The sequence below is a fragment of the Dromiciops gliroides genome, chromosome 4, assembly GCF_019393635.1.
Source record: "Dromiciops gliroides isolate mDroGli1 chromosome 4, mDroGli1.pri, whole genome shotgun sequence".
Classification (NCBI taxonomy): domain Eukaryota; kingdom Metazoa; phylum Chordata; class Mammalia; order Microbiotheria; family Microbiotheriidae; genus Dromiciops; species Dromiciops gliroides.
The window spans coordinates 262,210,128-262,282,216 of NC_057864.1; the positions used below are offsets into that span (position 1 = coordinate 262,210,128).

The 72,089-nt window shown below is 37.8% G+C and overlaps 2 protein-coding genes across 2 annotated transcripts in view; one reads left to right on the top strand and one right to left on the bottom strand.

Moving 5' to 3' along the window:
• Nucleotides 1-22,940: 22,940 nt before the first annotated feature.
• ENPP4 (ectonucleotide pyrophosphatase/phosphodiesterase 4) lies at nucleotides 22,941-39,304 on the top strand. The gene is made up of 4 exons (XM_044000907.1): nucleotides 22,941-23,179; nucleotides 30,939-31,793; nucleotides 33,615-33,782; nucleotides 35,666-39,304. Exons 2-4 carry the CDS (start codon nucleotides 30,956-30,958, stop codon nucleotides 36,031-36,033), a joined length of 1,374 nt encoding a protein of 457 aa, XP_043856842.1. The 5' UTR covers nucleotides 22,941-23,179; nucleotides 30,939-30,955; the 3' UTR covers nucleotides 36,034-39,304.
• A 14,920-nt stretch (nucleotides 39,305-54,224) lies between these two features.
• The window catches only part of ENPP5 (ectonucleotide pyrophosphatase/phosphodiesterase family member 5), a 20,883-nt gene continuing 3,018 nt past the window's right edge, over nucleotides 54,225-72,089 (bottom strand). The window contains exons 2-4 of the mRNA XM_044000905.1: nucleotides 60,877-61,719; nucleotides 58,647-58,823; nucleotides 54,225-55,711 (exon numbers count right to left, since the gene is read on the bottom strand). Coding sequence (XP_043856840.1) covers nucleotides 55,290-55,711; nucleotides 58,647-58,823; nucleotides 60,877-61,705 — 1,428 coding nt within the window. The 5' untranslated portion in view covers nucleotides 61,706-61,719 and the 3' untranslated portion in view covers nucleotides 54,225-55,289. The remainder of the gene's footprint in view (nucleotides 55,712-58,646; nucleotides 58,824-60,876; nucleotides 61,720-72,089) is intronic.

Here is a 72,089-nt window from a genome sequence, read left to right on the forward strand (position 1 = left end):
CCTCAGGGCAAAAATATATTACTATACCTATTTAAGTATGTATGTTATTGCCTCTTTGAGCCACTTCTTATGATAGTAAGGTTCACTCACTCCCCCACTCCTTCCCCCTCTTCCCCTCCCCTCCATAAGCTTTTTTCTTGTTTCCTTCATGTGAACTATCTCTCCCCAGACCATCTCTTCCCCTCCCCCTCCCCCAGTCTATTCTTTCTACACCTCAACCCTATTTTAAAGATGTCACCATGGGTTAGTTAGGTGGCACAGTGGACAAAGCACTAGCCCTGGACCCAGGAGGCCCCAAGCCCAAATCCGGCCACAGACATAAGACACCCCACCTTGTCTGCCCCACAAAAAACAAGGATAAACAAAAAGTGAATGCTTTACAGATATCATCCCTTCACATTCAGTTCAGACCTGTGTCTTCTGTGAATTCCTTACTAAGATAGTTATTATGAATTTGAAGTATTATCTTCCCATGTAGGAATGTAAACAGTTTGATCTTTTAATATCCCTCATTAAGTCTTTTTCCTGTTTACCTTTTTTGCTTCTCCAGGGTCTTGTATTTGAAAGTTAAATTTTCTATTCAGTTCAGGGCTCTTCACCACAAATGCCTTAAAGACTTCTTTTTCATTGAAATCCCATTTTTTCCTCTGAAAGATTATGTTAATTTTGCTGGGTACATGATTTTTGGCTGTAGTCCCAGTTCCTTTGCCCTCTGGAATATCATATTCCATGCCCTCCAGTCCTTTAATTTAGAAGCTGCGAGATCTTGATTTATCCTTATTGGAGCTCCACAGTATTTGAATTCCTTTTTTTCTAGCTGCTTGCAATATTTTCTCCTTGACCTGGGAGTTCTGGAATTTGGCTATAATATTCCTGGAGGCTTTCCTTTGGGGATCTCTTTCAGGAGGTGATTGGTAGATTCTTTCAACTTCTATTTTAGCTTCTGCTTCTAGAATATCAGGGCAATTTTCCCTCACAATCTCTTGGAGGATGGTGTCTAAGCTCTTGTTTTGGTCATGGTTTTCAGGTAGTCCAATGATTTTTCAAATTATCTCTCCTAGATTTATTTTCCAGGACAGCTGTTTTTCCAAGGAGATATTTCACATTGCCCTCTGGGTTTTCATTCAATTGGAGTTGCTTTACTGTGTCTTGGTCACATAAGGTCACTAGCTTCCATTTGTTCAATCCTAATTCTTAGGCAGTTCTTTTCTTTTCTTTTCTTTTCTTTTTGGTGGGGCAACAGGGGTTAAGTGACTTGCCCAGGGTCACACAGCTAGTAGGTGTCAAGTGTCTGAGGCCAGATTTGAACTCAGGTACTCCTGAATCCAGGGCCGGTGCTTTATCCACTGCGTCACCTAGCCGCCCCATCAGTTATTTTCATCAGACAGTTCTTTAATCTCCTTTTCCATTTGGCTTTTCAAACTGTTGACTTTTTTCTCATGACTCTCCTGCATTGCTCTCATTTCTCTTTCAATTCTTTCCTCTCTCTCTGTACATCTTCCTTCTATCTCCTCCTTTCTCTTCAAAGTCCCTTTTGAGAACTTCCATGGCCTGAGACCAGTTCATATTTTTCTTGGAAGCTTTGGATGTTGGAGCTTTGACCCTGTTATTATCTTCTTCTTCTGAGGTTGTATTGTGGTCTACCTTTCCCCCAAAGAAGTTTTCAATGGTCTTCTGCTTTCTCTGCCTACTCATTCTGGCTTACTATTTCTTGGCTTTTAGTTCCTTCTTAAAGTGTAAGATGCTTCCAGGACACTGTTCGAGCTACAGCATGGCCGGGGGGGGGGGGGGGGGATTTGTCTTCTTCGCAGCCTACCTGGCCTCAGTTTGGGGTGGGGGGTGGCTGCTTCTCAGCTCCGCTCCTATTCCCAGGTGTTTTGGTTTGAAGGGGGGCCAGGTTTTAATCTCACCTGGCCTGTTCTCTGCTCCGGAGATAACCTCAAGCCTACTTACTAAATAACCAACCAGCAAAGCTTTCTGTGGTGTGGTTCTTAGGTTCAACGAGCCTGCTCCCCTCCCCGACCTGGGCCTCCTTCTGCTCAGGATTTCTTCCTGGTTCCCTGCTGAGGTGGGACAGTCAAATTCTTCCCCCCAGTCCACTGGTACCCCTGCATTTACCCCCCCTCCCAACCAGCCGTTTAACCTGACTGCACACTCAGTTCCAGAAGACGCCGGTGCTGCAGCTGATTCAGAGGCTCTGGGGCAAATTCCTCGGGTGGGTGTCTAGTGTGTTGGCCAGATTGCGGGGTTAGGCTTTACTCCTGGCCCAGCATGGCCCCCTGAAATCTATTTATAGCTGGAGAAGACTCTCAGCCCGTTTTTGTGTGTTTTTCTGCTCCAGGGGTTCTTTTATTGCTCTTTTTGGGGTGATTGTATCAGGAGCTCTGTGCGTTTAATGTCTTTCCTCCACCATCTTGGCTCTGCCCCCCTCTTTCCTCTATTTAAATTCAGATAATAAATGGACAATGAAATGCTAATTGTCTTCATTTATGATGACTACTAATATATTTAAAGAGTAAAACTTGTAGGAATATCTAAAGGAAAAATCTTCAGCATTTGATCTGCAATCTAATCAAGGGTGATTTGTTAATTTGTGGACAGGAATTGTTTTCCCTTAGGCAGTGTGTAGTTTTGTTTTGAAACATTTTTTTCCCGTCAAAGTCCTCCTACTTCTGATCTTCTCTGTTGTTAAGGCTAAAATTCTAGCTAAACTGTCTAAAATATTTAATGAGTGGTCGCCAATAAAGTATAAGCTTTAGCAAGAGTTAGACTTTTAAGCATTTATTAAGGAGAATAAGAATTTGGTAAAGAGAGAGAAAGGCCTAGATTCCTATCTATTAAAGGGAGAGCACATTTCTAGCTCCGCTCTCCACCAGAGTCCAGATGAAAAAGCGCGAGAGCGAGCGCCAGTCTCTTCCTTCCTCCTCCCACTAGCCCGCCTCACTTCCTGACTCCTGGTCTTGCCCTCAAAGACCTTCGCTTCATGGGCAGAACTCTTCTACAGTTAAGTCTCCAGCAGGTGGCTCATTCCAATCGTTACAGTCCCCCCTGTTGTTCCTCAAGAAACAAAATGTTTCCTTGACGGAACAGTAAAAACAATATAATAACTATTGCTAACTAATAATATGTGAACAACAATATAGAAAAGGAAGAGAGGAAAGTTTTGTCCAGAGGGGTGATTTTTTTTTGTCCTCATGAACCGACGCTTTGACATTAGTCTTGCAAAGGGAGGGCCTCTGCAGAGAATACATATTACAGATGGTGTATATTATAACAGAAAAAGAAAAGAGAAAAAAACAAAACAAAACTATTCATTTAAAGTCTCTGAAAGTCTTTTCTCAGATGTCCTCTAGGTGTAGTCATGGAATTTAGTGTTAGAACTGGGAAAAGCTGCAGGAATCTCTTCAGGTTTCTCTGAAAAAGCATGGTTCGGAGAGGGAGAGATATTTCCTTGTGTGAGTAAGTTGCTGGCTCTTTTAACAAAAATAAAAAGAAAAATAGAAAATCCACAAAAACAAAGCATTAACATGATCTTATCTCCCATTTGTCTGGTTAAACAGACTAAAATCAAAAATAGGGTAATTAGGGAGTTTAAAAGTTCCATTCGAAAAAATTTAAAGGGAAAACACAGCCAGTACACCAGTACTTAGTAGGGGAAATTTCTTACCCAACCAGAAGATCAGAAGACTGAGGTTTAGCTTTCCTCTTCGTGGTCAGCCATCTGTTAAGGCTAAAATTCTAGCTAAACTGTCTAAAATATTTAATGAGTGGTCGCCAATAAATTATAAGCTTTAGCAAGAGTTAGACTTTTAAGCATTTATTAAGGAGAATAAGAATTTGGTAAAGAGAGAGAAAGGCCTAGATTCCTATCTATTAAAGGGAGAGCACATTTCTAGCTCCGCTCTCCACCAGAGTCCAGACGAAAAAGCGCGAGAGCGAGCGCCAGTCTCTGCCTTCCTCCTCCCACTAGCCCGCGTCACTTCCTGACTCCTGGTCTTGCCCTCAAAGACCTTCGCTTCATGGGCAGAACTCTTCTACAGTTAAGTCTCCAGCAGGTGGCGTCATTCCAATCGTTACACTGTTTAGCAGAATATTGTTTACTATGGATTAGGTAATGCCAAGAGAAAGACCTGGACATTAAAAAATTTTTTACTGAACATTTAAAAAAATATTACCACTGCTCCTCAGACAAGTTCTGGTCTGATAGAAGTACATCATAGTATAGAAGTAATTCTAGCTTAAGGAGTATAGGAGGTAGAGCAAGAGAAAACTGATTGCAAGTTCTGCCTCTGACTGTTAACAGCTGTAAAACTCTTGAAAATCATTTAGCCTCTTTGAGCCTCAGTTTCTTCACCTGGTTCAATGTGGATGATAATGCCTATGTTACCAATTTCCCAGAGTTGTTCAGAGGATCAAAAGGCATAATGAATATGATTCAATGAAAAGTGATTATTGAGTGTTGAGTAGAGCTGATTTCAAGAGTCACTGTTGTGTAGGTGCTCACAATCACACTTGAGAAACAAGGAATATTAAAATTAAGTTGCAAGGCAGATGGAAAGGCCTGGAAGTCCTAAGGTTTCAGAGCAGGTGCAGATGGCAAGGCCCAAGGGTCCTCAGAGTATATCAACAGGTTAAAAGGCAATGTTTGAGAGGCTGGAGGGTATAATGGAAAGGCATATGATAAGGCCTATAGATACTCCAACCAGAAACATTGTAGTTGATGACTTCTTGCTCATCCAAGTTGTATAAGCAGCCATTAATTAATCTCCATTGAGTGGAGATTAGTGGGAAAAGTGAGCCTAGAGTCTAAGTAGAATGAGTCCTGAGTACTTTCCCACTGGAGAAAAAAAATCAGAGGAGGTGATGTCAGTGTTGAGCCAGCAGGGAGAAAGGTGAAAGAGGAATTGGCAGGAAGGATCAAGAAGTCTTTATATCATTTGTTCCACCAGACCAGACCCTCCAGTGCCCAAGGGTAGCCTGGGATAGGGAAGGAAAGGAGGAAACTTCTGGTTCTTTCATAGTCACGTAAAATATGTCAGCTATTGTCTTTTTTTTTCTTTTTTCTTTTTTTTTTAGTGAGGCAATTGGTGTTAAGTGACTTGCCCAGGGTCACATAGCCAGTAATTGTTAAGTGTCTGAGGCCAGATTTGAACTCAGGTCCTCCTGACTCCAGGGCCGGTGCTCTATCCACTGCACCACCTAGCTGCCCCAGCTATTGTCATTTTAAATGGCAATAATAATTACTGACATTCATGTAGTATTTTAAGGTATGTAAAATAGTTCAGGTATATCATTTGATTATCTGAGGCAGGTCCTATTATTATCCCCATTTTACAAACAGACAAACTGATGCTCAGAGACATTAAATGTTTTGCCCAGGATCATACAGCTAGTAAACTTCTGAACCCAGATCTTTATGATTCTCAAGTCCAGCAGGCTATTCACTAGGCAGCCTGCTTCTCAAATACCAATAGAATGCAATCTCTTGAACATCTCACTGAACTGGAAAAGCAGGCACATTGGTCATTAAATGATCAGCTGAGCTCATTTTGAAAAGACCCATCACCTGAAAGTTGGCAACCAAATAGAGGATGGTGCTTTTTTTTTCCAGCCACACCCAATAATAAAAATTGTTTCATGGGAGATGGAAGTCATTGGGATGGTGATTAGAGCCTTGGGCATTTGAATACTGCACTCTTTCCAAAAGCAACCAGTATTGATAAGATTACTATCCCCAGAGCAAGAGGTGGGGGGAAGGACTAAAAGGAAGCTGTAAGGTTGAAGTTACGACATAAGAAAGCAGACATGTGGATGGAATGTGTAGCACAGTCTAGGGCTAGCTGTAATGGGTGAGTTTTCTAAATGAGTGAGTCTGCACTTATTAATCAGAAGTAAAACCCTGAAAAAAACAGAAGTTGGAAGCTTGTGCATGAGGGCTAGGGAGTAGGCGAGCAGGGAGATGGGGAAGATTTGAGTAATAATGGATTGTGGGGTCATATTGTACTTGAGACATTCAGAATTTGGCTACTGTAGTGTATGTGTTATATGGCCCACTTTTTTAGGAAATCTTTTTCATATAATCAGAGACTGGAGTGGCATGAGTACTCATGCATGGATATATGCTAATAATGAAAAATACTCTAAATTGAAAGCCAGTGTGGAATAGTGGGGTAGACAGCTGGCTTCATAATCATGAAGTCTTAGTTTCAAGTTACATCTCTGACACACACTGGCTATCTGATCTTGGGCAAGTTATCAGTGCCCTAGATAATTCTAAGACAGAAGTTCTTGGTTCAGGGACATCTATGGGTCGATGAGACCCTTTCATGGGGTCTATAAGATAAAGACTGTTTGCACAATAATACTAAGACATTTTAATTTTTAATGTGGTAAATAGCAATAGATATAACACACATAAACCCACTATTTGAGGGGTTCTCAAAATTTTTTAAGAGGATAAAGGAGTCACAAGACCAAAGTTTGAAAATCATTACTCTCAGAGCAGTGTACAATTGCACAATAGTCACCAATCTGTGTTGCTGAAGGTACTTTCCAGTTTCTATATTAGGGAGTTTACTGCATAGATGCAATCACATTTCTGAACCAAAATATTTTTCTAATAGCTCTCTTTCTGGCTCATCTCCTAACCCTAGTTATCTCAGGGTGGGAAGGGGACAAGACAGACGACAGAATTAGAATCTGGGAGGTTTTAGCTTTCCCACGGAGGTATTAGATTCCATTTCTGCAAATAGTTCAAAGATTCCATTCATTTGAAGATAGGTTATTTATTCAGGATAATAACAAACAGCACATTTACTTCAATGTCAGAGAAAGGACAACTTCATAGGCCATAGAAGGAGCTAGTCTTCCTCTCCCTACTTTGTGATTACAAGAAAGATTAGTTCTTGTAGAAAGGCAGACTCGGGCTTCTTATAAAGATAAGCTTCTTAACAATTAGATCAGGGATTCTTAACATTATTGTGTGTGTTATGGACCCCTCTGTTTGGTGAAACCTATGGACCCTTCCTCAGAATAATGCTTTTACATATTGAAGGAAATAAATTTCAGTTAGAAGTCAGTGAAAATTAAAATATAGGGGCAGCTAGGAGGTGCAGTGGATAAAGCACCATCCCTGGAGTCAGGAGGACCTGAGTTCAAATCTAGCCTCAGACACTTGACACTTACTAGCTGTGGCAAATCACTTAACTTCAATTGCCTCACCAAAAAACAAAAAGAAAGAAAGAAAAAAGGAAAATTAAAAAATTAAAATGTAGCATTCCTCCAAAGTTCATGGACCCCTTGAAATCTATCTCAGCTCAATAACCCATGAAATAGAATTTCCCCTGAAGTATAGTCTCAGGTAGTGAGTTTTCCAATCATTGGAGATAATTAAGGGGAGGCTATGTGACTAATAATTAGACATATCATAGAGGACACTAGATTACTCTGGGATTATATGAAAGAGCACTGAACTGTATAGACTATATATTCCTATAGAAACAAGTCACTTAACCTTTGTTTGCCTGTTTCCTCAATGGTAAAATGAGGATAATAATAACACCTGCCTCATAGAGATGTTGTGAGAACCAAATGAGTTAATATTTGTTTTTTTAAAAAGACAGGGAAAAAAAGAAAAAAGAAAAGAAAAGAAAAAGCACTTAGGACATAGTAGGTGCTATATAAAATTGCTTATTCCCTTCCCTTTCTTCTTCTGGGCTCTCTGTTAAGCATTATGGATCAAGTGCTTTCCTAATAACAAGCTTATATACCATCTGGGGAAACAAATTGTGCATATGTAATTAGATACAAAATATATACAGAATAAATTTGAAGTAATTGTGGTGGGGGGAGCAGCTATCAGAAAAAAAACTCTCTAGCAATAAATCTAGAAAGGGAGGTTAGAACTCCATTGTGAAAGGCATTTGAGGAAGAACAGGGGAGTTTGTATTTGATCTGAACCATCTGGGAGTCAATGGGGTTTCTTTAGCAAGGAAGTGACATGGTCAGAGTGTGCTTTAGGAATATCAGTATGTAAGTTGAGCAGAGAATGTATTGGAGGCAGGGAGACCGGTTAGGAGGCTGTTGCAATAATGCAGGTGGGAAGTTATGAGGGCCCAAACTCTGGTTGTTGTTACATGAGTTGAGAGAAGGAAACATATGGGAAAGATGCTTTGGAGGTAGAATTGATAAGACTTGGCAACTGGCTGGATAAGGCCGACTGAAAGAAGGTGAAGAGTAGAAAAGGTCTTAAGGTTGTGAACCTGAATGATTAGGATGTGATACTTTTGGGAGAAATGTGGATGTCAACATCTAGGCTTCTGTTTTCAAAGTGGGCTAATGAAAGGAGTTGGATTAGATAGGCTCCCTTATATCTTTAAGTTACTATAATTAAAATCTTCTATCTACAAAATATAATAGACTTAAAAATTATTAGCTAGAAGAGGCAGCTAGAGGGTATAGTGTACAGAGAGCTGGGCCTAGAGTCAGGAGGAACAGAATGCAAATCTAGCCTCACACTTACTAGCTGTGTGACCCTGAGGAAATCATTTAATCACTTTCTGCCAAAACTACCAGGATTGTTGTGAGGATTAAATGAGATATTTGTAAATAATTAACATAGAGCCAGCCACATAGTAAGTGCTTAATAATTGCTTTTCTTCCTTCCTTCCTTCCTTCCTTCCTTCCTTCCTTCCTTCCTTCCTTCCTTCCTTCCTTCCTTCCTTCCTTCCTTCCTTCCTTCCTTCCTTCCTTCCTTCCATTGCAAGGAAGAACTGGGACTCTGGGCAATTCCAGGAAACCACCTCTTGTTTAAAATGAAGGAGCAATTTTAAAATGAGTAAAATTTAATTTAAGGAATAGAAAGGGTGATTTAAACCAAAGAGCAGTCCATGAGGAGGGAATCCCCTACTCCACACCCACCAATTCATGGTCCCAGACTCTATTCTGGATAATAGGGATAGATATACACAATTACAGGAAGACAGGAAGGTGCACAAACAAAACCAATGCAACCAAGGTTAAAAGGAAAGCAGAAAACTGGACTTTTTTATAGCAAGTGTCTTTGATAAATGCCTCATTTCTTCTTTTTTTTAAGTTTTCATGCTTTTTAATTTTGTTTATATTTTTAATGATAAACACTTTTATTTATGGTTTTCAGTTCCAAATTTTATCCCTTCTTCCCTCCCCACCTACCTGAGGCAGTAAGCAATCAGATGTGAGTTATACATGTGCAATTATGTAAAACATTGCCATATTAGTCATTTTGTACAAGAAAAAATGAAAGAAAGTGAAAAATAGCATGCTTCAGTCTGTGTTCAATCAATATCAGCTCTTTCTTTGAAAGTGGATAGAATGCTTCATCATTAGTCTTTTGGGATTGTCTTGGATCATTGTATTACTGAGAATAGTGGTCATTCACAGTTCTTCATTAAACAATATTGCTCTCTCTGTGCACAATGTTCTCCTGGTTCTGTTCATTTCACTATACATCCAGTTTATACAAATCTTTCCAGGCCTTTCTGAAATCATCCTGCTTGTCATTTCTTATAGCACAGTAATATTTCATCACCATCATATACCACAGCTTGTTTAGCCATTCTCCAATTGATGGTCATTCCTTTAATTTCCAATTCTTAGCCACCACAAAAAGAGCTGCTATAAATATTTTTGTACAAATAGGTCTTTTTCTCCTTGGGCATGTCTTTGGGATATAAACCAAGCAGTGGTATTGCTCTATCAAAGGGTATGCACAATTCTATAGCCCTTTGGGCATAGTTCCAAATTGCTTTCCAGAATAAGGCTTCATTTCTTAAACATATAGAGATCTTAGTCAAATTTATACAAATAGAAATCATTTGGGGCAGCTGGGTGGAGGCATGGATAGAACAATCAGACCCAGAGTCAGGAGGGCCTTAATTCAAATCCAGCCTTCAATTAATTCCCAGTTAATTTTTAATCTATCTTTCCAGTTTCCTTTATTGAGTGTAATTTTATTGCATTATTATCTGAAAAGGATGCACTTAGTATTTCTACCTTTATACCTTTGATTTTGTGGGGTTTTTGCCTTAATACATGGTCAATTTTTGTGTAGGTGCCATGTACAGCTGAGGAAAAGGTGTATTGTTTTCTCTCCCTATTTACTTTTCTCTAGAGGTCTGTCAAATGTAACTTTTCTAAAATTCTATTCACTTCAACTTCTTTTTTTGTGGTTGGCTTTATCTAGTTCTGAGAGGGGGAGGTTGAATTCCCCCACTAGTATACTTTTGTTGTCTATTTCTTCCTGTAATTCACTTAACTTCTCTAAGAATTTGGATATTATAACATTTGGTGTGTATGTACATGTGTATGTGTACATGTATGTATATCTACACATGTAATATATATATATATGTTGGCTATTGATATTACTCCATTGTCTATGGTACTTTTTAGTTTCCTTCTTCATTTCTTTTAATTAGATCTATTTTTGCTTGTGCTTTGTGAGATCATGATTGCTACCCCTGCCTTTTTTTTTAAACTCCAGCTGAAGCATAATAGATTCTGTTCCAGCCTCTTACCTTTACTCTATGTGTCTCTTCAAGCATGTTTCTGAAACACAATTTATTTGGGGCAGCTAGGTGGTGCAGTGGATAGAACACTGGTTCTGCAGTCAGGAGGACCTGAGTTAAAATCCGGCCTCAGACACTTAACACTAGCTGTTTGACCCTGGGCAAGTCACTTAACCCCACTTGCCTCACCAAAACCCCCCCAAAAAAACAATTAAAAGCAAAAGCAAAAACAAAAAAACCCAATTTATTGTAAGATTCGTGTTTGGTTTTGTTTATTTGATGCTATACTTTTTTATTCATTCATTCAGGAAACATTAAGCATACACTATGTGTCAGGTATTGTGCAAAGTACTGGTGATACAAAAAGAGGCACAAAACAAAACAAAAAACAATCCCTGCTCTCAAGCAGCTTATGATTTAATGGCGGCGGTGGTGGTGGTGGTGGGAGAACATGCAAATATATTCAAAGTAATCCCTTTATATGAAAAATAGGAAACAATTAAACAAGGGAAAGCACTGGGGTTAGGGAAGGCTTCCTATAGAGGGTGATATTTTAGTTGGAACTTAAAGGATGCCACAGAAATCAATAGTCAAAGTGGAGGAGGGAGAACATTCCAGGAATGGGAAACAGCCAGAGAAAATATCCAGAGCTGAGAGATGGATTATTTTATTTATGGAACATCCAGGAGACTAGTGTCCCTGGGCTGAGGAGTATGTGTTGGGGAGTAAAGTGTAAGAAGATTGGAAAGCTAGGAGGAGGCTAGGTTATGGAAGGATTAAGATTTTTAATATACTCTGCTGTTTCTATTTTATGAGTGGGGTCATCCCATTCATATTCACAGTTATGATTATTGATTGTGTATGGTATTCCCTCTTTGAGCCAATTTCAATGAGAGTAAAGTTCAAGGGGAAATATATAGGGTAGTTTAAAGATGGAATTTCAATACATTAATATGAATCAACCATCAGATATTCACTATATGTCTGAAACTCCAGAATGTGGTTAGTTTTAATTTATAAGTGAAGGATAAATGAAATGGAACTGTTAGAGAAACATGAGAAAATTAAATAATATTCAAGCCCCAAGCTGTGGTTAGCAAAATTTTGCTATCTGATATAAAAACTTTTAAAACTATAATTTACTATTGTTTTGAGTTTTGATTTCATAGATGATTGTCTGAATTGTCATGCTGCCAAAAACAGTCCACCAGTCAAGGAGAAAATGACATGTGCTGCAGGCTGAGAACTTCTTAAGGTGAATGTTATGTCTCTGAGAAAAGTTGAAGGATGACATTGGCATGGTTGGAGGTGGAAGCCTCCTTACTCAGTTTCCCCATTATGCTATTTCCTTTCTTTACAGGAAACTTTCATCCTGAGCCCAGCTTTTGATACCCTGTGACTACATGATTGGCTGTCAGGTATGACTCATGCCCGGAATCAAATAGAGCTAAGAGAGTTTTTCACCTTGTATAATATACATGGGGTCAGTCTGTACCCTTGAAGCAACAATCTTGACATTGTTATAACTATGTCTCTCCTTTTCCTCTGATAGCAAATTTCAATAATCAGGGCAAGTGAACGGTAGAGGTAGATGAAATCAGTCTGGGACAGGTTAATTTTGAGGAGTTTCTGGGACATCTAGTTTGAAATGTCTAACAGGCAATTGTTAATATGAGATTTGGACTCAGAGTGGTTATTATGAAGTAAAAGATATAAAATTAAAGAGGCTGAATATGAAAATTGGGAGAGGATTTGAGTAGAATAATTCTATCTTTGATACTCATGTTTTGCTAAAAAGTATAGTGTAGTCTCCCTCTTTTTAGGAGTCAAGTAGAGGATTAAGAGTATAAAATAATAGGGGAATCTAGGTAGCACAGTGGAGAAAGCACCAGCCCTGGATTCAAGAGGACCTGAGTTCAAATCCGGTCTCAGATACCTGACACTTACTAGCTGTGTGACCCTGGGCAAATCACTTAACCGTCATTGCCCTGCAACAATAACAACAACAACAAAAGAGTATAAAATTAAATATAAGCTTTCAGATGAGGTCACTGTGCGGTTGGTTTTGCTTTCCTTTTTTAAAAAAATCATTTCAAGGAATTAAGAGTTCAATGCAGGGGTAAGGTGAGGTTCTTGTGGGGAAATGATTGTGGCATTAAAAACAAAAGACATTAACAAAACTTTGAAAAGAAAATCTTAATGTCATTTAAAAACTGTTGGCTTTGATATTACTGCTACATAAAGATGCTACTACAATCACAGATTTAGAGGTTTAGCTCCTTCATTTTATAGATGAGGAAACTGAGGCCCAGAGAGGATGTGTCTAAGTTGATAAATAGCAAAGCCACCCAAGTGCTTTGGCTCCAAATTCAGTGCTCTTGTAACTGAACTACACTGACTTCATTGGAAGACTAAATGGCTTCATGTCCCAAATTAGCTCTGATGTAATAAAGTCAGTGAATTGGAACTGATTTGTGAAGGGCATTAGTTAGATATATTTACAAACCTCTGTAATATACCCTAGCCCACTTGGGCTGTAAAAGCAAATCAAGGAATTTGAAGAATACCTATTACATTTGAAACATTGTTTTGCTGATTCTATTTATCTTAAGTTTGCATATTTTACTGAGAAAAGATAAAACTAATTTTCACCTCAAAGTAAAAGTACATCCACTCTGTGAATAATGACTTTCATGTTAGTCCTACCTTTTTTGTGGTCCAAGAAGGCTGATAATTCTATTGGTATGGGGGGCATAGGACCTTTCCCTATGTTGACACTTTATTGATGTAGATCAGCAAGTTACCTCCATAAAACTTTTAGAAGTGAAATTATTTGCCCATGGTAACATAACCAGTTTGAGTAAGAGGTAGGACTTCAACACAGAGCTTCCTAACTCTCAAGCTACCCTCTTTCTACTAATACATGTCAGTCCTAAAGGCACACTTATTCTTTAAGACCTTCTCAGATTGCTATTAATAGAACAAAGAATGTATTTATAAGACTGTGAAAAGGAAGCTAAGATTGTTGTCTAAATATTCCAAAGTCAACTGTATAGATAGCATGTTATTCACTAATATATTGTTTATGGAAAGGTGAAAGTTTCCCAGTCATTTTGGAAAGCAATTTGGGACCATGCCCCCCAAATGATTAAACTGTGCATACTCTCTGATCCAGCAATTCTACTACTAAGTCTATTCTCTAAAGAGATGAAAGAAAGAGGTAAAAGCCCCATATGCATAAAAATGGCAAAGAATTAGAAATTGAACAGATGTCTATCTATTAGGGAATGGCTGAATTATGTTATATGAATGTGATGGAACACTATTGTGCTGTAATAAATAATGAAGAGGATCATTTCAAAAAATCTGAGAAGACTTGTAAGAACTGATGCAAAGTGAAGTGAGCAGAACCAGAACAATTTATATAATGGTAATAGTGGAGGAAAAACTAGGTAGTTCTATAGATAGAGTACTGGCCCTGGAGTCAGAAGGACCTGAGTTTGAGTTCATAATCCAGTCTCAGACACTTGGTTGTGTGACCCTGGGCAAGTAACTTTACCCCATTGCCTCAAAAAATGTTAATAGTATAGTCAACTTTGAAAATTTTAACTCTTATCAATACAATTCCATGGAGTGCTATCCACCTCCAGATAGAGAACTGATAGACTCAAAATGCAAAATGAAGCATATATCTTTCTTTTTGGATATGGCTAATGTGGAAAATTGATTAATGGGTGAGAAGGGAAAGAATAAGGGAGAAAACATAATTAAAAATAAAATAAAACTGAATTAACAAAAAAGATAACATACTATTATTATGCTGTTTTATGACAATTTAGACTCTGCTTTTAAATGACCTATAGATTAATAAATCTTTTATTCATAGCTACTTTTGTCAGTCTCTTTATGCTCTCATACAAATGTCTGACTAAGCAGAATTTGTAACATTAATTACCTTCAGAAGCCATGAAACATGAGCTCTTTTGATCTGGAGTAAAGAGAAGCAAAACAAAGGTGTATGAAATCCAGTTCTTAGAAACACCCTTCCTATGATCTTTTATCATTAAAACCTAGGAAACGTGAACCAGAACACTTCAAATCATGCTCATTGCCATGTTTCACATAAAGATTGGTAACACTTCTGACAATAAAGACTTTTATGATTGTTTTAAAATTATGTTTCATTTATAGCTAGGTAATTCAGTGAATTGAGTGCCGAATCCAGAAGAACTGAGTTTCAATACTGTCTCACTTACTAGCTGTGTGACCCTGGGCAAATTACTTACCCTCAGTTTCCTCATCTGGAAAATGAGGATTCTAATAAAAACCACTTCTCGAGGTGGTTGTGAGGATCAAATTAGATGATATTTGTAAAGTGCATTGACAATGTTAAAGTGTCATATAAATGCTAGCTATTATAAAGCTATCTTAAAGAAGAATTGTGAAGTAGGTGAGGTTTATATTCAGTGCCCTATACCTTTCTCAGTTAAAGACTTCATTTTTATCTAAATTCAACCTTCAGTTACCTACCACCACAACAACTCGTATAGCCCTAGGGGCTGCCACCCCTGGTCTCATTATACTTAATACTCTACTTTGCCCTCTCTGCTTCTCAGATTCTCCTGGACTTTATCACCTTCTCACCCTAGAGCATCCCTCTGCCATGCTGGCCTTCTCCTGTCAGTGAGATCCTCCCCTCTTGTGCTATCTCCATTCTGGGGACAATCTCAAACCAGTCATACATCATTCCCTCTCTGCTGTGCTTCTGACTCTCCTAGACTTAGCCACAATGACTTAGCAATCTTCTGATGCTGAAACAGATGATGACCCCTTTTATCCCATTGGTGAGGTCCTTCCAGTGGCCCCAATTTTGTAGGTAGGCCCATGCTGGCCATGTTTGATTTCCCTCTGCCCTTTGTTCTGACTTTGACACCATTACCTGTGTCAGTACCTTTCCCTCACCCTCCTTTTCAATTTCCTTTCATGTGTTGTCTTCTCCCATTAGAATGTAAGCTCCTTGAGGGCAGGGGATGCTTTTCTTTTTTTGTTGTATTTATATCCACAGTTCTTAGTACAGTGGCTGGAACAAAAAGTATGTCATCATAATCATCATTCTCATATTTACTAAGCTAAGTGCATTATAATTATTATCTCATTTGATCCTACAACAATCATAGAGGGATTGGTGCTATTGTTATCTCCATTTTACAGATGAGGAAACTGAGGCAAACAGAGGTTAAGTAACTGGCCCAGGATCGATCCCACAGCTAATTAAATGTTGGAGGCCGAGTTTCAACTCAGGTATTTCTGCCTTCAGGCCCAGTGCTCTATCTACTGTGCCAACTAGCTTTCCCTAAAGAATAATTGTTGCCTACCCGCCTGAAAAGTATCACCTAGGGTTATATCTTATCATCCTCATTCCATAGAACTGAAATTATTGGTCTTGTTGTATCTCATCTCCTCGAGACCTAAGAGATCAGCTACATGATAGGAATAATAGGAGCTTGTTGGAATTTGGCCCTTTGGCCTTGCAGAGCAAATGCTACGACTTTTGCTTTATTGCCATTAATGATGCTAGAATTAGGAAGGGTTAGAAAGAAGCTTATGGTATTGTAGATAGAGTTCTGGCCTCAGAGTGAGAAAAAACTAGGTTCAAGCCCTGTATCTGCTACATACTGACTCTGTGACCCTAGGAAAGTCCCTTAACTTCTTAGTATCCCAGGAAACTCTTTAAGACTATTGCATAACATTAACTGATCTATATTGATAGAGAGAATCCCTTCATCAGGGTATGTTAGGCAAAAAATATTAATGATCCTCTCCCCCTATAGCAGGTTAAACTATTTTTTCCTCAAAAGGTATGGAGGCATTCCTTAAGACTATGTTGACTCAGAAGTGCAGGAGGTCTTGCATAGGGTAAGCTGGTGGATCAGGATGGGTAACATGGGAAAGAGAGCTTATCTTACCCAAATTAACTCAAGGCTTCTTAAATGCCCCCTTGCTATGGTTAAATAAATGTGTTTGTCAACTGTTGAAAGACCTATGAATGTCTTCTTATTTTCCAATACTGAATCTAAACTACCAGGACCTGGCCTGAGTCTGACCCAGCACAGAAAAGTGTTCCTTATAGGAGATAATCATGGTCTGGACCAAAAAGGAAGGGAAGAAAAAGACAACATCATAAGGGAGTAGAGGAGGAATTAATTTGGGGCAGATGAAACCTCTCCCGAGGTGGATGTTCCAAGTTTGATTAGTTGCCAAATCTTGTTTCTTTCTCTCCATCTCTTGTATAAGCCCTTCTCACCAAGCTAGTCAAGTCTCTCAGCACCTCTCACTTGGACTTCTGCAATAATCTAGTAAATGATCTTGCTGCTCCATGTTTCTCCATGCTCCAATTCCTCATCCACTCAGCTGCCAAAGATGTCACAGATCAGAACAATGCTTTCTTACTCAATAAAGTCCAGTGGTTCCCTATTACCTCTCAGATAATAATAACAAATAGCTAGTATTTATATAGTTTTATGCTTTACAAAACACTTAACAAATATTAACTCATTTTATCCTTACAACAACCCTGGGAGGTAGCTGTTATTATTTTTCCCATTTTACATGTGAGAAAGCTGAGGCAAACAGAGGTTAAGTGACTTGCACGGAGTCATACAATTAGTAGGTGTCTTAGCCTAGATTTGAACTAAGGTCTATCCAGACTCCAGGCTCAGTGCCATGTCAACTGTGCTACCCAGCTGCTTGATCAAATGCAAACTTTTCTGTATGATATTTAAAGTCCTTCACACGCTGGCTGCTTTCTATCTTTCCAGCCTTCTTATGTATTTTTCCTTCAATGTACTATAAATACAATGTACTATGTACTATAAATAGGTTGAGCCATATTGACCTATTTAATATTCCTCAGACAGGCCACTCCATCTCATATCTATTCTTTTGTACTGGTCTCCCATGCTTGAATGCTTTCCCTCATCACCTCTACATCTTGGATCTTGGGTTTCCTTCAAACTTCATCTCAAGCACCATTTTTCCCATGGGAGGCTTTTCAGTGCCCTCTCCTACTCACTCCCCTCCAATTGCTATTTCCTTTTTCTCAAAGGTATCCATCTACTCTGTATCGTTTTGTGTGTACCTATTTATGTATGCAATGTTATTGCCCATTTAGGGCTACGTGGATATGCACATGGAATGTGTGTATATATATATATATATATATATATATGTATATATGTATGTATATATATATGTGTATATATATACAGAGAGAAAGAGAAAGGAAGGAAGGAAGGAAGGAAGGAAGGAAGGAAGGAAGGAAGGAAGGAAGGAAGGAAGGAAGGAAGGAAGGAAAGAAGGAAGGAAGGAAGGAAGGAAAGAAGGAAGGAAGAGAAAGGAGACTCAAGAGGAGACATGGAATCTTGGCCATTTCTCTATGATTCCTTCCTTAAGGGAAGAAGGAGTAGGGACCACAAGGCTGGCCATATGAGAGAAGGGGCCTAAATATTGCTGATCTAGGAGAATATTGTTTTTTAGATTCAAAAGCAAAAAAGACACTAGCTTCCCTGGTTTCTATTCCTTACAGGAGAAAGATATTCCAAGCTTAGACTCATAGGGTTCACTCTTTCCCACCAAATGCTAATTATACAAAAGACTATGACAAATAGTGAATAATGAGTAAATCCACTTAGCCAAGCAAATAGCAAACAGAATTAAGAAAAATATGGGGATTACACTATAGTAGAAAAGACAGAGTAAATTTATCTCCCATTGGGAAAGAAATATACATATCTCAGCTTACCCAAAGAAGGAGACCCCAACCTCACCCAAAAGAAAACTCCTCAAAGTCTCTAAATGTTTTCTTAATTACTTAATCCTGGTATATTATCTTTGAATTTGTATTCTCTCTTTTCCCTGTAAAGAAACCTTAGATCTGGATGCCTTTATGATTAGGAGTGTAAGGCAGAGCCAAAAGGGACACAGATGCTAACTAGCATCATGTGAGTATTTAGTTAACGTTGGCAGCGGCAGCAACTAGATAGTAAAAAGACGATTATATGTGGGTCATGTAAGCAACAAGATGGAGGATTGGATATTTTCTCTGATCTCCATAACCTCTCAAACTTCTCCAAAACATAAATTTTACACCAAAGATAAAGCAAATTCAACCATTTCCATGGTCTATGGTATCTTTGCAAAATGCACACTGGTTTAGAAAAACAAATTAACATTATGTTGTATTATATTTTAATTTCTTTTGTTGAGCATTTCCCCATTACATTTTAATCTTGTTTGGGCCCCACTCAAGAATTTTGTGGCTACAACCACAAGTTTGACCCCTCTGGTCTAAGACTCCCAGAATCCAAAAGAATGTTAAAAAAAATCATGAGTGGACACCTACACTGAGTTCTCTCCCTCACCTCCCACACTACACGTGGCGAGGCTGCTCTAGCCAATCCAAGAACCAAATAATTTGACCTATGGACTTGCAACAAAATATTCTTAGTTTCACCTCCCTCTTCCTAGTGTTGTGGAAATCCTAGCTCCAGGTCGTGGAAATTTTCTCAGGCTGCTGCAACAGTCAAACAGCACTGTGGAAGACCTTCAGGAGCGATGCTTACTGGGGACTGTGGAAGACAGTCAGCATTTAGGCAAACAGTGGTCTGTGCTGCCAAAAAATCTCTGCAGGAAAGAAAAAGAACAGGGGGAAAGGAACAGGGCATATTTCAAACAGGCTTGAAATAGAGCTCAATGTCACCCTAATCATTTCTCCTCTTCCAGAGCATAGAAATCTAATCTACAGAAATCAAACCTATAGCAAGGTGTTGCAAAGCTCTGAACTGCCACTTTCGGGCCAGAGAACTAAGGGACAAATCGAGTTGGGCAAGGCACTGGGACAGGACAGTGTGTGAAGGGTGTGTGTGGGTGCATGGGGTGCTATGGGGCACTCCACCAAGTCTGAGGAAAAAGTCCAGTATCCAAGTGGGCCAGTTCTATCTACCTAAAAGTCATTTGGGACAGAGACCCAGGCTGTCGAACCATGAATTGCCCAGCATGAAAGAAGCTAAGTTGCTTTAAGATCCAGCCCCATGGAAACCACCACAAGAGGGGAACCAGTCAGAATGTGAACAAGATGAAAATAAGGGAGAAAAAAACCCTGAAATTACCAACAATCTCAGGACGAAACAAACTCAAAGACCTTGAAAAAAAGCTGATAAATCAACATGGAAAACACTAAAAATGGAAAGAAATACGTACTCCATATCTAGTAAACCAGTTCAGACATTTATGAACAAATATTGCAAAACAAAAGAAAACAACAGAACACATGTTGAGACTGAGGACGCTGTGGCATGGTGAATGAGAATTGTGAGAAAATTTATGGGCAGAATGAAACAACTGGCATCTTTAATGGCCTGTCTTACCAAAGAAACAAAACAGAACAATAGGATTTCAAATATATAGAAGTGATGGATAATCTAGAAGAGAAGCGAAACACAATAACACTAAAAGAAAATATGCTCTCTATCCAAACAAAACACACCGATCTCAAAGACAGGCTGTAGGTCCCTCAGAAGAACATGACAGGACAAAAATTCTTCAGAGCATGATGCAAGACTCTTCTAAATATACACAAGGAGACAAGAGAGTTAACTCCAGGTTCAGCACTCTACACATTGCACCACTTTGTTGCCTCTTATATACAGGATGTTTGACAGTATATTCAATATTACAAACCCATAGTCCTGTACCTTTTCAAAGAGGGGGAGTGAATTTTCTCAATTTGTGTTTCATTTAGAGGTAAAGGAAGAAAAAAAATACACATACACACATGTCTTGGATTCTATACTATGTCCTTTATTTTGTTTTGTTTTTTTGTTTTTTTGGTGAGCCAGTTGGGGTTAAATGACTTGCCCAGGGTCACACAGCTAGTAAGTGTCAAGTGTCTGAGGTCACATTTGAACTCAGGTCCTCCTGAATTCAGGGCCAGTGCTCTATCTACTTCACCACCTAGCTGCCCCCTGTACTATGTCCTTTGATCAGCATTTCTTACTTTTCTGGTCTCCATGCTATTTCTTGAACAAGACACTCTATTTCCAGACTCCATGCATTTTCACTGGCTATGCTCCAACCCTGGAATTTTTTCCCACCTCATCTGTCTCCTGGTTTCCTTCAAGTCCCAGCTAAAATCCTACCTGCCTCTCCAAATGCCCCTTCTAATGCATTCACTCTGCTATCTCCAATTTATACTATTTTAAGCTTGTTTGTACACAGCTGCTTGGATGCTGCTTCCCCTATTATACTGTGAGTTCCTCTAGAACAGGGATTAGTTTTGCCTTTCTTTGTAGCTCCAATGCTTAGCATGGCAACTAGCATTAGACACTTAATGAAATGGTTCACAAAATGTCTGTTACCAAAGGGCCTTACTTCCTAAAATTTATAAAATATTATCAATTTAAATGGCAGAAGATGTGTTTGTTAATGTTTTAACTTTTTGCAATTAATTTTATTTTTTTTTACTTCATAGCATACAAGGTAATCAATTATGTAAAAAAAAAAAAACACCAGGTTTTTATTTCCATCTTTCTTCTCTTGGTTTCCTATACCCAGCGATGGATATAGGAATTGCATGCTGTGTGTGTGTGTGTGTGTGTGTGTGTGTGTGTGTGTGTGTGTGTGTGTGTGTGTGTGTGTGTGTGAGAATGTCAAGGGAAGTTCCTGTTTCCTCTTTGCCTTGCCACTACACCTACTCATTACAGCTGAGTATGTTTTCTGCCAACTCTTTATAAACTGAATAATACAGTGCTTTGCACATAACGGTGTTCTTAAAAGACAGGTGGTAACAGCAGAATTTATAAGATATGACAGGTCAGTCCTACTCCAGGTTAAGCATTTTCTGCTTATTAATATTTTTCTGTCCTGGTTCTGGGCCAATACATCAGAAGATCATAGTATTTTTTAAATGGCAAGGGAACTCGAAAGGTCATTAAAATTCAATTTTTCCAACTTCTGGTTCATGGGGGGGAGGGGGAAACAACTTTTAACAAGTCCTCAAAATGTTACCAAAGGCTCTACTTAAAATCTAATTTTTTTAAAGAAAAATTGACCACTCCTTTTCCTCCTCTCCCCCCAGGTCTCATCTCTCTGTCCTTAACAAGTTCACAAAATGCTGATTGCTAGAGGATCTTCTTAAAACCCAATTTTTAAAAAGAAAAAAAAAACCCGACTAACCCTTTTTCTCTTTTCTCCCTCGTCTCATCTCTCTGTCCTTAACAAGTTCACAAAATGTTTATTACCAAAAGCTCTTCTCAAAACCTAATTTTTAAAAGGGAACAAAACAAAACACTAGACTACTCCTTTTTCTCCTTTCTCCCCAGGTCACCATTCGCTGTCCTTAACAAACCCACAAAATGTTTATTACCAAAGGTTCTTCTTAAAACCTATCTAGTTTTTAAAAAAGAAAAAAACCCTACTTTTCTTCCTTCTCCCCTCGCCCCCCCCCCCCCGTCTCATCTCCGTCCTTAACAAGTCCACAAAATATTACCAAAGGCTCTTCGCAAAAGCTAATTTTTGAAAAGAAAAAAAATCTGACACCTACTCCCTTTTCCTCCTCTCTCAGCATCATCTCTCATCTCTCTCCAGGGTCTCTAAAGAGTCACATTTCTTTGAGGTTCGGTGAAGTGTGGCAAAGCTCATCTAGTCCGAACCCTCTCTTTATAATAAGACGAAGAACCTTAGGCCTGGGAAGGTTCCTGATTTGTCCATGGTAGGAACTTAAATGCTTCGAGTCTCCCCTCCCCCCAGCTCTGGGACCAAGCCGAACGAGTCTAATCCTTCTTCCACCTGACAGTCCTTTTCACTCTTGCATTCCCATTCCAGGTGTGCTCCCCTCTCCAGGTGAGACATCGCCCTGATTTCCCTCAGATCTCCAGGACGCAGGGGCAGAGTTGAGGGCCGTATGAATGAATGAATGGCTGCTGGTTCGCTCCAAGGGGATCGTTTGTGGCAAGGACGAGTCCAAGTTCTGGCCTCTGCTCAACTTGGCAGGAGCAGAAAAGAAGGGTGACCTCTCTGGTCACCTCCCTCTCCCTGCTCCTTTCCTTTCCTTTTTTTTTTTTCTTTTTAGCCTAGGGGGCAGGGATGTCCAGAAAACCCACAGCCCAAGCTCCCCTCACAGAGGAGAATCCCATCCCTCGACTAGTTTGTGTTTTACCTTAACCACCTGTGTCCAGGGAACATCCTGGAACTGACCAATCAGAAGGCGGGTAGCAACCCACCCTCGCCCAGACAGCCAATCGTCGGGCGTGTTTCAAATAGCCCCGCCACACCCTTTCCCCCCATTATCGCCCAACAGCCCATCCTCTCCCTCCTCCCCCAGCTGGTCAGAACCGCCCGGCGAGCTCCCAACAACCCTCCCCCCCCCTCCTTTCCGCGCCTGGCGGCGGCTGCTCCGGGCAGTTAGAACCGCGACCCGGACGCCCGCTACAGCTGCGCAGGCGCCGTGGGGGGACCGCCACCACCCCAACCACCCTACGTACACCCTGCCTCGCAGGGCACCTCCCGGCGAGGGGCCAGGCGTCCCGAGGCTCCGCGTTCCGGGGCTGCGACCGAGGCGCTGGCGGCAGCGGCGGGTGAGTCCTCGCAGCGTTGGCCGCCGGGGTTTCCTTTCCTGGACAGGCGGGGGAGGAATATGTACCCTAACACGCCCCTCCCCCCTTTTACCCCCCAGTCCTGGTCGGTGGATTTGGAAGCGGGGGGAGGTGGGGGAGGAGCAGACACTCTTACCACTACTCCACCCCCACCCGGGGTAAAGGAGGAGGGAAGTCAGACTGACCTGGGGCTGGTAGCGGGCAATGGAGGAGCAGCTCGGGCTGGAGGGGAGCTCGGGCTAGGGGCAGTGGGGGGCGCAGGGGGCAGGGATGCTGGGGAGCCGGGACGGGAGAAAAGGAAGGGCTGAGAGGAGGAAGGGGAAGGGACGCGGGGGCCCTGCGGGAAAAGGGCGGGCGCTGGGAGAGGGGGAGAGAACTGCGAGAAGGGGGGTAATGAGGGGGCGGAGAAGGGGGCTGCCGGGAGGAGGTTGGGGAGGGGCGGCTAGAGAACGTGGGATGGAAAGGGGTGTAAAGGTGCTCCTGTAGGAGGAGGAGATTGCTGACTGGTGCCCTGCAGGAGGGCGATGGGGTTTTGGCATGTGAGCCCCGAAGGGTTACATCTGTTGGGGAGTAGAGGAAGAGTAAGTTCTGGGAGGATGTGGTACAAAATGGGTGGAGTAGACAGAAATAGGATAGTGAAATGGGTTTGTTTGCTTTCGTTTGGGAACCCTAAAGATTTTGTGTGAAGCTGAGGTGTGCGATGCCCACACCTACGAAATAGCATAGGACAAATGACTCACAAGTCAGGGCAGCTGTTATTTCTGGGACCTAGGCATATAATAGGTTATTAACAAAGGTTTGACTTGAATTTAACAGAGGGATCAATGGACCTTGGGGTAGTCATTTAACTGCTTTGAACCTAAATTTATTGCTCTCATAAAATGAAATGAGGTTGGACTAGAAAAATCTCAGAATTCCTTACCAGCTTTAAATACTGTCCTGTGGTCTGGGAAGGTGAAGACTTAAATGGAAAAAGTAGTAGGAGGGAAAAGTGTTGAAGGCATCTTTTGACTTGATGTGATCCGTTGTTCATCTTTATGTGGTTTTATTTATTTTAAGAACACCACTTTTTCTCCCCCCAAATCAGGCTACAGGCATTAATTAAGCATCTACCATGTTTTAGGTGCTGGGGAGCAGTCATTTAGTACTGGGATGAAGTACCTTAGTGTGAACTTAGTGAAAAGTCCTAGATAAACTGTCAAATGTTTAAGTTCTTAATCATTTAGGGTATCTGGAACAATTTTAAATCATAGCATCATTTGACTTTTTAAATGCTTATGGGAGACTTAAAAATAATTTACTTTGCTTTCCTTATCTTAAACTCAAGATTGCTTTTTTCTTAACATTCTGAAAAGGTCATTACAAGAAACTTAAAACAATTGCACACCCACATGATAGGCAGTGAGTAAATATTTTTAAATGGGGAAAGTCATCTGAAATCATATATGTGTCATGGGGATAATGGGGTATAGGGGTTGGGGTCCTTAGGAATTCCTCTTTAAAGAATTACACCCTCTTGTACACAAAAGCAGTTAGAATAAGATGGTAGTTTATTTAGGGGCAAGGGAAGGGAGGGGAAGGGAAACCATGAAAGAAATCCTTGGACTTCTCAAGGGGAGAGAGAGGTGGCTTTGAGATACCAATCTCCTCGAGCAGGAGCCTGGCAGGTACTTTTATAGAGGACTGATGGCGGTGACCATCTGAACTGGTATCTGTCCTCTGATTTAGTTTTTCAAGGAGAATGTTCTTTGATGTGCCCCCAGAGAACTTCTGGGGTACTCTGGGCCCATAACATATGTACTTAGGCAAATAAGACTCCCTTTAAAATTTCTCACTTGAATTAAGACCCTCTTTCTAAGTAAGATATTAAAAGGTGCTTGTAGAGCTAATATGATATTTTAAATTTCATTGCAGGTAATATGTGAGTAGTGAAACTTTTCTCTAGACCAAGAATATTCAGAGGCCAACTTCAGAAGGCTTAGAACTTCTTTAAGAGGAGAAGGAGATAGTGTAATGACTGCTTTGACTACTTCAAGAGAGTTGCCTTGTGGTATTGCCTGGACTCTTGGAAATAACAATGATCACTAGACTTTTGTCTTTATAAAAGACGTTTTAAAATCTTGTGGTTTTTTACAGTCCTATAGTTTTTGTCATTATATGGAAGTTCCTGGTGAGAAACTCCTTCCATCAGTGCAGATTTACACTTGGCACAGCAATTTATGGTAATAGAAAGTTGCTTGGGGCACTTTGTGGTTATTTCACAGGGTCAGATAACAAGTCTGGGTCAGAGGCAGCACTTGAAGTTAGGAGCTTCTAAACTAGAGGCCAACTCTTATCCTTACATTGCAGTCCTTGGGAAAACTACTTGGAAATACTTTTATGGGAGTTTGTTTGGGAGTTACAGAATGAGAGAAAAAAGTAGAACGTGATCAAGTCACAATGCTAAAAGTTATGTCCATGTACAGAACCCTCTGGTTTGGAATTCACACCTGTTGTTTGCACCAAAGCCTCACTATAACATTATTTTCTGTGATGTAGTAGAAAAAAAAATCACTATGCTATTCATAAATTCTAGATTATAATCCTACTTGACCACTTGAGTTTATGATGTTTCACCGAGATTGTTGTTATTGTGTTTTGTCCCTAAATTGGTCTGCCATGTAAGTTCTGAGATTGGCATTGAAATAAGGCTTCTTTGTACTTGGACAAAATCAGCTAGTTGGGTATAAAATATATATAGATATGTATATGTGTGTGTCTGTGTCTGTGTGTATACACACAGACACAGACACACACACACCCATTATGCTCCTATTTAGAATGTTCATAGAATCATAAATGGACAAAAACAAAAACAACAAAAAAGAATCATCAATGGAGAGCTGGTGGGAGACCCAGTAATATTCTCTTCTCTAAACAGCCCACATTCCTTCAAATGATCCTCATGACTTAGTGGTCCTTCATATTGAGCCTGCTAGTAACATTTATATAGCGTTACTATATGACAGGCACTGTGCTTAGCACTTCTACAAGTATTATATCATTTCATCCTTAGAACAATCCTGGGAGGTAGATGCTGTAATTATCTTCAATTTTACAGTTGAGGGATACTTGAGGCAAACATTATGTTAAGTGACTTGCACAGGGGCACACAACTGGTGAGTGTCAGATGCTGGATTTAACTCCAATCTTCCTGACTCAGGCCCAGAACCCTACCTGCTTCACCTTTAGGTGCCTCATAAATCAGAATTGTAATCTAGAACTCCTGCTAAATCCAGTGTCCCTTTCCCTTTTCATTTGTTTTCAGTTGTGTCTGACTCTTCGTGATCCCTTTGGGGTTTTCTTGGTAAAGGTACTGGAAAGGTTTGCCATTTCCTTCTCCAGCTCATTTTCCATATGAGGAAACTGAGGCAAACAAGGTTCAGTGACTTGTGCCCAGGCTCACACAACTAGTAAGTGTCAGGCCAGATTTGAACTCAGGAAGATGAGTCTTCCTGACTTCAGACCCAGCACTCTACTGCGCCACCTAGCTGCCTCATTTCCCCTTACAATAGACGGAAAGGTATGAATTCAGTGTGAACAAGGAGTGTGAATCCCAGATTAGAGTACTCTGTGTGTGTAGATAACTAAGTAGTAACATCTTTATCACTTTCTACCCTCTTGAGCAAGTGAACTTTTCAAAAATTACTACTTTAACCCTGTGCTTTTTTAAATAGCTATACAATAAGCCTGAAACTTTGACCAATCTTTAATACACATTAACAATTTTAAAACCTCTAACATGATCAGAATTAATAAGCAACTTTTCCTTCTAGAAAGGGGTCTCAAAATTTCAGATTTCTTCCAGTTGTATACATTTTGTTGTTCAGTCTTTTTCAGTTGTGTCTGACTCTCCATGACCCCATTTGGGTTTTTCTTGGAAAAATTTGGGATTTTTTTGGAGCATTTTGCCATTTCCTTCTCCAACTCCTTTTAGAGATGAGGAATTTAGTGACTTGCTGAAGGTCACATGGCTAGTAAGTGTCTGAGGCTGGATTTGAACTCAGAAAGATGAGTCTTCCTGACTCTGGGCCACCTGGCTGCCCTATAATATAAATATATTGATCAAATAAAAGTATCCTTTCAAATAATTTTTATTCTTTTCAAATTTTTGTTTGTTTATTTTTTCTGGGGCAATGAGGATTAAGTGACTTGCCCAGGGTCACACAGCTTAGTAAGTGTCAAGTGTCTGAGGCCAGATTTGAACTCAGGTTCTCCTGAATCCAGGGCCAGTGCTTTATCTACTGTGCCACCTAGCTGGCCCTTCAAATAATTTTTCATGGAAATAGATTTTATCAAAATCAATGTGCTTTAAACCAGTGGAGGAGTGACAATGCTTATTTTGTTTCGCCATCTATTTTTTGAGATGAAAATGGTCTTAAAAGTTAGTGTAAATGTGCTATGTACACATTTGCAATGCTGATTTTACAATATTGTTGGTTATTTGATTTAATTTAATTTTTAGATTTAGGAGCTGATTATTAACTATATATGATTCAGTTTGGTGGATTTGCCAGAAGGTGGCAGTACTTCAGAAGAAAGTTAAATCTATTAAAATGCTGTCAGATTTGCATTCATCAGCATGGAAATGCCACTGTTTTGTTATGCTTTTCGATCATATTTTGACAATTCTTTTTCTTTTGGGGGGGGGTCAATTTTTAAATATTGCCTGCTTGTTTTCTAATGATAATACATAGTTCTGTTTAGGGTATCCCCTAAACTTGTCTTTTTGAGCTGCCATATTTTTCAGAAACATTGGACTCAGAGCATGCAGGAGGCCCTGGATGAGTCAAGGACAAAGCTCCCCCTGAGCTGACATATTTTATTGTTGTACCCAAAGCTGGACTCCCTCTGTGTCCTTTGGAGGCAATACAAGGCGCTAGCCATCTGTGCCAGGCTGGGATACTGTTTGTGCAGCTGGGGTCTTATGCAGATAAGGGGACTCTCCTATCTTCATGGTTTAGTATTCCCAAAGGAAAAGAAAGCTGCTAAGCTGTCGCCCTGATCCTCCGCAGGGAGTGTGGTTTGGGTGTCCTATGCCTTTGCTGAACTGTTTCCCCTTCCTGCTATCCCCTTTCTCCCTTTGGCCTGCTATTTTAAAGGTTAAACTTCTGTAAAAATGGGTTCCCATGCATGTTCATTTCTCTTGTAATAAACCTGGTTTTCACATAATTCTCATGACATTGTGATTGCCTATTGACAAGAAATTGAAGAGGTTTGCATCTATGACACAAAAAAGATTAAGAACCCCTGGACAAGAAGTCGTCTTCTGGCTCTAGATTTTTAAATAGAGTTTTAAAATCTTTTTCGTGTCATGGACTTCCTTTTGTTGTCTTGAGAAACTTATGAACCCCTTCAGAATAATGTTTTTAAATGCATAAAATAAAGATACATAGGATTACAAAGAAAACTATGATGAAATATAGTTAACAAAATCTTTTTTAAAAATAAGTTCTTCGACTCTAGGTTAAAATCCTCTTATCCATGTCTGACCCTTTGTGACCCCATTTGGGGTTTTCTTGACAAAAACACTGGAGTGGTTTGCCATTTCCTTCTCCAGTATATCCAATTTGTCTGGGAATCAGTTTGTGACTTGCCCAGGATCACACAGGTAGGAAATATCTGAGACTGGAGTTTGAACTTGGGTCTTCCTTCCTCTAGGTTTGGTGCTCTATTCTGTGAGGCACTGGCTGCCTCCCTAACCTTCCCCATCCTTTTACTAAAGATACTGAGTCGGATCTTTGCTCATATTATGTAGCTTTAAACCCAGGTCATCTGATTCCATGTTCCTTTTTAATTCCCTGTACTTACTTTTCATAGTATAAATAACTTACATTGAGGAACATATATATATATATATATATACATACACATATATACATATATATATATATATATATATATATAAAATCAGGTTCTGTAAGTGAAGTAGAAAAAGAGCCCTCTGCCCTCAAGTAATTTATTCTCAATTGGGATGCAAGGGAAATACAGGATTTAAACATTACATTTTAGTATTACTTAAAACATAGATAAGGGAGGAACATAGGCACTACCAGAAAGTGGCTTTAGGAAGTGGGTGGGAATGGGCATCTGCTGCCTTAGGAGCAGGTCACTGACCAGAGAGCAGAAACATTTCACCTTTGAGGAATAGCATAAGGAAAAAGCCAGAGGTGTTTTTAATAATGAGGAATCTGAACGAACTGGCCAGAGCATGTAGAGGGGTGTAGTAACAGGGGCAATGGTACCTACCATGAATGATAGTACTACAGTGGATCATGAGAAGGGACCATGGGATAATGGAGTGAGTGTTGAACCAGGAGCCAGGATGCTCATATTTGAATCTTGCTTGATACTTGAATTAGCTGTGTGATGATAGAGATACGTTGCTCTACTTTTTTTTCATCTGTAAAAGGAAGAGTGGTGTGCTACTACATATCTCGAAGTATCGTTCTGAAGAAAGTACTTTGTAAATTATAAATGTGAGGTGATTGTTGTGATGAAGAAGATGATTGGTATGTTCTTTTAATGCTAGACTAGGGACTATTAGAATTGATACAAAAGGCAATAGGGGCACCACTGAAGGTTTGTTAACAAGACCTAACTTCAAAATTCCCCTCTAACTAGCTATGTGACCCTGGACAAGGCATTTAATCTCTTTAAGTCTGTTTCCTACCTGTAAAATGAGAGGGTTGAATTAAATGGTCTCTAAGGTCCCTTTCAGCTCAAATCTGTGATATATGAATGTATCGGGAAGTATAGTGTTTGAGAAACTATCTTAGGAGAATGGTTTTGGTTTTTTTGCAGAGCAATGGGGGTTAAGTGACTTGCCCAGAGTCACACAGCTAGTAAGTGTTAAGTGTCTGAGGTCGGATTTGAACTCAGGTACTCCTGACTCCAGGGCCGGTGCTCTATCCACTGCGCCATCTAGCTGCCCCCAAGGAGGATGTATTTTTGATGAACAGGAGACAAACTGAAAACAGAGAAATCAATTAGGATGGTTTTTTTCGTAATGTTCTGTTTGAACTAAGTTGTTCAAAGTGGAAAGAAACAGAAAGCAAGAAGAGTCAGGTCCTAAGAGGAAGGATTGACAAGTTAATAACTGCCTAAAATGGAGAGAGAAAAGGAAAGGGAGTAAAGTTAACTCGGAAGTTGTAAGCTTGAGGGAGAGAGAGTAGATTGAGGAGAAAGTATTGAATGAAGTGAATTCTTTTGCACAGTGTTTACTCATTTACCTCTACTTCCCCTGGCTCTGAGGAACCCAAAGACCAGAGTCATTTAAACCAGGAATGTATTTCCCTTCCTACTTTTGACCCCATATACCTTCAGAAAATTAAATTGAGCAGTTAAACTACAAAAAAACAGTGCTTAAACATTTTTATTTTATTGAAATTGGGTTATTTATAGTATATCATCTGTTTTTATCAAACCTTCAGAGCAGCTTCTGCTAACAGTTGCAGATAAGTTGGGGTAACCAAGTAAAAGATAATAATTTGGGAGTAGAAGGAGGGGTAGGAATTTTCCCTCCTCTTCAAAGGGTAAAGGCAGAAAATGAGTGGAAATGTTCAAGTAAGCACAGTAATCTTTAAGTTATCAATTTTATTATTGCTAAATTGAATTCATTTAGTTAAAAATTATTGGAGATCATATTTTAACTTTAAAAATCAGTTATTAATTGCTAAACTGAAGATTTTTATATTTTTAGGAAGATTACCTTTTGGAATGCTGTCCACAATGAAGTTAGCATTGACACTTCTATTTTCTGGAATTATAACGAATTGTAGAGGCAATTCTACGTATAATTTGATGCCCAGGTTACTCTTGGTATCCTTTGATGGCTTCAGGGCTGACTACCTAAAGAAGTATGAACTTCCTCATCTCCATAATTTTATTGAAGAGGGTGTCTTGGTGGAGCATGTTAAGAACGTTTTTATCACAAAAACTTTTCCAAATCACTACAGCATAGTGACAGGCTTATATGAAGAAAACCATGGCATTGTGGCTAACTCAATGTATGATGCAGACACACAGAAACATTTTTCAGAATCTAAAGACAAAGATCCTTTTTGGTGGAATGAAGCAACCCCTATTTGGGTAACCAATGAGCTTGAGGAAAACAGAACAAGTGCTGCTGCTATGTGGCCTGGTACGGATGTGGCTATCCACAATACAACTCCTTCTTATTTTATGAATTATAATCCTTCAGTAACATTTGATGAGAGATTAGGCAATATAACTAAATGGCTTAACAGCTCAGATCCTCTCGTTACCTTTGCAACACTCTATTGGGAAGAACCCGATTCAAGTGGACACAAATATGGACCTGAAGATAAAGAGCAAATGAGTGCTGTTTTGAAAGAAGTAGATAACCACATAGGCCACCTTGTAAATAAACTCAAGACGTTGGGATTGTGGGAAAGCCTTAATGTCATCATTACAAGTGATCATGGGATGACCCAGTGTTCTAAGGATAAATTGATAAAATTGGATGCCTGCATTGATCGCTCAAACTACACTATAGTAGACACGACCCCAGTTGCTGCAATACTGCCTAAAGAAAGTATGTATATATTTAGACTGGGAGCAGCTCTTATTATGTAGGGGGAGGGAAGAAATATAAAAAGTTGAAATACTGATTTTCAGCAAATCTGTCTCCAATTTAGGCAGATCTATACTCATACTAAAAGAGGTATAAAATGCTGGCTTGTAGATTGTAAGTAACTAGATATGTATTCAAGGTATATTCAAGGTGGCTATTTCATTTCTATAATTATGCTTTTTCTATATTTTAGTAGAGACAGTGCATAGATAATTTAAAAAACATTTATTTTAGCTTTAGAATGCATGTTTACTTTTGTTTCATGTTGACTGTCTACTTAGATTTCCTTTTTAAGTGATCTTAAAATTACTTTGCCATCTTAAGTTGGAACAAGCTAATATAGTTGGACAAACATTTTTGTTTGTTTTTTGGTGAGGCATTTGGGGTTAAGTAACTTGCCTAGGGTCACACAGCTAGTAAGTGTCAAGTGTCTGAGATCAGATTTGAACTCGGGTCCTCCTGAATCCAGGGCTGGCACTCTATCCACTGAGCCACCCAGCTGCCCCTGGACAAACATTTTTTTAAATTGCTAGATAATCCACAAAGTCATTAAAAGAAAAGTGATTGTATAATCACATGATTATTATTATTACTCTGTCTCTTAAGGAATCATAAATGACTTAGGTGGTGGTTGTAGTTTGAAAACTATTCCAGAAATATTCAGGTATCAGAAATTCTGCCAGTGTGAGAGAAGACAAAAGAGAGCTTACACAAATCCTAGGTAAAATGTTTTTCTTCTCAAAGTCAAAGTAAATGAATTCATAATGAACAAAAAATAAAAAGAATTACCAGAATCTACCATATTCACTCATGTTAGTAAATGAAGAATTTAAAGGAAAACTGTTTATGGACACTAATTCATAAAATATGTCAAATAACAAGAAATAGTCATCTTAACACAATTTCAGAAAGTGAAATTGAAAAAAGCATAAATGAAATACTAGAAGGGGAAAAGAAAAACTGGTGTAAACAGATGTACAAATGAATTCCATCAAACATTGAAAGGTTTTACTGCAAAAATTATGAATAGTTGAAAGTATTCCACCAAACTCCTTTTTTTGAAATAAATATGGTCCTAACAATAAGCCAAGAGGAATAAAGCAGAGAAAGAGAACCACAGACCAATATCACCAATGAATATTTATGTAAAACAATTAAATAAAATTCTAGCCAAAAGACTACAATACATACATATATTTTAAATTATTCATTATAACCAAGGTTGATTTATGCTAGATATATACAGTTTTCATCATAGGAAGACATTTGGCATAGTTAATTATGTAAAAACCGCTACATGAATATATCAGTAGATACTTTAAAAGTCCCATGTTGACTAAATATAGTACTTCATAATGCTAAAAATCATAGGTATGGAGGGATCCTTTTTAAAATATGATCTAAAATATAGCTTTAAAACAAAAAGTTAGCATTTCTTTCAATGAAGAATTATTCGCATCTTTCATGTTAAATGAAGAGGTAATGCAAAAAAAGACACTATTATTTGACATAGTTCTAGAAATGCTAGCAGTAGCAGAAAGATAGGAGCAATTAAAGGTATAAATATTAGCAGAAAGGAGAAAAATTGTCCCTTTTGCAAATGAATTGATGCTTTACTTAACCCCAGAAAATCAGCAAAGAAACTGTGATTAATAGCTTCAAAAAAGTATTAAAATATAAGTCCATAAAATGACAAGAAGGTGATTTCTTTCATCCATATCATGTTTTTCCTTTGCAGTATATTCATTAACTAATTTGTCATCTATTTCCTTTTTCTCCCAGATCAAACCTATGTTTTTAAAAACCTGGAACACTGCAATCCTCACATGAAAGCTTATCTTAAAGATGATATTCCAGGAAGATTTCATTACCAGCACAATGGACGAATTCAGCCAATTCTTTTGGTTGCTGATGAAGGCTGGACAATTGTGCTGAATGAATCTTTTAAATGTAAGTGCTTTTTCTGCTGGCTTGAGGAGGGAGCAGATTACACATCAGAAGTAAAAATTGTTTCTGTTACTTGAGACATTTCTCACCTTCAGAATCGGTAGAGTTTTGTCAGATGTTTCCTAATTATGACATTTAGTTATGAGGTACCTTCTAGCTCTAAATTTGCCTCAATAGATGTCAATCTTAACTTTGTATACAATCCTAATAAATTTACTTATATAACAGATTAGAAGCAGCAAATTAGAAGTAGGACAAAAGAGAAACAAGAAACAGTAACTCATAGTAACGGAAAAGGACTATTAAAAACAGACGTGAACTTGAGCATGGCAGTCTGGGGCCATTTAGTTATAGGGTTAAAGTAATCTTGTAGACTTGAATAGGCCTCATAACACCACTATATTATAGCCTAATATAAAAATTGATTTCTAAATATCTTATGACTCATATTATGTTTAGTGCAATCCTGTTTAGAAAATGAAATTACTTGCTAACTAATTTCTTCTTCTGAGTCTGCCTTCCCCACTTTATTTAAAGTATTTGTGCTCCCCCCACCTTTTTAATACATCCCTGTCATTTCTGGATATACCCTTGTAAAAAAGGGAAAAAACAATCAACTGATAAGTCAGCCATCTTTGATAGTATATGTAATCATCCACATTCTTAGTTTTCCACCCCTCTAGTGAGAGGAGTGAGGTGCTGCTACCTAAAACATTTAAATTTCCATCAGAAATAGTTACTGTTCTAGGGGGGCAACCGGAAAATATCTGGAAAAGATCTTTATACATGGAACCTTACTCCAAAATTCAGATAAATCTGTCCTTATTTGGAAATGTCTTTACTAAAAAATGTTATTACTATGCTAAGAAAATAACTCAGTATATCATAAAATTTCAAGGACAGCTATGTATCATGAAGGAGTCTTAAAGTAAGAATAGCAATTTACTGGTAACCCACAGTTGGTGGCCATGGAACAATGAAAATTTTGTTAAAATGAACTAATGTTAAAAGTGAATTTGATTTAGTTTTAGATATATTAGATGTCTTTATACTAAATATTATCATCCCATTTGTGTAGATAATGCTATCTAAAACAATGCCTGAAAATATATAGTAATTTTCATTTAAGCCAGTATTTTTTCTTTTTATCAGACTGTTGCTACACACCTTAGTATATTATACTTTTAATAATTACATATTATTCATATGCCATGGCTTAATGTTTCTATTCCCCAAAAGGTTTTTTAATAAGTTTTATTATATATTTCTGAAATTTTTTAGAAAGTTGCATTATTGTAGGAGGTGGGGCAAACTGTGGTAAAATAATGACTTCTGATCATGAAATCATAATTCATGCAATATTTATTGACAGTCTGAATTTGTTAGATCATCTGTAGTCCACATTTTAGACAGGGAACCACTGTTTGTAATCCTTGGTCTATGTTATTGTCACTTCATTGACCTCACCTAATCATTTCTGCTTTCTTATACTCTGCATTCCTTACTATCCTCTTATTTATATGGTCCCCTTTGCTGCTTATGCTCACTAAAGGTGCTGCTGTTGCCATCCCAACCACTTTTTGCAGCAGGCTTTGGGAAATGGTGAGGATGAGTCTGGAGACTAAGAGGAGCATGGGAAGGAAATGTGGTTGAAAATCATGGGGGTGGGAATTGAGTAAGATTCAGGGGAATGAATGGGCTAGAGAAAGAGGGCCAGCTCAGCCATCACCCAGAAATCTTGATTTTTGAATCTCAGTACAAAATAATTTGGTTAATCAGATGTCATGCATAAGTTTACTGTACTTGTCTTAGAAACGGGGTTTTTTTTTGGTAACAAGAAAGAAAATCTATTTACTAAACACAGGTTTTTCTTATTTTTTTTCCAGTAGGTGACCATGGTTATGATAATGCTTTGCCAAGTATGCATCCATTCCTGGCTGCCCATGGCCCTGCCTTTCACAAAGGCTACAAGCACAGCACAATTAACATCGTGGATATTTATCCTATGATGTGTCACATCCTAGGATTAAAACCACATCCGAACAATGGAACCTTTAGTAACACTAAATGTTTATTAGCTGATCAGTGGTGCATAAATCTTCCAGAAGCTATCGGAATAGTGATTGGTGCCCTTCTGGTGTTAACTACTCTGACCTGCCTCATCATTATCATGAAAAACAAACTGTCTGTTCCACGTCCATTTTCCCGACTTCAACTACAAGAAGAAGATGATGATGATCCTTTGATTGGATAGCCTGTGCGAAGTTTTGACTTTGTGTCTTGAAACTGTCATTTGAGTTCGTCATCAAATATAGGAGAATTATGCTGGATGGTATATCAGCAAAAGGGTACACTTTGAAAGAATTACAAAGGAGTTAGACCAAACATGTTAACAGTTGTTTTTATACATCTTTCGGTGTGTTACAAACATAAAATACTGTGACTGACCATAGAGGAATTCTTCAGACAAGCCAAAAAGTGATCTCTTTAGTTAACTAGAAAAGTCTGTTGTCCAAAATTATTTATACCACTTTTTATTTTTGCAACTATTGCACCTTCAAATACCAAAAACTTAGCAAGTATCTAGGTCTCTAGTGAATTTTTATATTTATAAATGAAGCAAAATTCTTCACGCAGTTCTTGCACATTCATGTATCAGGGAGAAAAGAGTTCCTATATTTTTGTATTAACCTTTAATAAGAACCCTTCCCCTTACATCGTATATACATATGGTGAATTGCTGTCTTTGATATAGAGTTAGGAAATAGGAAAGCAGAGATCCAATTTAAGAAACATGATTCTTAGGAAAGGTAAAGTTACATTTTTGCCAGCCAGTTTTTTGTCACCATTCTTGAGAAATATTTCTTATTTTGTGACTCTAATGTGCTAGGACCCTACACATACTTCTTGAAGAATTATACCTGAATAGAAATGTAGGAGGAAGTATGAAAGATATGACAAAGTATTATATATCTTATGAATGAATGCCTTTTCTGCATGAGTTCCAATGCACTTAATGTCTATATGAAATCTGGGCTTTTTTTTTTTTTAAAGAGAGAACCAAACAACCTGACATTAACATTGGGTCCGTGGGCTTTCAAATAACTATGTAGTTGTTGACCTTTTGGGAAGATATTATTTTTGCACTTAAATTTAGTCCATCCTATCTTTGTAACTCATGAATTTAAAACTGTACTTTTTAATCACTGGTTTTGCTTACTATTGCTATCTTTCTCATGTTATTTATTTTAACATCTGATATCCTGTTACTAAAAAACATGAATATCTGATATAAGAAGTTCTCTCTCCTCTGAAAATTCTTGGTGGCTCAACCTTCAAAGAACTAGTAGTGAGATTTAAGATCTTTTTATCCTTATTTGTGTGTCATATTTGAAGAATAAAAATTATTTACACTATAATGATTCTCAGTATCCCAAATTACTTTGTTGACTTTATTTTCAGTTCTTACTTGTATCACAAACATTGGCTTTAAGCCAGTGAAAACATGAGAAGCAAAGACTTATTGTGAAGGAGTGTCCTTCCACCCAAGGGTGGCACTTCCTAATGCTAATTGAAAATTTAAGATTCTTATAAGGAAGTTAACACATTGTATTCTCAGTAACTGTGGAAACTTTTTTCTCTATAATCAGAGGACTACCTGAGACAAGTGGTTAATGGAACTTGTGATCTTTAAAAATCAGTAGTGTGAAATGTTGAATAGCTGAACTTGTGACATCAACATTGGAAGACACCGCACAAAATATTTTGTTTTCTAAACAAGTCAGCTTTTGGTTATTTGTGCTGATGAAATACAGCATTCTTAGGGATTATCAAACTGATTGAGCCAACCTGAGTAGTCAACTCTAGCCTCACTTTAGTCACAGAATTCTGCTATCAGGTGAGTTGGCCTCTAGAGAAGATTCACAGACCACTCTGCAGAAAGAACTTGTGTGACCAGTATATATGCAGGTAAAGGGAGTATTGACTATTGAGGGTACATGAACAAACAGATTATTTGGGGATTATTTTGTCTTTTTGACAAATATTTGTACCTGATTTTTCCCTGATTATAGGGCCAGGGAATAGGTAAGATAAAGGAGTATTAGTTTATTTTTATGAATTAGTGTAAGCATTACTACATAATTCAGACTAGAAACTTACCAAAAATCAACCCAAAAGAATTTAGTTGCAAAATGTTTTCAGATCTTTAGAATCTGGGGCATTGGACTGTTTTTAGAGCAAGGGCCTGAAATGGTAGCCAATTATTTTGTAGTAATTGGAACAGAAGTTGGCCCTTACAGTGAGGTGAATCAGTAGGTTTATTGATCCTCAAAAAGTTTTCATGACTTCTTAAAATCTCAACTTTCTAAAATGTAGCATGTGTTTTGTTAATGAATTATTTAAAACAAGAATATGCATTTATCTGGTAAATCCCAACAAGGTTGGACTCTTTTGGTGGTTGTTAATATATATCCTCTTGGGGAAAGATGAACAGTACTTATAATGAAAAAATTATTATTAAATTATATTTTGAGTTAATTTACAGTTAATTTAGTCTGTCACTTTAGAAAATAAGCCAGGAGCTGCTGTTGTACACTGGATAAATATCTAGTAAAATTAGCTTTCTTATTAAATTACTATAACATTTTGGTAAGCATTTCAAATATTTGATTAGTAAGGCAGATTTCTTTTTATCTATCACTTAAAAGATGAAATATTTGTTACTGGAAATTTAAATTTCCAACGATGTCCATCAAGGGTAATAAAAAGTTTTGACTTTTTCAATTAAGAATGAAGCCTATAGAAGATATCTTTGATACATAGGGACAGTTCTGCTATTCTCATAAACAGCCAAAAAAACTGAACCCATTCATATGATATTCCTTGCAGTGATCTGTTATGCTTATAAGAACTTGAATATCAAGTTACTTAGGACACTGGAAAATTGAAAGTGTTTTTTCATGGTTTTTGAATGACCTCTTTGCCAGTATCTGGTAAACTCTAAGACTGGGCCAGGGCAGGGGAGGGGGGTGGGAAGAGAGGGAAGGGGGGTGGCTGGAGAAGATGCTGCCCTTTTTTGACAAAGATGGTTGTTGAAGGGAAAAGGATGACTTAGACATTTTCCCCTTGTAAAATTCTGTGTTAAAGCAAATGTGACAAGGTGAGCTTTTAAAAATGTAGTGCCTTAAGTTTCAAGTAAAATGTTTATATTTTGACTTTATTTGGATTTCTATGGAGAAATTTTGCATATGTCTATGAAAAAAACCACCTCACCAATAAAAAGTTATCCTCAAATTCTCTACTGTGTTTATTCTAAGTGTGAGCTTTGCTGAGAGGTAGCAGTGGTGTGGTGAAAGAACACTGGACTTCAATTGATTAGACCTGGTTTCAAGTCCTTTTTCTGTCACTGTTGGTATGTGGTATGTTCATGTGCTTATCACTTAAACTTATTAAACCTCTGTTTGCTCATCTGTAAAATGGTCATACATTGAGAGGGTAAAGTGCTATGTAAACTTCTAATTCCTTGTAATAATGAATAAAAAAGTGATAAGTGCTTAGTATGAACTACCTGCTGGGGATATAAATAGAAGAGCAAGACAGTCCCCTACTCTTATAGATCTCACATTCTAATAAAAGCACTTATGGGGACAGCTAGGTGGCACAGTGGATAAAGCACCAGCCTTGGATTCAGGAGGATCTGAGTTCAAATCCAGCTTCAGACACTTGATACTTTAGCTGTGTGACCCTGGGCAAGTCACTTAACCCTCATTGCCTCCCCCCCCAAATATAATAAATTAACAATTTTTTAAAAGAGCACTTAGGAGGTCTGATGGGAAGGTACTATGGTCTTTAGGTGCATCAAAAAAGCAGATGATAATGCATCATTAATGTAATCTCCATTAACATAATCCTCTGTTTCTGATATTGAACAATTCTGACCATGCCAGGACTTTGGTGAGTGAATGAGTTTTTCTGGGTCTTACATAGCTGTGGCTATTGAAGCAATTACAGAGTTACATCACATAGGTTGTTCCCCAGGATGATAACCATAAGCAGGACCAGTATATCTGAGTGATGTTGCTACCCCAGAGACACTTAGATAACTTAACCTTGCCATTGATGGTAGTTGGTATAGTGGTATGTATATATGGTATAGTATACTAGTGACTAGGAAGGTGGGGCCTCTTCTCACCAGTGATTATATCCTTCATTGATCACTGTGGGACCTGGGCTGGAAGAAGGGTCAGTGCTCTGGGGAAGGGTTGCTTTTCATAAGGGCCTTAGGTTCAGGGTCCTAGGCTATGTGGGGTATAGGGAACGGACTATGTAAATAATAAGTGTTAGTAAAATTATTCAGTTAATTTGATCAAGTAACTTTCAATATTGAAAAACATTGGAACTTCAATTAGAGTGACTATTCATTCTCACATTCCAAATTATAATTCCTTCATCATGATGAGAACATAGATTGGTTTACAAACCAAAATTAGCCATCCCATCCTCTAGCTGTTGTTATCTTTGTCCAAATTGTGATTCACACAAAACCATCTATGGTTTATGGTTTTAATTTGCAGTTCCATAATGAATATTTTTCTCTCCTGGGGCATGCATGCAGGGAGAAAATTTCTACTTCATTCTCAACTCTTTATAGATAGATTCCTGCACTAAGCAGAATTTTGTTTTCATATTTTGAACACCTTTATCTTTTCTAAGTACTTTATTGATAAAAAGAAATTTTAAAAATACTTTTTATTTTAGTTCTGTTGTCTTTTTCAGCTTTACCATCTACCTCATTGCTATAAGGGATGCTATAAATTTGAAAAGCCCAGTAGCACTAGTCTCCTGCAATCTTTCTGAATGTGATGTTTATTTCTAGCATGAAGTCATGCAGGAGGGAGCAAAATTAGGCATCAGGAAAGTCAGAATTTTAGTGTGGTTTGTTTTATAACTATCATGAATTTCCTCACATTGTCTCTTCAATACTTTTTAATGTCCATTGAACTCATCTTCAGAAAGGTAAAGTTATAGAGAAAGGAAGGAAATGAATGAGACTTGAGGTCTAGTATATGCAAATATAAAAACATATGAGGCTAGGGCATTTCAGCTGTTCTGGAACCTGAAAGCTAGAACCAGTTTAGGGTAAAATTATTAAATTTAACATAAAATGGAGCAACCAAGAGCAGGTGACTGCCCCATCCATCCCCATTGTGAGCAAGCATCTAGTATATGGAAGTGTTTGGAAAAAGGGAGAAGTGGGATAGAATTTGACATTTGGAAGAACAGTGAGAGATAATTAGATTTAGGCTGGAGTTTAAGAGGTTATCTGGTCCTATGCCACCAGATAACCCTTAAAAAACACGAATCACTGTAGGCAGGGCCCAGACTGCTAAGAGGAATTTGGCTTCCTGATGAAGATGCAGGGAGCTGAAGAAGTGGAGACCAAAAAGATGTGTGGATCTTTATATTCAACAGTCCTACCTAACAGTCCTATATATATAAATGTCCTACCAGGACTTTTTGTGATAACAAAGAAATAGAAACAAAGTAGGTACCAACTGGGAAAAGGCTAAATGAATTGTGGCTGACGGATGTTATAGAATATCACTGTGTTGTAAAAACAAAACTATAAAATCATAACTACAGTATGGAAAGATAGGAACTTAGGCTGAATGAAGTAAGCAGAGTCAAACACTATGTGCAATCACTACAACAATGTAAATGGATGGAACAACCACAAAAACAACTGAAAGCAAATATTGCAGAATTTCTAAAATGCAAGCATGGCCCCAAAGAGATATGAGAAGATCTTTCTCACCCCCCCCCATTCCTTTGCACGTATCTTCAGACTTTCTCAATGTATTGATTGGTTTTGCTAATTTTTCTTTTTCCTTTAATAAATGCTGTGTTACATAGGAAAGCTTTGTGAAGTAGCAAAGGAAGGAATGTGTTGTTATTCAGTAGTTTTTAGTTGAGGCCAACTCTTCGTCACCCCATTGGGGGTTTTCCTGGCAAAGATAATGGAATGTTTTTTTTTTTTTTGTAATCTTTTTTTTTCTTTTAGTGAGGCAATTGGGGTTAAGTGACTTGCCCAGGGTCACGCAGCTAGTAAGTGTTAAGTGTCTGAGGCCAGATCTGAACTCAGGTACTCCTGACTCCAGGGCCAGTGCTCTATCCACTGAGCCACCTAGTTGCCCCGATAATGGAATGTTTTGCCATGTTCTTCAGATCATTTCCCAGATGAGGAAACTGAGACTAACAAATAAATAACTTGCCTAGGGTCACACAGCTAGTAAATGTCTAAGGTTGGATTTGAACTCAGGAAGATGTTTTCCTGACCATCACTATCCACTGAGCCATCTAGCTGCCCTGTGATACCAGAAGAATACTGTGAGAAATTTTAAGTAATATATAAACAAAAGTATCAATACAATTTTTTGAAGACATGAAAAACATTGTAGAGTTGAGAGAATATGTGTATGGAGGCATATAACAAAGACTCAGAGGTTGACTGGGTATAGTGATTGTGCATGAGACATGTCAGGCCAAATGCCTTGTGGTTGACCTCTGCACCAAACTAAGACACCCCATAACAACAAAAGAAAAAACACACTAGTCTATTTCGTTTTGGCTCCATTATGACTTTAAATCATTGTCATTGTCATTTGATAATACAATATTTGAAATGAAACAAGGTAATTAAGTATTTCTGGATAAAATGTATTCTGTTTATCAACAATTTAAAAAAGTTAAACCGAGTTGGAAACTAGCTAAAGAAACTTAAATTATTAGTTGAATACTAAGACTTGCAATGGTAACCATATAGTTTATAAGTGACTGCTACTGAATGGCAAGCATATTCTGCATTATATATGTATTTTTCTTATTCTAGCTTGGCAAAGATATTGGCTAACAATTTCTTGCAAGACCTTGCTTTAATGATTGGTAAGAATTTTCATTATTTTAAAATGAATTGCAGTCCAAATTAACTAGTATTTCACTCAAAAACTAATCAAACAAAAGCTTTGGAAAATTTAAAGATTATTATTAGCATCAATTTCAAATTGAAGATCTGATTAATTAAGATAAGTTAAAATTTTCCTTTAATAAAAATAATAAATTAATGCTTTTCCTAGGAATTTGTTACTTAGAAAATACAATTCAACACATGATTACATCTTATCAAACAAAAATGTAAATAATTATTTTTATTTGGAACATTTGTCCTTATGAAGAATTAACTTCACTGTGGACAGCTGGTAGAAAAAAATTGTATCTAATTGAAATTGATTTGAATGCTTTGGGGGATTTTATAGATCATAATGTAAAATCAGTGTTACAATCTCTGCAACTGCAAAAAGATGAAAAGATACTATCACAGTCAGAAATGCTGAAACCTAAAGAGGTTTCATTTTAATGAACATGATTTCTAATGAAAGAGATAATTTAACAGTACATCACATATCAAAGAAAATGACAATAACTTTATTGGAAAAAGATTAGGATATCAAATCATGATTGAATTGCTACCATGGGTTTGCTAAAGATACAAGAGAGTATTGTATATTTTATTTGTAATCTGCACATCCATTTCATCTCTAAAATTTACAATAAACATATACCTATGTGTGTATATAAACACACACTTCCTAGAGTCAGGAAGACCCTAGAGTTCAACTCTTGGCTCAAATACCTAATTAGCTTGTGTGATTTTGTCCTCATTTCCTCAGTTTATCTGAAAAGTGGGAATGATAATAGCACCTCCCAGAGTTGTTCTGAAGAACCAATGAGATAATATGTGTAGAGTGCTTAGCATATTGCTTCGTACATAGTAGGTGCTATATAAATGTTATCATCAGTTTTACATGATTTTTTTTCAGGTTGGTGATGGTTAAGTGACTTCCCCAGGGTCACACAGTTACTAAGTGTCAACTGGCTGAGGTCAGATTTGAACTCAGGTCCTCCTGAATCCAGGGCCAGTGCTTTATCCACTGTATCACCTAGCTGTCCCTTACATGATTTTTTTTTGAGAGCCAGTAAACATTTACCAGCATCTGATGAGTTCACTAAGAGAAAATAAAGACAATTTAGAGGACCCAGGATGGAGTTTTACGGTACACCCACAATTAGGAGGTTGAACATGGATGCTAATTCAATAAAAGAGACTGAAGAGGGAAAAATCAGACAGGAGAACCAAGAAAAAATGTCACAAAAACCCAGAGAGGGGAAGAATATTCAGGAGAAAATGATCATGTCAAGAAATGATGAAGATTGAGAGAAAGCCATTAGATTTGGTAATTTAGCATGAAAGCTAGTGTGTGCTGTTTCATTGCATTCATAATTTCAGCACTAGCATGGTACCTGAAGCATAGCAGGTGTTTAAAAAAAGGCTTGTTGATTGATTAAGGGATCATTGGTAACTTTGGAGAGAGCAGTTTCAGTTGAGTGATGAAATCTGAAGCCAGAATGCAAGAGGTTGAGAAATAGGAGGAGAGAAAATAAAGGAAATGAGTACAAACATTTTTTTTAGGAATTTGACTATGAAAGGGGGAAGATAGCTTGACAGGTTTGAAGGGTCAAAGTGAAGATCACTTCTGAAATCTTCCACAATTACAATAAAATCTCAAGTAAATCTTTTGTCTCTTGGTAGAAGTATTATGATGTCATAGAGCCACAAATAAACATAGACTCAAGGGACAGCTAGGTAGCACAGGGGATAGAGCACTGGCCCTGGAGTCAGGAGGAACTGAGTTCAAATCCGGCCTCAGACACTTAACACTTACTAGCTGTGTGACCCTAGGCAAGTCACTTAACCCCAATTGCTTCACTAAAAAACAACAACAAAAAAAAAACCCATACACTCAAGACAAAAAGTTATGTTATCACCTTTATTCCTTCTCCATGGCAGCTAGGTGATATGCTGGTTAGTGTTGGGCCTAGTTTCAGGGAAGCCTGACTTCAAGTTCCACCTCAGACACTTACTGGCTGTGCAACCCTGGGTAAATCACTTTTCTCATCTGCAAAATGGGGATAATAGGACCCATCTCCCAGGGTTGTTGTGAGGATCAAATGAGATAATAATTGTAAAGTACTTAGCAGTGTCTGGAACATAATAAGCACTGTCTATTATTATTGTTTTATAATTAAAAATTCACAATAGGACTTCTTATGTCTTTCTATGAAAGGGAAGCATAATCTTAAAGGAGAGAAAAATCTGTCCTGCATCTAGAGACATGGGTTTTAATCTTAAGCTTCCTTTTCTACCATGTTCACTTTGTAAACTGGTTCAAATCCAAATTCAGCCACTTAATGCCTGAGTGACCTTGAGTGAGTCATTTTATGTCTGGGTCTATTATTTGTAAAATGAGATGGTTAGACTAGCTGTTCCTTAAGGTCTGTGACAGGTAAAACTATGTGTACGGTTACCCTATCTGTCCCTTGTGGGGAAAGCTAACTAGGACAACAGTTTAACAGTTTAAGTATTAAATATTTATTAAAATATATTGGAGGTTAACAAAGAGAGAACAAGTATCTCTGGAAGAATAGGAAAACTCCTAACTACCTCAACCACTCCTGGTTCAGCTTCCAACCCCACAAGGTTCCCACCCACCAACTCTCAAAACCAACTTACCAAACCAACTGCCTTACACACTGCTTCAAGATGATTGGTTGAGAATGGTCACATGCTCACACAGCAGGGGGCCTAATCTCACACACTGTCTCATGCTCAAACAGCAGGGGGCCTCTGTAATAATAATATTCTCACACTCCCCCCTGTGATTCATTCAGAAACAAAGTTTCCTTAAATGAAGCAATAACAACACAGATACTTATAATTAACAATGTAAAGGGAATAAAAAAGAAAGAAAGAAAGAAATTGAGTGATGCATTGACAAAAACCAAAGGGGGCACTCCTCTTTAGTAGGTGGACATTACAAATAGTGTATACAATGGGAAAAGGAAAACAGGAAAATGTCCATTCAAGTCTTTAGAAATCTTTTCTCAGATGATTCTTGGGATGTCCTCTGGGTATAGCTCTGGATTCTTGCTCTGAATCCTGGGCATGATCTCAGGGGTGGTTGTAAAAAAAATCTCTCAGGTGTTTCAGATACTGATGATCAGCTAGAAAGTCTCAGCTGGAGAGTTTCCTACAAAATTGATCTTAACACAACTTTAAATAACTTTGCAAATAACCAAATCAAACAATGAGAGTTCTCAAAAACATGTCTAAGGAAATTCAGAATCTTTTAGAGATATAATAAAAACAAAAATTGAATTCTTTTTTTTAAAGTTAATATTACTGCAAACCCCTGTGTGGAGAATACATTGAGAAAACAATTGTGATATTAATAAAGAAAAGAATTGTTTCATCTTTGTTTCATAAATTTTTGTATCATCTGCCTAATTATCCTCATGCCATCATGAGAAATGAAAGAATCTAATATAACTGGTAACAGATATCAAGACCAAATTCAACATTGTATCCATCATGACATCTGAGATAATTATGGGGTTACCATAAAAGGACAGAGAAAGAAAAGAAATGAGCATTGCCAAACTTCATATGTTGAGGGGAAACTGAGTCAGGCTTAATCAGGTGCATAAGATTGAGATGTTCATGGCATCAGGCACATAGAAGAGGGAATTGAAGTCAGGCATAGAATGAAATAGCATAGCCCGGCCATCCGGTGCTATGTGGGGGAAAATTAAACCAAGATAATCCAACCTCAACTCTTGCCAATAGCTGTTCTCTTGGCCTTTCTCAAGGCAGTGCAATACCTAGACTTCATGCATGTCTCCCCTTCTGTTACAGTTCAATGCCTGCTTTGTGATCCTCTCATGGCTGGCTGGCATCTTGGCTGCTCTGATCTGATAACTCAGAATAAAGGCAATTAATGTTTCAATTGGTAAATTCCCATAATCCAAGTCTCATATGGATTTAACAACTGAGAGTAATGATGACAGCAAAAAAAAATATGAATTTTTTTGACTTAGAATATAATATACAATATGCAATAATTCCAAATAATAACTTTTTTAAAGCTTAACAAACATAATACTTCTAGAATTAATTTACCCTTGCCATGGCAACCAATTTACCAAGGAAATACTTTATAGAATCTGATCAAATAATCAGTTGGAAAAACAAACAATTTAGAATATGGGAGAACAATACTTCCAGAATTAATATTGCATTATGAAATCAAAACGGTTTTGCATTGGTCAAAAAATAGGGAGATAGATGAATAGAACAAAATACACATGGAAGAATAAGAGACAATGAAATTCAATAGTCTATATGTGCTGGTACCAATTTTATGTGGGAGGAATGGATCCACGAGTCCATCTCTCTGATTTTAATGGCAGTCCGAGTTATTACCAATACCTGGAAAGGACTTTCCCAAGATGGTTGAGTGCCACTAGTCTGCTGAAAAATTTTAATATATACACTGTCTCCTGGTCTCAAATCATGTAAGGAGAAGTCCAAAGGGCCAGCCTGTACTGCTGCCCCTGCCTCGTGGAGTTCAAGTAGCCTGGCTTGTAATTCCTGTATATAGGAAGCAACAAAGGTATCTACCCCCACCAGTGATGTATATACTGGGGAAAAAGGTTTTGCTTGGATAGGGATATGGCCAAAAAGCATCTCAAAAGGTAATATATGTAGTTCTCCTCTTGGCCTGCTGCACAAATAGAACAATGCCAAGGGTAGAACATCAGGCCACTTCAAATGAGTTTCAGTGCACAATTTGCCAATCATGCTCTTAAGGTCTTTATTCATATGTTCCACCTGGCCTGAGCTTTGTGGGTGGTAGGATGTATGGAACTTTCGAGTTACTCCCAGGAAAGAATAAATTTGGGATAGAACAGAATCAGTAAAATGTGTGCCTTTGCCAGAATCAATGCGGGTGGGTGAACCAAAGCGACAAACAATCTCTTTAAGGAGAATTTTGCAACAAATGCAGCCGTTGCTCTGGGGCAAGCAATGCCTCCACCCAATGAGGTAGATCCCATTGACCTCTTTAGCCTTGAATTTCTTTTTCCACTTCTCTACTTCAGACTTATCATAAGTAAGAGAAATGGAAACATCATCAGAAGAAGAAAGGTTAAATACATGTTCACGGGTTTCCAAAGCAGCAAGCTTAACAGCAGCACCAGCTCATGCATTCCCTTTAGTGTGAGAATATTATTAATATTAGAGAGACCCCCTGCTGGCTTGACAAAACTGAAGGGTAAAACTAAATGTGTGTAGTAACCCTATCTGTCCCCTTGTGGGGAGAGCTAACTAGGACAACAGTTTAACAGTTTAGATATTAAACATTTATTAAAATATATTAAAGGTTAACAAAGAGAGAACAAATGTCTCTGAAAGAACAGGAAAACCCTAACTACCTCAACCACTCCTGGTTCAGCTACCAACCCCATGAGGTTCCACCCACCAACTCTGATTGGTTGAGGGTGGTCACATGTAATGTTAATAATATTAATAATATTCTCATAGGCCCCTTTTAGTCCTAGCTTTCTGGGATTCTAAATTATTGCTTTTGTTTTTGACCTATCTGACCTTGTCTAGCATCTGCACAACTTGGGGGCTTAATGAATTATGAGATGTTCAGAGACCCGTTACATCTTAGGAATGATTTCATTTATTAGACTTTCTAACTTCAGGGCTTTCTTTTCAAGATATAGTCAGGCTCTTAGTGTGGCATCAGTCAAGGTGCTAGCAACTAAAGGGAAAACACAGCTAGTCTATGGAGGTAAAGTTTTCATTCTACACAAGGTAGAATGTGAAGATAAAAACAATAAACAATAAACTAGGGACCAGAAATCTGCTTAAGGAGAAAGGAAATAATGGGTAATAGTGTTCCCTCTTATCGGAGTTGATGTACAAACTGTGAAGCAGTTTTATAATATTTGAACATTTTGACAATAATAGATAATTTTTTTCTATAGAAATTGGGGACAGAATCAAATGAACCTACAAAGAAATGGGAAAAAACCCAACTGCTGTGAATTTCAACTTTTTTTCCTCCTAGGGTTTCTGAATTGAGAGTCCATGAACTTTAGGAGAAAATAATAAATGCATTTCAGTATAACTAGTTTTCTACATAATTCTATATATTTGATTTTATTCATTTAAAAACATTATAAGAGGGCAGCTAGTTGGTGCAGTGGATAGAGCACCGGCCCTGGAGTCAGGAGAACCTGAGTTCAAATCCAGCCTCAGACACTTAACACTTACTAGCTGTGTGACCCTGGGCAAGTCACTTAACCTCAATTGCCTCACTAAAAAAAAATAAAAACATTATAAGAAAGAATTCACAGCACAAAAAAAGTTAAGAAAAAAAATTTTTTTAAAGTCTTGTACCGGGGCAGTTAGATGGCGCAGTGGTTAAAGCACTGGCCCTGAATTCAGGAGTAACTGAGTTCAAATCCTGCCTCAGACACTTGACACTTACTAGCTGTGTGACCCTGGGAAAGTCACTTACCCCTCATTGCCTACCAAAAAAAAAAAAAAAGTCTTGTACCGAAGTTGCCAAAGGTACCAAAACTAACTTCTTTTAGTTTCTTTGAAAAAACTAGAAGGTAATCTGATCATACATACAATTGTCTGCCTGTCCAGCTCTCATGGCTATCATCCAGGGAAGCAACTTCTGTGGAGAAAGAGCAAATTATCCTTACCAAATACCAACTAAGTTCCACACAAAGGGCAGTCAAGCTAATTTAGCTGAAGCACCAAGGCACCCAGAGGGAGAGACGAGGAGGAAACATGAGACAGACAAGTGAAAACACCACCACCACCTTGACCACCATTTCTTGAACCAATTCTTGAGAGATTAAATATTTTATGTGAACCTTTCAGATCTTTGGAAAGGAGAACACTTTACAACCAAACAAGAGACAGAGAATATTATGAAATGCAAAATGAATGATTTTGATTATGTTAAATTAAAAAAGTTTTTGTACAAACAGAAGCAATGCACCCAAAATTAGAAGGGAGGCAGAAAGCTGGGAAACAATTATGTCCAGTATTTCTGATAAAGGACTCATTTCTAAAATATTTCAGGAACTAGATCAAATTTATAAGAATCCAAGTCATTCCCCAAATGAGAAATGGTCAAAGGATATGAACAGGCAGTTTTCTGATGAAGAAATAAAAGCTATCTATTCCCATATAAAAAAATGCTCTAAATCACTATTGATTAGAGAGATACAAATTAAAACAACTCTGAGGTACCACCTGACACCTATCAGTTGGGTAATATGACAAAAAAGGAAAATAATAAATGTTGGAAAAGCTGTAGAAAAATTGGAACACTAATGCATTGTTGGTGCTGTGAACTGATCCAACCATTCTGGAGAGCAATTTGGAATTATGCCCAAAGGGCTATAAAGCTGTGCATACCCTTTGACCCAGCAATACCACTATTGGGTCTTTTTCTCAAAGAGATCATAAAAAAGGGAAAAGGACCCACATGTACAAAAATATTTATAGCTGCTCTTTTTGTGGTGGCAAGGAATTGGAAATTGAGGGGCTGTCCATCAATTGGGGAATGGCTAAACAAGTTATGGTATATGAATGTAATGGAGTTCTATTGTGCTGTAAGAAAGGATAAGCAGGAGGAGTTCAGAGACACCTGGAAGGACTTGCATGAACTGATGATGAGTGAGATGAGCAAAACCAGAAGAACATTGTACACAGTATCATCAATATTATGTGTTGATCAACTGTGATAGACTAGATTCTTCTCACCAATACAATGGTACAAGAAAGTCCCAAAGGACTCATGATGGAAAAGGCTCTCCAAATCCAGAAAAAAAGGACTGTGGAATCTAGATGCAGACCGAACCATACTATTTCTTTTGTTTTTGGTGATATTGTTTTTCTTTTTTGAGGTTTTTCCTTTTTGCTCTGATTCTTCTCTTATGACTAATGCAGAAATATGTTTAATGTTATTATATATATATAACCTACATCAGATTACCTGCTGTCTAGGGGAGGGAAGGGAAATAATTTGATACTGGAAATCTTATAAAAACAAATTTTGAAAACTATCTCTACATGTAACTGGAAAATAATAAAATACTTTTATTCAAAAAAAAGAATGAAGGACAAACAACAACAACATCTTAATGTGAGCATTGGAAATTTGCAAATGTTACTGAAGGGCTTGATTTATTGTTTTGTCTATACCCTAATGGGGACAATCTAGGACCCTGAACCTAAGAGCCCTGGGAATAGTGACATTAAATAATGACATGAAAGAAGACTAACATCTGAATTGCCATTGTACTATAAAGATTATGAGACTTTTCCATCTGCCTTGCAGTTGCTCTTCCATATGTACTATCATGTTAGAATGTAAGCCCCCTGAGAATAGGTTTTGTTTCATTTTTATCTTTTATCTCCAACACCAAGCAGAATGCCTGACGTGTAACACATCTAATAAATACTTGTTGATTGATTAACATGAGCAAATGTAGCCAGCCAGATCCTGAAGAAAGCAGCTGAAAATTGGAAAATATGTTTGAGATTTTATTTTCCATTCCTTATTTGTTGTTGGTTTTTTAAAAAGACTGGGTCTTGAGGCAGCTAGGTGACATACTGGATAAAGCACCGGCCCTGGATTCAGGAGGACCTAAGTTCAAAGCCGGCCTCAGACACTTGACACTTACTAGCTGTGTGATCCTCAGCAAGTCACTTAACCCTCATTGCCCTGAAAAAAAAAAAAAAAAGACTGGGTCTCCAGGTTGGAAGTATAGGGGCTACTCATGGGTTGATTCTACTGATGATTGGTATGGAAGCTTTGACCTGCTCCATTTGAAGCCTGGGGCAGTTCACCTCTTCTGTAGGCTCATATTGATGTCAGATTTACTGGGGACACCCAATAGGCTTAGCCTACTTCAGCCCAGAGCACTCAAACTCCAAAGATCCTACATCCTCAATCTCCCCACCAGCTGGGATTAACCCACCCACCCTCATCATTTACCAACATTGTCTTTCCTGATAGCTTAAAGAGTAGGAAATTAGATATTTAGAAATAAAAGGAACAACTAGAGATGTATATTAGAATCTTAATTTTAATGGAATTATTACAAGGTTGATTTTTCTTCATTATTAAATAATTTTTGCAATACCTTACTGTTTAAACTATTAACAACTTCTAGAATAGGAAAAAAAACTGGCTTCATGATACTTGAATTTCTAGGAAAACAAATTGAAACCAAACCTTGGGCATTTGACCCTCAAAGGCATCACCTTCCAAATATATCTTCCACATAGCAACATCCCAACATTACAGGTAAGTTGGAAAATGGAAAATCAATATTGATGCATACATTTTCTGGGACAGCAGACCCAGGTTCTAAATTTCTTAAGGTTAAATATCAGTATCATGTTTCACAGCTTAAAGAGGGTTATAAACATGTAGCCAGTCAATGTACCATCATTCATTTATTATGTAAAACAACTCAGAGGTTAATAAGTATTAGTCATACTCTTATCTAACAAATGACCTATTCACATTTATTTTAGAAAACATGTGCAGTTATGGTTATTCACTATGTAACTTTTTAAAAAGTCCACATTTCTCAACATTTTTGAATACTCATCAAAGCATATGTCATTGTTAGTCAATAGTACAAATATATATCAATTTACATGTAAAGATTTTTTGTGGGCTACATGTCTGACCTAGTTTAGAGAATTTATCTATTGAGAGAAATGACATAATTTCCCATTATTGAAGATAAGAGGGGAGAAAACCCCAAACCTTTCTTATCCAATATTCACTCTTCCCTCTGAGAGGTCTTTTGAGCACTTGAAGAAATACCTTAAAGTACATTTTTGTGCTAAGTTACAGTGGGGAGTGAGAGGAGCTAGGGTGACATTTGGCACATAACAAGTACTAAACAGGGAGGAAAAGAAATTTATTCCTTAGACTAATTCACCTATGATTGTCTCCCTCCCCAGCAGCTAGCAAAGCACTTTACATACACTGCAAAAGTTCACTTAATGTCTTGATTAAATGAAATACATAATCCCAGCCCCTCCATGTTTCAAAGACTTAAAACTTGCAATGTTATTGAAAAACTTTAAATTGCTAGTCCATTTATCTCAACACATTCTTACTGAACATATAACCCTAAACCCAAACTTAATTCTTGCCAGTTACTGAATCATGTGTGCCTAATCCTTTAACATATATTCTGAGGTTTTCTTTAAGACAAAATCCTTTGATTTATATTTTTTGTTTTGTTTTTAGGGTCTTATAAAGAAAAGTATTTGATCAATACTGATTAATGTTAGGGGATAGGGACTGGCCCTATGATTTTCCTGGTAAAAACCAACCAACCAACCAAACTACCTAATAAATGAATTCCCTTAAGCATTGCAGGTAGGCAACTTCTCAACTCATGATCTCAGAGAATGAACAGTTCTGAGGACTTTTCTAAGATATTAAAGAGTAAAATGAGCAAAACCAAGAGAATCATCTTATACCATGACAAAAGCTCTAAAAACAGCTTTGTAAGCTGTAAAACCTATGATCACACAATTGGTCATTCATGATTCCAAAGGACCCATATTGAAATACACCATCCATGAAAGAGAGCTGATAGATTTGTAGTGTGCAAAATGAGCCATACATTTGTTTTTGTATACAGCTAATGAAGATATTTGTTTTGCTTGACTACAAATATTTATTACAGGAAATTTGATTTTTTTAAATGGGTTAGGGATGAGAGGGAGAAAAATAGATTTTTGTTGTTTTTTTTTAAAATAGGGGAGGGTGATACAGGTGTCAAATGTTGCATGTATTTTCAGATGAAGTCATTATGTTATTTTTACTTAAGTTTTTAAAAAAGTTATTATTTAAGTTGACATAAAAGGAGTGTCTGAGAGGTTTAGTGAGTTGCCCTGGATCACACAGCCAGTATATATCAGGACCAGATGGTGAATCCTGGTCATTTTTGCCTCTAATGTCAGCTCCCTATCCACCATGGCACACTGGTTGTAAGCATAACAGTGGTACAACAATACCTTACTATTATAATTTATCCTTTGTATAGTGGTTGCATAAATGCCTAGTTGAAAGGAGCTTATATAGGCTGTATCCTATTTTAGGAAGGGAAAGATCATACTTTGACCCATTAGGTTTTATTGGGTTTTTTGTGTTTTTTGTTGTTGTTGTTGTTGTTGTTGAGGTAATTGGGGTTAAGTGACTTCCCCAGGGTCACACAGCTAGTAAGTGTCTAGTGTCTGAGGCTGCATTTGAACTCAGGTCCTCCTGAATCCAGGGCCAGTGCTTTATCCACTGCACCACCTAGCTGCCCCCCATTAGGTTTTAAAATAGTTAATAGTAATATTTTTTAAAGAATAAATTCTCCAAGGGGCAGCTAGGTGGTGCAGTGGATAGAGCACCAGCCCTGGAGTCAGGAGGACCTGAGTTCAAATTCCGCCTCAGACACTTATCATTTACTAGCTGTGTGACCCTGGGCAAGTCACTTAACCCCAACTGCCCTGCAAAAAAAAAGAAAAAGAAAAAGAAAAAAGAATAAATGCTCCAAGAACAAGGTCAAAAAGCCCAGACTCCAGAATACTTAGTTCCCCTTAGTTTATCTATGTATTTCAGTAAGTAAAAGAGAATACAATGATCTGGATGTTGGAACTGTGAAGTTAATCAGAGTGAATCTATTAAATGGGAAATGGTGAAAAGTTATTTATAATGAGTAAAGATGCTTTTAAAATAACCTTGCAGAATACTCTTTCATAGGAAGTAGTCTCTAAAAGTGTATGAGAGTAATGTGCTTTAGAAAGCCTGTGATGAGGTACATCCATAGAGGAAATTGCTTCTGCTTTTTGGGATGAAGGTAGACCTGTTTAGCCAAGGACAATTTGCACTAAATCTAGGTCCCCTGACTTTTATGGAGATGTATTACATAATTATGAAGCAACCTCTGCATCTCTCTTGTAGGCAAAGAATCACACCTTCCCCTTTTTATATAACAGGGTCTGCTAGTGATGGGCATGATGAATTCTCTTTTTCATCAGCTGACTAATATAGGACTCAGTAGTCTATAAAGTGCATTAAATTTTCTAAAATTTAGATTTTTAAAAATAAAACTCATCTTCTTTTAAGAATAATTGAAAGTGAGGTATCTATAAGCATTAAAAGTCACCACATGTCTAATATGTCTCAAGTTCATCTAACATTGGATATTAATCTCCTCCCAAGGCTAAAGAGTAAAGCTAAGACATGCTCTTAGTTATATTTTTAATCTCATGCAGGTAAACGGCACTGTGAACCTTTGTCCAAGTTTGTCTGTGGGTGTGAATGTAGGTATGTGTGGTACATGTGTGGGGTGTGATGTGTATTTGTGTGGTGTGTGTGTTTTTGTGTAAAAGTGCTGTATGTTCTTTTTATACAAAATTCTGAAGTTGGTTTTTTGGAATCAGTTTTTTTCCTGAAACAACAAAAAATGAGCTACAAAAATCCCCCTTCCAAAACAATCTTAGGACCATAGCAATGGCTGAGCTATTTCTGCATTCCGCTCTTGTATGGTGGGCATTTGGCTGTGAGTTAAATGCTTAACGAATACCAGAAGAAACACAATTACTATCATGCTACCGAGGAAGACTCCCACAAAGTACGCATATGACTGCAGTTTATAAATCCTTGGGTTCACGTTGCTCTGTGGAGTCGTCATGCTGTGTGGAGTCACCTTGGGGACTATTTTAAATGAAAGCAGTTCCTCGACGTTGGCCAATGATCCATTGTGGGGCATTGGAGTAATATCAAGAATATGGCAGAGCAGCGGGTATAAGTCTGTGGAGTTCATGGAGGCCTTTGAAACATTCTTTTTGAAAGCAGGACCATGGGCCAAGAATAACGGATGCATATCGGGAATTTCGTTATCATAACCATGATTACCTACTATAACAAACAAAATGGATGAGTTAGCCAATTGCTTGACATGTAGATTTTCATATTTTGAAATTAAGTACAAACTTGGTTAGGTTTTGAAAGTATCTTTTTGCACAGAAGTTTTACAAAGGCTCTGCAGTTTGATTTAATAAGTGGAAACCCAAATGGGGTATCTATTGACCATATGGCTATGAATTAATTTTATTGGTAGTCTTCAACTTGATTTCTAAATTCTAAAATTCTTTGGAAGGGAGGGAGGGAAGAAAGGATGGAAGGAAAGAAGAATTTTATTTCTAAAATTCTTTCTTCTAAAATTAAGTCAATTATATCCAGATTATCAACTTACCACAGAATAATAATATTTATAGAGTACCTACCATGTGCCAGGCATTGCACTAAGTACTTTACAAACATTATTTCATTGGATTTTCACAACAACACTGGGAGGGAGGTGCTAGTAATATCCCCATTTGACAGATGAGAAAACTGAGGAAAACAGAGGTCAAATGACTTGTCCAGGATCACATAGCCAGTAAGTGTCTGAGATTGGATTTAAACTCAGATCTTCCTGACGCCAGGCCCTACTAGCTGTCCCAACTGCCTCCATAGCACAGGATGCATGAATATATATCAGTCTGCTCCAGGATGTGTTCTGCATACTCTGAACCTCAGTCTGGCCTAGGGCTAAAGCACTCCCCCTGGGGATCCTTGACTCTCAACCAGTATTTGGTTTTCATTTGGAGGAGCTAAACTGAGTAGCGCTAAGCCAATGAAAGCAGAGAAGGGAGGATTATGGGAGAGACAAGGTAGGGAAAGGGTATATATCTTTTAACTTAGAAGAATGATGATTTTCTTGTATAGCAAGTAAGGTACATCTGAAAGCAACTCAGAAAAGAAAAACATTTAGAGCAGTGGTAGAATCATTTGAATGAGAGTATACAGTCCTACAAGGAGATTACTTTGAAGTATGGCTCTCATTTGGTTTGTACATTCCAAAGGCAGGTCTACTTGGCATAACTTCAGCTTGCAAGCAAGGTGAAGCAGCCAGGGATGAAGAAATGATACATGAAGAATGCAGAGACTTTATATGTCAAATGTGGACTGACCAACAACTGGATCGCCATTGCAAGTTAATGCTTATTACAGGAAAATGTGTAATGAGATCAAGAAAGCAAAACTTTTTGTCTGTCAAAAAGCAATCAAGTGACCTTAAATTTCCTCCAGTCTCCTTAAAACATCTGGCACAATAGCCTAAAATAATAACATTAATAAATTTTTTTAAAGTTTGCAAAACACATTATTATCTCACTTGACCCTCACAATAATCCTATGAGGTAGATATTATTATCACTGCTTAAACAGATGAGGAAACTGAGGGGAGGAGTGGTTAAGCAACTTGCCCAGGTTCACACAGCTAGTAATCATCTGATGCCAGCCCTCCCTCACTTAAATGAAATTCACTGCAAGTCAAGATATCACCTCCCAATGAGAATGAAGGACAAACAACAATCATCTGATGCAGGATTAAAATTCAAGTCTTCCTCAATGTGGGTCTTACATTCTATCCACCATGTCACCTAGCTGCCTGAATTCCTGATCCCATTAAAGGTATTTCTTCACCTGACTTGTTGCAGTAAAAATAGGATGAGAATTATGAATTATTAATATTATTATTCCTTCCTCCTTCCTTCCCTTACTTTCTCCCTGTCCTTCCTTTCATCCACCCCTTTCCTTCCCTCCATTTCCTTTCTTCCCTCCCTTCCTTTTATTCCTTCCTTTCCTTTCCTACGTCTACTTCCTTCCTCTGCTCCCCTTTCCCACTCTCCTTTCTTTCCTTTCTTTCCTTCCATCTCTCCCTCTCTTTCCTTTCTTCTTTCCTCCCTCTTTCTCCTTCTCCTTCCTTATTTCCTTCCCCCCTTTTCCTTCCTTCTTCCCCCATCTTTCTTCCTTCTTCTCTCCTTCCCTTTTCTTCCCTCCTTCCCTCTCCCCTGTCCTTCCTTTCCTCCCTATCCTTATTCTCATCCCCCTCTTTCCTTTATTCTTTCCTTCCTTCCTTCCTTCCTTCCTTCCTTCCTTCCTTCCTTCCTTCCTTCCTTCCTTCCTTCCTTCCTTCCCTCCCTTCCTTCTTCCTTATCTTTCCTTTCATTCCTCTCTTTCCTTCCTCCTTCCTCCTCTCCCTTTTTCCTTCCTTTCCTTCTTTCTTTCCTTTCTTCCTTCTTATAGGAAGGAGCCTTGGTATCCTTTCAGTCTGATCCATAGCTGAAAAAAAACCCTACTTTACAACAAAAAATAAGCCAGAAAAATGTTAAGGTTGCCAATTGAAAATTATTTAGAAATAAAGTTAAAGTACACCTAAAGTGAACAGATTTATAAATTAATGAAAAAATCATCATATTTACAAATTTTATTTATGTCCTTTTCAAACACATTTATTCTATAAAATATGTTGGTTGGTCAGTAACTCAATAAGCATTGACCAAATGCTTGTTATGTGCCAAGCATTCTGCTCAGTGTTAAAGATACAAGAAAGTCCAAGAAAACCTATCCCTACCCCCATGAAGCTTACATTGTAATTGGAAAGACACCATGGAAATAACTGGGTACCTACAAGGTGTACATAGAAGAAGGTAATGGAAGGTAATCTTTGGACAACGAGGTGGTCCGGTGGATAGAGTACAGGGCCTACAGTTAGGAAGACTCATCTTCCTGATTTCAAATCTGGCCTCAGAAACCTACTAGTTCTGTGACCTTGGGCAGGTCACTTCTCCCTGTTTGCCTCAGTTTCCTCATATGGAAAAGGAGCTGGAGAAAGAAATGACAAACCACTCCAGTATCTTTGCCAAGGAAACCCCAAATGGAGTCACCAAGAGTGGGATACTACTGAAATGACTGAACAGCAAACTAATAAAAACTATACTGAAGGAACATACCACAAAATACTTACACATGAATGTTTTGGATGTATTCTGTATAATGGTCCATCCTTTGTCAGCCATTATTAAGATGGGTTGAATTCGGTGATGGTGCTTGTAATGAAATCTTTCTGGAACATCTTCCTTTTTGTAAACAGTCAGGTTAGGATGAGCATTTTTCAATGCTGCATAAATCTCATCAAATTTACCTGGAGAAGAATGGAGAAATGTAAGGAACTGAAACCAGATGATACACTGTAAATCTAAGCAACAGCTTTCTCCAAAGGAAAAAAAAAAGTAAACACTTTCCAACACTAAGAATCATAATTTAAAAAATAATCATTTTGGGGGCAGCTAGGTGGCACAGTGGATAGACCACCGGCCCTGGATTCAGGAGGACCTGAGTTCAAATACAGCCTCAGACACTTAACACTTACTAGCTGTGTGACCCTGGGCAAGTCACCTAACCCCAATTGCCTCACAAAATAATAATAATAATAATAATTTTAAATTTAAAAATAAATGATAATTTATTTTAAAAATCATAATTAAAAAAAATAAGATGATAGTTGGAAGTCATCTGGTTTAAATCTCTCATTTTAAAAATAAAGAAACTGAGGCCTAGGCAGAGAAAGAAACTTTCCTGAGGACAGTCAGGGAGTAAGCAGAAGGTAACTCAGCAACATTTCCAAAACACACATGAACTGCCATGGTGAAAAAAGCAACTGACTGAATGCCACAACATTTATTTAGTCTTTTTATGTGGGGACATTTTCCCTGATCCCTCCTCAACCCTTCCCCTCGTTGCTATGTGTCACCACTGCAGGGAAACCGGAGTATTTGTTCCTTCTTTTTAAGTAAACTCACTTTAAAGAATGAATAAAGTGGGGGCACCGATTCATCTGACAGGAGTTGAAACCTCAGTTAAAGGAATTCCCCACTTGGAATGATTGTACACTATTAGCCAGTGGCATTTACTAGGGAAATAAAAAAAAAATTACAGTGTAATCATACCTCAGCCAGTTAGTTGGTCAGTCATGGCTAAAACCCAACCAAAATCAAGAGAGAAAGTAATTGTTGGCAGGAAAAATGTGCCATTAGGGGCTCCACTGAAAATTAGAGAAGAGCTAAGAATATAAGGGAGGGAGCGGGCAAAGCTCTTCAAAATGATGACCATGATGTTTAATTAATCCCTTTGACCCTAACATCTATGATGACACAAGCCAAGACATCACTTTGCCCATTTCCTCAACGTATTTTCCTTGGGCCTTTTCCCCTTTTTCCCCCTGAAGAAGCATAGGAGGTTTTGTAATGAAAGCCAATGGGAAAATGAAATTTGTTTTCTCAATCATATTTCCTAGAAAGCAATTCTGCAGCAAAATAATTGATAGTTGTATGCAACTCCAATTGTTAAAAATGCAGATAAAAGCATTTATTTTACTTTTTGGGGTTTCAGTCAGTCAACAAGCATTTATCAAGCTCTTACCATGTGCCTGTATTCTTTAATAACTTTTGGGCAGCTAAGTGACACAGTGGATGGAATGTGGGCCTAGAATTAGGAAGATATGAGTTCAAATCTGGCTTCAGACACTTACTAGTTGTGACCCTGTGTAAGTCACTTATTTTCTCATCTGGAAAATAAGCTAGAGAAGGAAATGGCAAACTACTCCAGTCTCTCTGCCAAGAAAACTCCAAATGAGGTCATGAAGAGTTGGACATGACTGAAAAGACTGTAGATCAACAAAATGAGGAAGATAGAGCGTAAAGGCTTTGGGAACTGTAAGGAGGTCAGCACTCTGGATTGTAGTGGGTGGGGGAGGGGTGTAAAGTATGAGGCTGGAAAAAAAGGTAGGGGCCAGGATAAAGAGAAAGAGCACACTTATCTAATAAGACTCAGTGGGGTCCTATTATAGTCACTTAACCTCTATTGGGTTTAATTTTCTCAATTTTCAAACATGCATACTAATGGCACTTCCTTCCAAGGTTGTGAGATTTTACAAACACACACACATTATACACACACATGTATACATATACATATATGTATTTGTTCTTGGTACATAGTAGATGTTTAATAAATGCTTGTTTACTTCCCTCCTTCCTATGATATAGCTAGGTATGCTAAAATGAGATCAGAAGCACATATTGTCTAAGCTCCTAGTTTGGTTACAGAAATCAAGCTATGTTAAAACAAAAGGGATAAAGACAAAAAAATGCTTTCTCTTAAAATCACCCATCTGGTCAGTCAGCACTGGTCTTTACCTTTTTTTGGCAAAATGCCTCTAACTGGTGAATGGTCTACCAGGAAATAGTCATTTGGATCGACATATTGGTCAAGTTCTATGATCTTTTCCCCAGAACACTGTGTCATCCCATGATCACTTGTGATAATTAGGTTCACGTTATTCCACAATTTTTCATTTATCAGCTCTCTGATGAGGTATCCTAACTTACTGTCAATATCAGAAATGACAGAGTCCATGAGTGGATTGTCAGGACCTAAATTATGACCCATCTCATCAGGATCCTCCCAGTAGAGAAGTCCAAGATTTATGGGTTTCTTTAACTTAAACCATTGAAGAAGTCTTGTGACTCTGTCTTCAAATGAAACAGATTCATTGTAAGGCATATAATAAGTAGGAAATTCTTCATGTATTTTCACATCTGTCCCAGGCCACATCGCAGCACCAGTGTCATGGCCTGCTATTTGATTTGTGATCCATATTGGTACTGCATCTTCCCAAAATTCTGAATCATAGATTTTCATGTCCTCCAAGGAAAAGGTTTTGTTCCGGATAGAATCATACATATCATTTGCAATTATTCCATGACTTTCTGGATAGAGACCAGTCACCAAAGTATAGTGATTAGGATAAGTTGTTGTAACCAAAACATTAGTAACTTGCTTGACATAGACACCATGATCCATGATAAAATCAAAATGGGGTGTGGGAACTTTGTAGATGTAATCCCAACGGAATCCATCAAAAGAAACTAGCAGAACTTTCTGTTCATTTTGCTGGTCAGAAAATGTGATTGAAAACATGAATGCAGAGATCATGAAGAACACACGGCAGAATTTTGAATCCATTTTCAGAAAATACTCTGTAGAGTAAACACAGGCATGTTAGCATCAATTGTTCTCAAAAACTTTATAGTAACTCTCAGTGATTACATATCTTCATCCCCCATAAATGATTAAGAAGGGTTCATTTTTTATCAACTCTGTACTGTGATGAAGCAGAGCAGAGCACTCCCTGCATTTACTATGAATCAAAATAGATCTGTGCTTAGGAGGTCTTTTACTACACTAAAAATTATTTCTCCTTGCTTCTTGGCATATTTATAAAAGCACTCCTTTAAGTAGTTAATTCCTTTATAGCATGGTTTGCTTTACAAAAACCTTTTCTTGAGCATATCTAAAGCTAAAGCAAGGTATATCCTCTACCTGCATACCTATACATCCACATATATTTTACGAGAAGACTAAAGTCAGGCATCTTAGCAGCAGGGAAAACAATATGCAAATTTATTAATTATATATTTTGTGTACAATTCTATTCCTGAAGCCGATTGTATTAGTTTCTAAATTTTGAAAATTGTTTCTTTCTTAGAGGGGATGTTGTTGTTTGTTGGTTTTGTTTATTGTTTCACTCATGTTAGACTCCTCATGATGTTAGTTGGGGTTTTCCTGGCAAAGATACTGGAACGGTTTACCATATCCTTCCCCAGCTCATTTGACAGATGAGGAAACTGAAGCAAACAGGGTTAAGTGACTATCCCAGGGGTCACACAGCTAATAAGGGTCTGAGACCAGATCTGAACTCTTCAAGAGGAGTTTTCCTCACTCCAGGCCAAACACTCTATCCACTGTACCACCTAGCCATAGGAAAATAAGAAGATAACCCTCTGAAACTCAAACATATTTATAACACACAATCTGATTTTCATTTTTTTTAGAAGGGGGAATAGAGGGCAACTAGGTGGTGCAATGAATAGAACACTGGGCCTGAAGTTGGAAGGACCTGAGTTCAAATCTCACCTCAGACACTAGCAGTGTGACCTTGGGCAAGTCACTTAACCCCAATTGCCTTAAACTATATATCTAGCCACTGGACCTGATGTAGGAGGCAAAAAAAGGGGTTAACAGAAAAACCTAAGACCCAAGCTCTAATTCAGATCTGAGCTCTAAGAGGGATTCAGACCCTAGTTAATGGATAGCTTAAGATTTGGGAAACAAGTCAGGGCCTAGGTTCTCTTACCCACATGAAGCAGTACCCATAACAAGAACATAAAGAGGCAGGTCAGAGACACTGTAACAATAACAATGATCAACTGACAGGCTATAGAAATTCAAACTAGAAATAAATGATAAATGAAGATATTTTGAAACTAAGTATGGGAATCTGAAAGAGACATGTACAGAAAAGGGCCAAATTTGTCCCCAGATTCACCTTATGACACATAAACTCCAAAAACACACCTCCAAGGAAAAAGGTACCCGCCTCAGGGGTTAGCTTAAGCCCCCAGGAACTCCAAAATAGGATAGGTCCTCCCCTATTCTTCCCTAAGGTGTAGATAATTATAATAAGAACCTTCTTTCCTTTCCTTATCCAGGAGTTACCTTTCTACTTTTCTGGTTCTCTCCCTGTGTTCATTCTCAGTAAACTTGGGAAACCGAGTCACTGAGTCTTGTAATTCTTTTGGGATGACTCATGCCATCCCATATCAGACCCAGATGGCTCTGGAGGAGTGAGGTTGGTGACTTACACTGCCCTCCCTCACTTAAATCCAATTTAGTACAACATGATATCATGGTTTTCTTTGAGAATGAAGGATAAACAACAAGGGAGAATACAATTAAGGACTACTTCTCACTTAAAACAGCTAATGACTTTCCTATGAGAGATATAAAATGGAAAAACAAGCCTGGGGTTGTTTTTGGCTGTTTTAAACATTAGTCAGCACTTAGTTGATAATAGTAGCTAAATCATTCCTCAGGATAGTGCCACCCCCTCCCAACCACCATCCAGTTTAAAAAATATTTAATCAATTTAAAGATCTCTTCTCTAAAAGTGAGTAAGTAAGAAAGTAAACAGCTTCTCAATTACCCATGGTACGAAACAACATGGACAGATATGCCCTCCAAATAAATATTATTTTAATAATTAAAACATGCTTGCCCACTAAAGAAGAATTATTTTCCTTATTTCTTAACCAAACCTTCATTGGATATGTTTTTAAATCGCACAAAAATTGGATCATCCCTATAACAAGGGGTTGGAACCTATCAAGGAATTTGGGGCTATTAAAGTTTTTTTTGTTTATTTTGCAGTGCAATGAGAGTTAAGCAACTTACCCAGAAAGTCTCTGAAATTGGATTTGAACTCTGGTCCTCCTGAATCCAGGACCAGTGCTTTATCCACTATGCCACCTAGCTGCCCCTAAGGAACTATTAAAGTTTAAACTGGCCTACCAGCTAAAGGACAGGCACACCTTGAGAAGTAAGGGAGAAAAACCCATTAGGCATGGCTGCTACCAGGTGAATACCAGGGGACAGAGATAACTCCAGAAGTCAGGATCACCACCCCTCACTCAAACTTTCCCCACCCTCAAAGGGAACTTTCCATAGTCAGGTGGTCACTCCATCCATTTGTCCACCATCTGTCTTCTATAAAGACTTTGGCCTCCTTTCTGGTAGAGGAGATATGTTTCAGAGAATCATGTCACTGTGCCATTTTCTCCTCTCTAGAGTCTCTCTCTCTTGGTTCCTTTCTCTAGAGCCTAAATAAAAGACTATTTTATTCTAATTGAATTGTGTTCAAGAGGGTGTAATTTCTTTTTTTGGTGAGGCAATTGGGGCTAAGTGACTTGCCCAGGGTCACACAGCCAGTAAGTGTCAAGTGTCTGAAGCTGGATTTGAACTCAGGTCCTCCTGAATCCAGGGCCAGTGCTCTATCCACTGTGCCACCTAGCTGCCCCAGAGGGTATAATTCTTTAAAGAGGAATACCTAGGGACCCCCCACCACCTCTTTCCCCTGTGACACCTAGATTTCTGCCTACTGGTATTGAAAGTCGATTTGTAAAATGTCTCTAAAGCAGGCGAATGGGATTCGGAAAATGAGAAATTGTTCCCTTCAGAGTCTAGAACTTTCTGGGTCAGGGATAAGGAAAGGCACCATGACCTCTTTTGTAGAGGGAACTCCCAGATGAGGTAACCCCCTCTACCATTGTATTTTGGTAACTGATTTGAAACTTACAGTCTTGGAGAAATGACTAGAACATATTTCATGTTCATACTTATAAAGTCATTCATCTCGGTGTTGAAAGGGGCTTTATAGTTTATTTAAGCCATATTTCCTAGCTGTGTGACCCTGGGCAAGTCACTTAATCCTATTTGACTCAGTTTCCTTATCTGTAAAATGAGCTGGAGATGGAAATGGCAAACCACTCTAGTATTTTTGCCAAGAAAACCCTAAAAGGGTTCAGGAAGAGCTGGACACAATTGAAAAAGACTGAACAATACTCAGATGGGAACCCCCCTCTAAAATACCAACAACTATTTATCCTATTTCTTTGAAGGCATTGAGTAATAAAGAACTTATGATTTATTGAGGTGTCCCATCCCTCTTTGGAAGAACTCTGATTGCTAGTGTTTGGGGGGGACTTGCAACCTGGATGGGGGATGGGGATTACAAAACAACTGGGAGGGAAATGCAAACAGGGAGGGGATTTTGGAATAATGGGACATCAGTAAAATATGCATCACCCATCCATATCTTGCATATCTTCTTGCAGACTTTGGTATTAATGATCAGCATACTGAGGTCATGCTCTGCCACACCTCATAGGGGGTTGGAATCTTTTGGATTTCTTGGGGTCCCACTGAATTCTCACAACAGCTAGGATGTCTCTTCCTCATATCTGCCTGGAATATGCCTCTCTACAGTTTCCATCTGAACTTTCATCAGACCCTACTCAGTTTGACTGGATCCAAGTAAATCCTACTCTCACCAGATAGCACTTTAGATCCTTGAAGACAGCAAGCAACAAGTGTATCCTTGGTTTTTTTATTATCCAGGCTAAAGACCACCCCCACGCCCAGCTTCTTGGTTTTTAGTGTCCTGCTTCATATAGACATACACCAGCCTGTCAACATCCTTCTCAAATGAGTGACCTTGAACTGAAAACTATAATCAGGAGGTGGTCTAACCAGAGCAGAGGACCACAGGACTCCTACCTGCCTTGTTCTGGACACTGTATGTATGTGTATATGTATATTTAATAAAATTTAATTTAACAATTTAATAATTAATTTGATTTCACACTAATTTGGATGAAGCTCAAAGTTTCCTAAAACTCCCAGGTTGTCTTCTTATGAACTGTCTAGCCAAGTCTTCCTTAACCTGAAGTTATGTGATTGGGTTTTTTTTTTGAGCTCAATATATAAGACTTTAGATATGTTCCTATTGTTTTCAGCTTATTAGATTTGGCCTCAATGTGGGATTTGAATACAGGTGCTCTGATTCCAAATCTAGTTCTCTTCCTACTATACCAAATATTCATTATAACATTCAAAATGTCTTTCTAAGGAAAGAAAAATTCCTGATATACCAAGTCCAAACATTTTGATAAGCAAGAAGTTAGGATGGTAGACATTCACTGAACCATTTTTATGTAGGATTAAAATTATTGGGTACTATATTCACCCATCTGGCAATTCAATTTTTATTTCCATTAGTTTTTTAAATCTTCCCAGATTTGGGTTTGTTTCCCTGTGAACCATATGAATTTCTCTCATTCCTGGAGTCATCTGGCTTCATATTTATAACTTGAAGAATTCTCTTTTCTCTTCTTCCTTTGGACTGGATGTTTAAAATGTCCAATAGAGATCAGCTACAAATATTATACTTCTCTAATAAATGCTACTACCTAGCACAATGTACCTTCTGAAAATTTCTCAGGTGTACAAGACAAGATTTCAAATCTACAAAATGTTTCTCAAGCTTTCAAGTCTACAAAATGAACTGGACCTTTAATTTGTCAATCCCGCCCACCCCCCATGTTTGGGATTCTGCATTTTAAAGTCACTTAGTGTTAATGGATTTAGGCTCTGCCTCACACCTAGTCCCCTCTATGACCAACAGCATATTTTTGTTTTGTTTTGTGTGGCAAGGAGGGTTAAGTGACTTGTCCAAGGTCACACAGCTAGTAAATGTCAAATGTCTGAGGCTGGATTTGAAATCAGGTCCTCCTGAATCCAGGGCCAGTGCTTTATCCACTATGCCACCTAGCTGCCCCCTAACAGCATATTTTTGGAAAGGGGGTTGACCAGGGTTAGAACTATGGGTTTTGTTTCAGCTTTGAACCAACAAACTGGCTTGTTCAAAGATAAGGATTTAGAATTTCAGTGTTAATAGTGTTATTAAGCTAAAACTAAGGCAACTTTCTAAGATTATAAGGCACAAAGAAGGTAGCAACTTACACTGGTAGAGGGAGTTTGTTGGAATAGTAGACAGGCAGCTTTCTTAAGAATATATTTGTGACCTGGAAAGACCCACATGAACTGAAGCAGAGAGAAAAGTACTGTATACAAAATAACAGCATTAGTGTAAGATGATCTGCTGGGAAGCACGTGGTTATTTTCAGCAAGGCAATGATCCAATATAACTCTGAAGAACTTATGAAAATTGCAATACACCTACAGAGAAATAACTGGTGGTTTCTTAAAACAAATGGAAACACATTTTTTTGACAATTCCTTAATCTGAAGTTTTGTTTTTATCTATATTCTCTCACAACCCAGCTAATTTAGAGTTGTTTTCCATGACTACTCTTGTATAATTTATATTAAATTGCTTGAATTCTTGGGGTGGGGGTGGGAAGGGAGGGAAGAAGAGAAGTTGGAACACAAAGTTTAAAAAAATTGATGTCAAAATTTGCTTTTACTTGTAATTTGGAAAATAAAATTCTAATATATATGTGTGTGTGTGTGTGTGTGTCCTAGAGAATCAATTAAAAAAACTACTTGAAATAATTAAAAACTTAAGCAAAATAGCAAGATATAAAATAAACCTACATAAATCATTAGCATTTCTATGTATTACCAACAAAGCCCAACAGCAAAAGTTAGGAAGAGAAATTCCATTTAAAATAACTGTAGGGGCAGCCAGGTGGCACAGTGGATAAAGCACTGGCCCTGGATTCAGGAGGACCTGAGTTCAAATCTGGCCTAAGACACTTGACACATCTACTAGCTGTGAGACCCTGGGCAAGTCACTTAACCTTCATTGCCCTGCAAAAAAAATAAAATAACTATAGATGATATAAAATATTTGAGGGTCTCTCAACCAAGACAAACCTGGGAACTATATGAATACAATTATAAAACACTTTTTACGCAAATAAAGTAAGATCTAAACAATTAGAAACTTATCAATTGCTCATGGGTAGGCCAAGTTAATATAATGAATAATATAAAAAATGACAACTCTACCTAAATTAATTTACTTATTCAGTGCCCTACCAAACTACCAAAAATATTTTATAGAGCTATAAAAAACAATAAAAAATTCAGCTGGAAGAACAAAAGGTCAATAACATCAAGATAATTATTTTTTTTTCAAAAGCAAAGGAAGGTAGCCTAGCCGTACCAGATCTAAAATTATATTATATGGTGGCAATCATCAAAATTATTTGGTACTGGCTAAGAAATAGAGTGGTGGGTAGATCAGTGGAATAGTCTAGGTACTCAAGACACAGTAGTAAATGGCAATAGTAATCTACTGTTTGATAAACCCAAAGACTCCAGCTTCTCGGATAAGATCTCAGTATTTGACAAAAACTGCTGGGAAAAATACAAATAGTATGGCAGAAACTAGGCACTGACCAATATCTCACAAGATAAGGTCAAAATGGGTACACAATTTAGACATAAAAGGTGACACCATAAGCAAATTAAGAGAACAAGAAATAGTTTACCTGTCAGGTCTATGGAGAAGGGAAGAATTTATAACCAAACAAGAAATACAGAACATTATGAAATACAAAATGGATAATTTTGATTAAAAGGGTTCTGTACAAACAAAACCAATGCAACCAAAATTTGAAGTGTGATGAAATAATGAGATTTAGAAGATACTCAAAGACCTACCTGGAGATTAATCTAGACTGATTGAATCAAGTGAGAGTGATTAACTGCTGATTAGCCTACTTCAAGTTAACTGGATTGTAATCACACCTTGAGAACACCTTCAGAACCAATGGATTTGGATGATGCCAACCAATCAGCTTGAAGCAAGTTAACTGGATTGTAATCACACCTTGAGAACACCTTCAGAACCAATGGATTTGGATGATGCCAACCAATCAGCTTGAAGCAGTGTGTAAGGACCACCTCTGTTCCAGACCTATAAAAAGCTTCCACAATCAGTTTGCTGGAGAGAGTTCATGACTGAAGCAGGCTTGTGGCAGAGGACTTGAGGAAGAACCAGACCAGGTTGGAACTCTAGGCTAAATAGGCTTTTTTCTTAACTTTCTGAACTCTATGGGAATATCTGTATGTTTTAATAAATGTTTAATGCCCAAGGACTGGTGCTAAAGCTTCTAATTTAAGGCAACCACAATTTAGATTTTAAACATCACAGAAGGAAAGCAGAATGATGGGAAACAATTTTTACAGCCAGTGTTTCTAATAAAATACTTATTTCTCAAATATATAGAGAATGGAGTCAAATTTATAAGAATACATGTCGTTCCCTAATTGACAAATGGTCAAAGGATATAAACAGGCAATTTTCAGATGAGGAAAATAAAGGTATCTATAGTCATATGAAAAAAATTGTCTGTCACTGTCAATGAGAAAAATGCAAATTAAAACAACTCTGCAGTACCACCTCACATCTATCAGATCGACTATTATGACAGAAAAAGAAAATGATAAATGTTGGAGAAGATGTGGGAAAATTGAAACACTAATACATTGTTAGTGAAGTTGTGAACTGGTCTAACCATTCTGGAGAGCAATTTTGAACTGTGTCAAAAGGACTATAAAACTGTGCATAACCTTTGGTCTACCCATACCACTGCTAGGTCTATATCCCAAAGAGATCATAAAAAGGGAAAAATCTACAAAAATATTTATAGCAACTCTTTTTGGGTTGTTAAAGAATTGGAAATTGAGAGGATGCTCATCAATTGCGGAATGGTTGAACAAGTTGTGGTATATAAATGTAATAGAATACTTTTGTGCTATAAGAAATAATGAGCAGACTGATTTCAGAGGAAAAAAACTGGAAAGATTTACATGAACTGATGCTGAGTGAAGTGAGCAGAATCAGGATAACATTGTACACAGTAAAAGCAACACTGTGCAATGATCAACTATGATGGACTTAGGTCTTCTCAGTCATAAAATGATCCAAGACAATGTCAAAAGACTCATAATGGAAAATGCTCTCCACAGCCAGAGAAAGAACTATGGAGTCTGAATGCAGACCAAAATATACTATTTTCATTTTTTGCTTTGTTTTGCTTTCTCTTTCTTGTGGTTTTTCCCTTTTGTTCTTATTCTTCTTTCTCAACATTATTAATGTGGAAACATGTTTAACATGATTGCACATGTATAACCAATATCAGATTGCTTGCTTTCTTGGGGAGGGGAGGGAGGGAAAAAATCTGGAACTCTAAATCTTATAAAAATGAATGCTAAAAACCATCTTTACATGTAATTGGAAAAAACAAAATACTGTTAAGTGGGAAAAATTAAGTATATAAGCAGAAAAGAACATATATGTGTGTGTATATATGTATGTGTATATACATACATATATGTTACACGAGTCAGAAATGGTGGGAAAGGGGGAGGGGCATTTGTTTTTACTGCCCAAGAAAACAAATTAGACAAAGGTTACATTTTAAAAATAGCTTTATAGTGTTTCTCTCTCTCTGTATGTATGCATGTATGTATGTGTGTATGTATGTACTCATGTAACCTGTGGTGCAGTGGATAGAAGGGATAGAATGTGGGGACTGGAGTCAGGAAGACTCATCTTCCTGAATTCAAATCTAGTCTCACTTACTAACTGTATGACCATGGCCAAGTCACTTAACCCCAGTTTCCTCAGTTTCCTCATCTGGAAAATGAACTGGAGAAAGAAATGGCAAACTACTTCAGTATCTGTGTCATGAAAACCCCAAATAGGGTCATGAAGAGATGAGCATGACTGAAAAACGAATGAACCACAAATACATATTTATATGAATATAAGTATGTAAATATGTATTTATATATAAGTATAATTTATATGAATATAATCATGTAAATACAATTATATATACATGTGCATATTTCTATATATGTGTACACACACACACATTGCTATATATTTTTGTTTCAGAAAAGGTGCCAGTTTGCACTGGGAGTTTCCTTACCTGGGAATTCCCTAAAGCAATGATATCAAAGGTCCCTATCTATCCCTATCCCTATCCCTATCTTTGTATCATCAGATCCCTTCCTGAAGATGCAAAGACAAAAACTGAAATAGTCCAAATTTATGAGAAAGTTTTCAAGTAACTGTTACACTCTTAGTTTATGGGATAATATATAAGTGACTTCTAGGTTCCCCTTTGCAATTGTTACCTCTTACTTTTGTTGCCTAATACTACTTATAAACTTACTATTAACTATATTAATTGTTATCCGTGAAATGAGCTTAGAGGAGGAAACAGCAAAGCACTGTTGTATCTTTGCCAAGAAAACCCCAAATGGGGTCACAAAGAGTCAGACACGACTGACCACCAACAAAACTCTATTAACTAGAGGGGGCAGGGTGGTCAGGGGAACCAGAACAAGAAACAATTTTTAACACATCCTTTCCATCAGAGTTTGTTCCTCTGTTTAGGGACAAATCACAAAGTAAAACAAACCAACCAACCCTCCCCCCCAAAAAACCCCCAAACAAACAAAAAACAACCACATGCATCAGAAACCCCTAAAATAATGAGAAAGTACGATCATTCACACGAAAAAAAAGAGAGGCTTTCACAAAGTCACTATGACTCTGCCCTGTGAACATTTCTCTAAACAACCATTCTAAATGCTAAACATGACACTGCAGCTTTTCTTTTGAAAACAACAGAAAACCCAGTTCCTCTTGGATCTCGTGTCTATTAAAAAACAGCAGCTTTTTATGCCTTAAATCAGCAATCAACAGGTAAGTTTATTCTGAGCAATTAAGAAGCTGGCCCCAAGAATAACTTTCTGGGTCACATGGATCACACATAATAAATTAACTGACATTTATCAGGCACCTACTGTTACACATCATGCTGAGCATTGGGTATGAAAAGTAGAAAAAAGTCACTGTTCTCAAGAAGCATTCTCTATGGGGAGTCAACAGGTACAATACAGGTATATGCAAAATAAATATAACATAATTTCAAGGAGAAAGCACTAGCATCTGGGGGAGGGGTGG

What these genes read in the sequence shown, in the direction of transcription:
- ENPP4 (XM_044000907.1), top strand. Translation starts at nt 30,956, where the DNA reads ATGCTGTCCACAATGAAGTTAGCATTGACACTTCTATTTTCTGGAATT. An exon ending in TGCAATACTGCCTAAAGAAA is followed by an intron (nt 31,794 to 33,614) that starts GTATGTATATAT and finishes TTTTTCTCCCAG; the next exon opens with ATCAAACCTATGTTTTTAAA. An exon ending in GCTGAATGAATCTTTTAAAT is followed by an intron (nt 33,783 to 35,665) that starts GTAAGTGCTTTT and finishes TTTTTTTTCCAG; the next exon opens with TAGGTGACCATGGTTATGAT.